Source organism: Patiria miniata, unplaced genomic scaffold (assembly GCF_015706575.1).
Source record: "Patiria miniata isolate m_02_andy unplaced genomic scaffold, ASM1570657v1 HiC_scaffold_2, whole genome shotgun sequence".
Lineage (NCBI taxonomy): Eukaryota > Metazoa > Echinodermata > Asteroidea > Valvatida > Asterinidae > Patiria > Patiria miniata.
This window is the reverse complement of record NW_024037058.1, coordinates 6,139,086-6,211,174: the sequence shown is the minus strand read 5'-3', so window position 1 is coordinate 6,211,174 and position 72,089 is coordinate 6,139,086. Positions and strand designations below refer to the sequence as shown.

At 38.5% G+C, this 72,089-nt stretch overlaps 4 protein-coding genes across 4 annotated transcripts; all 4 read right to left on the bottom strand.

Moving 5' to 3' along the window:
- Nucleotides 1-27,023: 27,023 nt before the first annotated feature.
- On the bottom strand, nt 27,024-29,653 carry LOC119726932 (E3 ubiquitin-protein ligase TRIM71-like). The gene has a single exon (XM_038198776.1). It carries the CDS (start codon nt 29,651-29,653, stop codon nt 27,677-27,679), a length of 1,977 nt encoding a protein of 658 aa, XP_038054704.1. The 3' UTR covers nt 27,024-27,676.
- Nucleotides 29,654-37,097: 7,444 nt separating this feature from the next.
- On the bottom strand, nt 37,098-39,149 carry LOC119726884 (E3 ubiquitin-protein ligase TRIM71-like). The gene is made up of 2 exons (XM_038198738.1): nt 37,889-39,149; nt 37,098-37,243 (listed from the first exon to the last, which is right to left on the bottom strand). Exons 1-2 carry the CDS (start codon nt 39,147-39,149, stop codon nt 37,098-37,100), a joined length of 1,407 nt encoding a protein of 468 aa, XP_038054666.1.
- An 11,334-nt stretch (nt 39,150-50,483) lies between these two features.
- On the bottom strand, nt 50,484-52,968 carry LOC119726816 (E3 ubiquitin-protein ligase TRIM71-like). The gene has a single exon (XM_038198676.1). It carries the CDS (start codon nt 52,546-52,548, stop codon nt 50,536-50,538), a length of 2,013 nt encoding a protein of 670 aa, XP_038054604.1. The 5' UTR covers nt 52,549-52,968; the 3' UTR covers nt 50,484-50,535.
- Nucleotides 52,969-67,125: 14,157 nt separating this feature from the next.
- On the bottom strand, nt 67,126-68,198 carry LOC119726883. Its single transcript, XM_038198737.1, has one exon. It carries the CDS (start codon nt 68,196-68,198, stop codon nt 67,302-67,304), a length of 897 nt encoding a protein of 298 aa, XP_038054665.1. The 3' UTR covers nt 67,126-67,301.
- Nucleotides 68,199-72,089: the final 3,891 nt, after the last annotated feature.

Here is a 72,089-nt window from a genome sequence, read left to right as displayed (position 1 = left end):
TGAAATTGAAGGTGGTAGGGTTTTCTTTCAATTTTTGAGAGTGATTTGACATGGAATTGCCCTGTAGCAGTTTTTTGTGGGTGTAATTATGTCCTCAAGGACGATGATAGATCTTTATAGTCTTTCCTTCAGCCACAACCAGATCACCATTTGATGTGATTGTGATGCCCTGTGGACAACTACATCCCTTGATCACACATCCAATGTACTTGCCATCAGGACTGTAATGCAGAATATCACCTGTTGGATGTCCATACACGGCAACATAGATGCTGCCATCACTGTCACAGCACACACCAGTAGGGTACCCACCCCTCTGCATGTAGCTGGTCATGTCTACTGAGAATACACTGGCACCATAGTAGTCTACACATACCAACCTTTGGTTGCCATAGTTTGTGTAGATAAGGCGGTGATTGCACATTGTCAGATAATCTCCAATCATTGGAACAGGCAGTCTCCTGATGAGGGATCCATCTGGGTGGTGTAGAGATATCTCCTTCTTGCCTTGATAACCCACTGCTATCAGATTGCTGTCATCCACTGCAAGGCATGTTGGTCGGCTGTCTGACCCTCTACCTGGTGTGAACTGATGGAGGAGCTGATGTTGCTTGTTGAAGACGTTGACTACTCGACCATGTAGAGCAAGGAGCTTGTCATCCTTGCTGACTGCAATACACATTACATCAGTGAGGCCATTGATTTGTGGGATAGGAGATTGTTCCTGGTGACAATTGGGAATTGAAGATGTAAATAGTGCACAACCGTTTCCAAAATCATTTTTAGATAGTACAAGTATTTTATTGCCAGAGAGTGCTGCAACATGTGCTATAGATGCATTTGTTAATCTAAAGTTCTTGAAATCAGTCTTCAGTTGCCATTTCTCCTTCACACATGATCTTGCAGGTCTTGGTGATTGCTCTGCTGCAGCCTTTGGCTCTTCTTCCAGAATGAGTCTCCCAAGTGACCTCTCACCTTCTTCAAAGTCCATGAAGGTCAACTTGTCAGAAACTTGCTCTGGCTGTTTCCCTGTCAATTCACTGAGGTTATGCAAGAGCTTCTGCTGAAGTTCAAGAATCTCACAGCAACTTGCTTGATTCATGAGTTGTTTCACCTCCTCCAGCTTGTGCTCTGTCTGGGTCACTTCTTTGATGTTGGTTGCTTGAGCAACTTCAAATGTTTTGACTCTGTCTTTATAAATCCTGTCAGTCTCTTTCATCAATTTTTGTTCTTCCTTTTGCAGGTTTGCAATCTCCTGTTGGAACTTTCTAATCTCCTGTTGAACCTTTTTGGAGATTTTCTTTTGAGTTTTGGCAAACATGGTGTCAAGCTCTTTTCGAGATTTGCACGTCACTTCTATGGTGGTGCTCAATTCTGCTTTTCGTCTCTCACTTTTTTGGACCATTTCTGTGACCTTCTTCTTACATTTCTCTGCAGCCTCAGGTAATCCAGTGAGTGAGTGTTTTGCGTGATCAAGTACAGAGCAAGTTGTGCATATGACTAGCTGACATGAGTTGCAGTAGACATTGAGATTCTGATCTGGGTGCTTGCCACATTTGGGAACTTTGTCTCTTAATTTACTCTTGTATACTTTCTCTCCGGATTGAAGTTGAGCCAGTGTATAAATTTTGTGAGATTTCATGACAGTCATACGTCCATGAGCCTTTTGACATTCTTGACACAGGAAATGATCACAGTCCATGCATTGTGATATAGCCTGATTCTCCTCATCACAGGCTTGACATTTAATCTCTGACCCTTGACCTTCCAGTAGCTTTTCCTGCATTGCAACTTCCTCCACCAGGGCACTGAATGCAAAGTTATTAGGGAGATCAGCAATCCCAGACCCTTTCAACATGGTTTCACATCTGCACAGAGGACATGTCAGCTTCGTACCACTAGGATCTTGGCTATGTCTGAGCTCTTGGAGGCATTGGAGGCAAAAACTATGCAAACAGTCCAGCATTTTGGGCTGCCTGAAACGGTTGGTGCAGATGGAGCATTCCAGATGATCCACACTAATCTTCTCCAACACTGATTGCACTGTAACATTTGATGCCATCTCCTCTTGATGTGAAAGGAGAGACCTTTAATCTACAAATGAAGCACATTAAGTAAAATGTTTGTAATTACATGTATTTGAACTTCAAATGATAATTTGGTTGAAATAAGTTAGATGCAAAGTTGAACTTTTTTGTCAGGTAGAATATACATAAAATTGAAGGTTTATTACATGCTTGATTCAAACTTGATGTTAGCAATAAGTGACAACAAAATGTGTAACTTTTGGTCATTTTTATTGGGGGGGGGTGTTAAAACATTTCTTAAAAAGAAATGTTTAACACGCCCCCAATAAAGGACAACATGTAGCACTTTTTAGGGCAATACACGCGCTAAATTAAAAAAGATAAAAGGGACTCGTAAAGGCCCCTGGCACACTAAACGCCTGACTTTTTGTCAAAAGGGCACTTGTTAACAAAATAAGGGCACTCTTCACAAATATTGGGGGGGGGGGGGTAAGCGCCGGTGAAAAAAGGGCATTTCAATGGAAAAGGCAGTCAATACAAATCTTGGCTATGCCTATGTGTAATAGGGTTACCTTTCTAATGTAAGAACATATTTTGTTCTGAAGCTTTTGTGCAATCATGGACAATATGTGGCACTTTTTTGGGTGGCACAATTGCCGACGGTCGCATGAAATTCCAAAAAGCTAGGCACTCATAAAAGGCCGCTGGTAACAAAAAGGGCACTCTGGTTTAACAAAAGGGCACTTGGTTGAAAATAGGCCAGTCTTACTGTTTAATACTCAGGTGGGACTCGAACTTAGTATTTCCTGTTAAGTGCAGACGTCTTATCACTCAACCTCTGAGCTTGCCTGGGTCAGCTGGGTGGTTTGAATCGAGGTGGGCAGAAGACTGCAACCAAATATTGTCTGCACCGAAAAAAAATAATAATTTTTCAAGTTCTTTAACTGGCCCATATTTCAATTGTAGACTTGTCAAAAAAGTCCACTTTTCTGCAAAAAAAGTGCACTAATTTAAAAAAAAAGGCTTACCTTCAAATTGGGTTTATTTTTTGTTGTTTTATTATTATTTTTTGATTTACTAAGCTACACTTGTGCCGAATCTTCTTAAAGGTCTAACACTTATTTTGTAAGAGACTACATGTAAGTACAAACAATGCATGTCACTTATTTCTGTCATGAATGCAAGGAGATTCATGTACATTGTGTATTCCACATGTCTGTATTCTAACAGGTTTCACGGATCCACCTGAATTTCCAGTAAATACGTATACACTTGTAATTGGCAAATATTGAGTTTACATGTACATGTACATGTACTTCATATGAGATAATGTGTTGCTGGTGATTTATATCAGATGTATAGACAGACTTACAGTTAGACCCATTAAATAAAAACCTTACCTTCAGGCACGCATGAAATGAGCCACTGCCATCTTCCCATTCTGATGTCACTTACGGCAATGGTTGAAATTAACAAAGATGGCAATCTACCGTATGTATACGCCCTTCTGTATCAACACAGACCATGTCACATGATTTTGAGTTCAGTCATTTGCAGTCCCTGGATTCCACTTATGTAGCGCTTTGGTACGTGCTGTACGAGTAAAATCAAACACAGCATGCGACTGTTCCAAAGGTCTATACGCTGTTAATATTAACAATTTGACACTGTGCTTGCATAGTTTATCTAAGTTATATTCATCATGACTAAATTTTTTATTTCTTTCAGTGTTTCAGCATCTGTGCTTCGTTACAAAATTTCCAAAACTCACATTTTTAAAGCTTTCTCTTTTATCAATAAGCTACATGCATCCCAATTATTAAGTTCATGCAGCACTAAATTTAAATATTCATTCATATATTTTGCCTTCCCATAGGCTGATTGGTACATTGCTGAGATGAATGCTGAGATTGGGGATATCGAGCCACGCCCACCTCTACACATCACAGACTGATGAACAGGTAACACAACATCAATGTGGTGTCAGTCTATTTGAAATCTGTATATGGTTGCTCAAGATGGGCAGGGCGTTCATGCCAGTTTTCAGGATATAGCCTGAAGTCAGGCTTTTTGCATATTTTGGAAAAACAAACTCAGGCAATCCGTCCCTTCACAGGCCAGAAAAAAAAATCATCAACGCCATGCTATAGCTCGATACATGATTGTATGAATTGTAAGTTCAAAGTAGACATACATATCATGTACACATGTGTGGAATTGCAATGTGTTTACAATGTGTTGGCATTCCTTTGTTATTGTTCAACCCCTGTTACCTGAGACTGAACTTGTAAAGGGACTTGTGATTTACTAATAAAAGGACATGTGATCTTGCTTGTAATCTTGCTTGTAATTGAGGGTCGAGTTGAAGCCTTGGGCTTATATGACCTATCAAATCTTGGTCAGAACTAATCTGATCTGAGCTGAAAGAGGGCATGTGGTTGCAGAATAGAAATAACACAAACGAATAGCACTGGATGAGTTATAATCAATGATAAATATCTTGGAGTGAGTTTGCACTTGTGGAACTTCCAAACATTATTGAGATTTGCTTAAAAAAGAACTTGTTCCCATTTTCTCGTCATCCTCCATTTTTTCTCTCTCTATATACACAATATAAACAGTTTACTGTTTAGATGTTTTCAATGCCCCAGTGTTCCCCCTAAACTACTGTAAATCTGAGTGTGTCTTGGCCTTTTCAACACAAGAAAACGCTGATGACATTCCATTTTCATTGTTTGCACCTTTTCAATAGAAAGTACTACCAGTATTCCAAAGTCTATGAAAAATGAAATTATCCTCGTACTTACAAAACATATCAAATCCTTTGTGGTCAAAAGGACCCCATGTAAACTGGCCAAAGCACACAGCCAGATGACCTTGGACACACAGAGATAAGAGCTCGTGGGCTCTTTGTATAGTAGCGCTGCCTAGCACGTGTACAATAAACAGACCCTACGCACTGAGCCATTGAGCAACGGCAAATTTACTGGAGTTTAGATGTACAATTCTTTAGTAAATGAATACACGCGAGCCTAAACCTTAACCAATCACAATAAGGGTTATATTGTTGGAAAGCTGATGAGACGAAGAAAAATGACTCAAGAGATCTAAGCTCCCAGGTGGCGCTATTTAACGTTATGATGATGTTAATGGACCAGTTCTTGGCTGAACGCGTGGTTTACACACAAAACAGGGAGATTTTGGACTAAAAATGCAATGTTTAACATCAATACGCGAGTAAAACTCAGTGTTTTATTCAGTTTTTCTTTCATTTTCTGAAAGAGTATATTGTTAGGGTCACACTGTAGTGAGATCTAAGGTATACCCTGTAGAATAATGAAGTGGTGGCGACAGATGTGAAAAAAGGCCCGTTTTTAATGATTTTTCGCCGCGTTCTCTCATAGAGGTTGCACATAACAAGCGGCCCGGTGGGTAAGTTCCCCAAAGGAATTCATATGACCTTCCATCCCTAGTTGTGCTGCTGGTACCTTTAGAAAGTTGCAGATGCTGATTGGTAAAATAACAGACAGGAAATGTTTGCTGAAATGGCATTGTTGTCATGGAAGCTGCGTTCTCTTGGAGAGATATTCTGTAATTGAAGCAAATGCTCATTGCTTCATTTTGACTCTTTGGTCTATCAATTTCACTATACTAGTTTTGATCATGTTTTTTTCGAACTAATACATTTGTATCATAAAAAAATATTGACACCCCTATTCCTATAAATGTAACTGTTTGTTAATGATGTCATGAACTAAGCCAGCAGTACACACTTCAGACGTCCAATTTTTGGATATCTAATTTATTAACATTTGCTGAAAGAATGCAGGGGACACATGGTTATGTCAGTCTAAGTAATAAAAAAGTGAAGACAAAATAATTTTGCTTTTACATCATGAATAAGGACCAGTGACTAATGCATTAAAATATGTAAGCGATCAAGCTACATGAGTCCGTTGTCGACCCTGGTCAATTTGTTTTTTATTACAGATTTGAAAAGGGCACAATCTCAGCATTACTGCTGTGAAAACCGCATGCTGATACCATCTTTAGTTAAAAAAAATAACGAAGTTGGAACACCAAGAGGTGTGACCAAGAGATGTGATGAAGTGGCCCTATTTTGGCCTTTATCACCCAATAAAAATTTCCTACAAATGACTCATTTAGCTTGATCGCATCACATGTGATGATGGAATGATGATTCTTTAGAAACAACAAATTATATGCACATACGAAAACCATTGTCTTTCAAACTGTATGAAATTAGCAAACTCTTCTGAAGTTTTTGGAAAACAAAAACTTTATCAAGAATAACCTTTACGCTGTTAAATTAGCAAAACTAACTAAAGTCTCTTAAGTCATGAAGATGGCTGTTCTATTCCACTAAAAATATAAGAGCAGCAAAAAATGTTCACAAAATTTAGTATATACAGTATGCTTGAGCTACTTCCATTTCTCTCTATAAGCATTCTAAGCTTCTCTGTAAATTGAGATGGGTCCCTTTGATTGGCCAAGCCAAATGCCAAAATATAACTAGCCTTTGATCCAAGTTGAAATTTAGAATATGCCAACAGGATTCTAATACAATGAATGATTTCTCTTGATTTCAGAAAATGCCAAAAAAATTGTTTTAGCTTTAATTACTAGATACAAAATGTGCAAGGTTTGCTGCACCTTTTTTTTAATGAAATTGCTTACTGCAAGGTTATATAGTCAAATCAATTTCTTTGCCTTGATCCAAATTGAATAAGTATTTACATTTGGTAGAAACGTAATAACAAACAAGTAAAATGATAATGATAATAGCAAGCTCTAAGAATACAACCATTCACCCAAATTGAAAACACATATGCATAGACTTTTAACACACTGTTGCATCTAAAGAAGTTCTGCAGAATTTTTAAATTGCCTGGCCGACCAAAAAAAAATGTGTTTTGCAAGTAAACACAATCCTAAACACTTTCTTGCTATCAGTTTGTAAATATGTTTACATGCTAAACATTTAAGCATGAGGTTATAGCAAGAAAGCATTTGGAATTGTGCTAACTCGCTTGAGACATTGTTTGTAGGCCAGGCAAATATCCACACAGAGGCAGTTATGTTACCTTTGTCCCAATGCCTAAAAGTGAAATGTTGGTCCCACAGTCAATTTGACCTCTCTTGGAAAATACTCGTATAACTCTGTCAAAAATTATCAGCTTGGACGTTTGATGTCTCATTTTAAAGTGTAAAGGCGTATCTTTCAAACCATACCAATATTATCTATGTTGGTTACACATTCTACGTCTGGTATATTTTGTTTGCATTTATTTTGATACACACTGTACATTTCTCCCCTAAAATTGAAAAGTATATATATACATATGTAACTGATGCAATAGCCCATTAATGAAATATCCAAACAGGATAATCAGGAGACATAAAAGATGTTCATCACTTCTTCAAAACGGAAATGTTACTTGATCACACATAATATGTACACATTGTGTTTGTACACAGATTTGTCGTGTGCACGAGTACAAAAGTTATACACTTTAAAAGGCAGATTTGTAACTTCATCAAAATGCAAATTGTACACGCTTTGTACATTTAAATATTGTACACGTGTAAGATCAATGAGACTAAGTGACAAATAAAGCGCGTCACTTTGTCAAAACAAAAATAAAATTAAGTTGTCACACATTCACCCCATGGTGTAATTAGCCTTTAATATTATCAACAATACAGTTTTGTGTCTCAAAATTTTGGAATAACATGTATGTAGAGTTGTATCATAAAATGTTAGAATTTCGAAAAATCTGAAATATAACTATCCTTTGATCCAAGTTGAAATTTAGAATATACATGTACCAACAGGATTCTAAGACAATGAATAATTTCCCTTGATTTCAGAAATTACCAAAAAAGTTGTTTTAGCTTTAATTACTAGATACATAATGTGCAAGGTTTGCTGCACCTTTTTTTAATGAAATTGTTTACTGTAAGGCAATATAGTCACATCATTTTCTTCGCCTAGATCAAAAAATCGAATAAGTCTTTACATTTGGTAGAAACGTCATAACAAACAAGTAAAATGATAATGATATTAGCAAGCTCTAAAAATACAACCATTAACCCAAATTGAAAACACATATGCATATACTTTTAACACACTGTTGCATCTAAGAAGTTCTGCAGAATTTTTAAATTGCCTGGCCGACCCAAACAAAAATGTGTTTTGGGAGTAAACACAATCCTTAACACTTTCTTGCTATCAGTTTGTAAATATGTTTACATGCTAAACATTTTAGCATGACGTTACAGCAAGGAAGCATTTTGAATTGTGCTAACTCGTTTAAAACACATTTTTGTAGGCCAGGCAAATATCCACACAGAGGCAGTTATGTTACCTTTGTCCCAATGCCTAAAAGTGAAATGCTGGTCCCACAGTCAATTTGACCTCTCTTGGAAAATGACTCATAACTCTGTCAAAAATTATCAGATTTGAACGTTTGATGTCTCATTTTAAAGTGTAAAGACGTAACTTTCAAACCATATCAATATTATCTATGTTGGTTACACATTCTACGTCTGGTATATTTTGTTTGCATTTATTTTGATACACACTGTACATTTCTCCCCTAAAATTGAAAAATATATATATATAATTGATGCAATAGCCCATTAGTTAAATATCAAAACAGTTGTCTCTGTTTTCATAAAAGTATGTTTAATCAGGAGACATAAAAGATGTTCATCACTTCTTGAAATCGAAAATGTTACTTGATCACACGTACATGTACACACATTATGTTTATACACAGATTTGTTGTGTGCACGAGTACAAAAGTTATACACTTTAAAAGGCAGATTTGTAACTTAATCAAAATGCGAATTGTACAGGCTTCATACATTTAAATATTGTACACGTGTAAGATCAATGAGACTCAGTGACAAATAGAGATTTGTCACTTCGTCAAAAACAAAAATTAAATGAAGTTGTCACACATTCACCTTGTGGTGTAATTAGTCTAAATATTATGAACGATACAGTTTTGTGTCTCAAAATTTTGGAATTATGTAGAGTTGTATCATAAAATGTTAGAAAATCAAAAAATCTGATATTCCTTAAAATCTGGGTTTCAGTGGATATATCACATTGACAAAATGGTGACGATATATTCAGATAAATTAGTTCACATTGTTACTGCATCCAAATCAACAACAGCTTGATTTTTTCTTTTCCTAAAAGAAAGCTGGGACTGTCTTTACAGGGAGAGTACAAAAAAAATCTATGAAATACTTTTTTTTTCCAAAGCCTTTATGCAAGATTGGTGGACCAGTGATAATCAGTTATCAAATTATTTCAAATAAATCTGTGATTTGATTGATTCTTAAATTCAAAAGTTCAGTAATTAAATCAAATAAACGTGACAACTACCATGCTCTGTACATACATGTAATGTACATCCTTTCTATTTTTGAGATTGCTATCACTGTTTGATTCTCGAAATTGAGAATATTCTACCTAATATTTCCCTTTCCTTAGAGTAAGATCATTGGTTTTATTACACTTTTTTGTGAAAACTTGGACATGAAAAATGGTAGTCAGTGATGGTTGGTTACAAGTGTTATACATCATAAGTGGATTATGTACAATTGTACAATGAGATTTGACCTGACTTCCAACATGGGTGCTGCAATTTATCTCACTGGCAACTAACAATGGAAGTCTATGCGATTAGTTCCGATTGACTGTTTGTGCTGAACAGCGTTTACATGTTATTGTATTCCTGCACTCTTCTGCACTGTTGCCAAGTAATAAGAACAGAATCCTTCAATTGTCAATAACAATGAAATCATTTTTATGTGTGAGCTAATATGCAGGGGAATATTTGTCAATTTCAGTCCTGTTTGTGATATACATGTAAAAGGATGTTTTCAGTATTTGGGATAACCCCCTGTGAACAAAGCATGCATGAGTATCACTGATTACTTTGTTTCTGACTTTGTTTCTGACAAAGTCCTTTCTCAAGAGAACTGAAAAGCATGATGCATTGAAACTTTGTATGTTAGGGATGTGTTATATACAACCCAGGGCTATATACAAAAGTTGAGGTGACGTCAATAATGATGTCATCATGTAATTTTATATAAACATACATTTAAAGCATTGATGATGAATGCCACATGCCGTAAATTGTATGTGAAAACAAATAACATAAATACAAGTCTGACCCCAGATGTGTTAACTCAATATACATTGCACACTGGCTTTCTATAGGCCATGTGCCAACCTCATGATACATACATGCAATTCCTTCCATTTTCTCAAACTTTGATCCAAAGCCAGCAAGGCCAAGAGAGAAGGTGACTTCCAGGCCAAGAGAGAAGGTAACTTCCAGGCCAAGAGAGAAGGTAACTTGGTCTTTCAACATTTAGCAATCCGATACCAATACATGTACTTATTCAAGACGCAAAACAATTTGGTCATTCTATACATTTGGAGTCCAAATAATGACTTTTTTTTCTGTCCCTGTAACATCTTTCATTCAAATGGCATAAAAAATTACTTCCAAACAATTGTATTTGTTTGGGCAAGTTATTTGCTGAAGTACTCTTGAAGAGAAGAATACATACGTTATGAAGGATTGCATCCCCAATTACAAAATAACAGGTGACGGATGTATGGGCTAGGCAAAAAGTGGAACCCGAATGTATAGAATGATCCAAATGCATCATCTGTTGTCTTATCATTCCACAAAAAGAAAAATATAAATTTACAAATTTACAACCCTATTACTAAGCAACATTTGCATTCATCCATGTATTACTAAAAGTTTTATACAAGTTGTGTTTCAATACAAGTAGTTTACATTGCTACAGAGATGTTAATGTATGAAACATTAATTTGATGAGACACTCAGAAAAAAATGTGTGAATGAAACAACCAAGGGATTGCAGATGATTTGTTATTAAACTTTCAAATTGATTATACATGAATCTTTCATCCAAATACTTCTTGGTAATTACTTTTGTCTCGTGTAGGTACAAAATCTTTCTTATTTAAAATAAAAGTTACATGCAGTCATTTGAACGTGTTTGCTGAGGCTCTGAGAATATTAATTTGCCTTCTTGTGGCAATTACTTTCCAAGTGGAATAGAAATGGTGAAATAAACCTTTATACACATCTACACATTTCAGGGACCAACAAAGTGCCTGCTTTTAATGTACATTTTGCAACAAGTTTGCCAACTTTGAAATGGGGTAGAAACCAAACAAAAATATTATTCCCCCAATTTTTGGATATTTTGTAGAAAAACGTGCATGTTGGGGTATAATTTTCATCCACGTTCACCTCAAGGTCTACTCAAGATCAAAGTAATGGTCAAAAGTTCATCTTAATGCTTTAAATTGCTCCGAAATGAAAAATAATGTTAAGTTTGTTTTCTTATTATGTAACCTTTACTAAATATAACCAAGATTAACAAAATGTACCCAAAGGTTATGAAGATATCGACGGTGTTTTCACGAAATGACCAAAACCTCAATATCCTGCAAAAGGGTCATCCCAATATAATCGTATTTGGAGTTAATCCTTTTTTTTCAAAACACATTTTCAACTAGTTGTAGTTATAGATTTGGGAAATGTTTGTATTGTCAAGTAACGTATGCTTTGTTCTTTGCTAATTCAAAGTTGTTTGTTAAAAGTCTCTCTTAAGTCTCTCTTAATTAAACATTCATAAATACCTAAGACAGTTTACCCATTCCTATTGGTCGAGAGCCTGTCACGTGGCCGGTCTTAAACGGATGATAAAGACATGGCTAGCTGGTCTTAAACCTTTTTCCAAAGCCACATGAAATTTGGACTCCTAAAAATCCAGTGCCTCTTACCGTTTTATTGGTTGAAAGTTCACAATCCTCACGTAGGCATGCGCAATACTACCAGTGAGTCAGAATTTTATTCACAACGCAACACCCCAGGTGCATTCTGTACGACATTGTGCAGAACGCGCAATGCGTGCGCCAATCGCCATAAAAGGAGTCAATTACATCTTACTTGCCAGCTAATCGAACACTCCATTATTTAACTAGAGGGGTGTTTAAAAAAATATGAAGTGAACTTGTTGAAGAAAATCTGGTTTTTTGACCGAAAAGGTATTTATGAATGGGAATAATATGTGCTCGGTCGGTATTAATCACTCTGTTTAAGACCGCTTGGAGTCTGGGTGCTGATAATTACCCTTACCTTCGGCTCGAGTAATTATCAGCACCCAGACTCCAAGTGGTCTTAAACAGTTTTTGTCACTTCGTGAAAACAGAAAAACACGGATTTCAGGCTTTTTGTCAAATGTTTGTTTACAATAATTACAAAAATAAACAATATTTTGCTTTGAAAATTGGTCAAATTCTACTTTTTGTCAAGTGCAATAAATTGGCCAGCAATACTCGAAATCGAAAATTTATGAATTTTCCAGGTTTTGATCACTTCGTGAAAACATCGTCGATATGGTCATTTGAAAATAGGTGGTCATGCCCATTTTGGCCAAAAGTGACAAAATATGGCAGGCAGTAGCATGAAAACTGTTGTCGGATGGCGCTAAGACTTAATGTGAACTAATTTGAGGTGGGGTTTACTTTCAATTTTTTTTTTGGGGGGGGGTGTGATTTGACATGGCATGACCCTATGGCAGTTTTTCTTCTGGGTGTAATTATGTCCTCAAAAACGATGATAGATCTGTACAGACTTTTCTGCAGCCACTACCAGATCACCATCTGATGTGATTGTTATGCCATGTGGACAACCACATCCCTTGATCACACATCCAATGTACTTGCCATCAGGACTGTAATGTAGAATGTCACATGTTGGTTGACTTTTCACAGCAACATAGATGCTGCCATCATTGTCACTGCACACACCAAAAGACTCCCCTTCCGTGTCTACTGAGAATACACTAGCACCATTGTAGTCTACAGATACCAACCCTTTGTTGTAGCCTGTTGTGTAGGTAATGCAGTGGTTGCAGATTGTCAGATAATCATCAATCTTTGGAGCAGGCAGTCTCCTGATGAGGGATCCATCTGGGTTGTGTAGAGATATCTCATCAATGTGTTTATAACCAACTGCTATCAGATTGCTGTCATCCACTGCCAGGCACGTCGGTCGACTGTCTGACCCTTGACGTGGTATGAAGTCACGAAGGAAAGTATGTTTGTTGTTGAAGACCTCGACTGCTTGACCATCTAGAACGTGGAGCTCTTCATCCTTGCTCACTGCAATGCACTTTACACTGGGGAGAGTGTGCCACCCACTCATTTGTATGGTTACATTTCCACTATCATTCCAACTGTCATACAGAAGTATTTTATTGTTGGAGAGTGCTGCAGTTTTTTTGATTACTGATGTTGATGCAAAAAGGTTTTTGATTTCAGTCTTAAGTTCCCACTTTGCTTTTTTACTTGTTATTCCAAATCTTGGTGAATGCTGTGCAGCAGCCTCGGCCTGTTCCTCCTGAATGAGACCCAGTGACTCATCACATGCATTCTTAATTTCAGTCTCTGCTTCCCACTTTGCCTTTTTACTTGTTTGTGATTGCTGTGCAGCAGCCTCAGGCTCTTCCTCCAGAATGAGACCCCCAAGTGACTCATCACATGCATTCTTAACTTCAGTCTCCACTTCCCACTTGGCCTTCTTACTTGATCTTCCAGGTCTTGGTGATTGCTTTTCTGCAGCCTTTGGCTCTTCTTCCAGAATGAGTCTCCCGAGTGACCTCTCACCTTCTTCAAAGTCCATGAAGCTCAACTTGTCAGGAACTAGCTGTGGCTGTTTCCCTGTCAGTTCACTAAGGTTAAGCAAGAGCTTCTGCTGAAGTTCAAGAGTCTCATAGCAACTTGCTTGATTCATGAATTGTTTCACGCCCTCCAGCTTGTGCTCTGTTTGTGTCATCTCTTCCCTGTTGGTAGTTTGAGTGGCTTCGATAGCTTTGATTCTTTCTTGATAAATCTTTTCTGACTTTTGTAACAATTGCTGCTCCTCCATTTGGATTTTTGCAGCATTTTCTGAGATTTTCTTTGTAGTGTCTGTGAACATGGTGTCAAGTTTCTTGCGAGATTTGCACGTCTCCTCTATGGTAGTGGTCAGTTCTGTTTTAGTCTTCTCAACTTTTACTACTAGTTGTTCAACTTTTATTTTACATTGCTCAAAAGCCTCAGGTAAGCCAGTGAGGGAATGTTTTGCATGATCAAGTACCGAGCAAGTTGTGCATATGACTTGCTGACATGTATTGCAGTAGACATTGAGATTCTGATCTGGATGCTTGCCACATTTGGGAACTTCCTCTCTTAGTTTACTCTTGTAGACAATCTCTCCTGATCGAAGTTGAGCCAGTGTGTGGATTTTATGAGATTTCATCAAAGTTATACGTTCATGAGCCTTCTGACATTCTTGACACAGGAAATTATCACAGTCCATGCATCTTGAAATAGCCTGATTCTCCTCATCACAGGCTTGACATTTGATCTCTGACCCTTGACCTTCCAGTAGTTTTTCCTGCATTGTAACTTCCTCCACCAGGGCACTGAATGCAAAGTTATTAGGGAGATCAGCAACCCCAGACCCTTTCAACATGGTTTCACATCTGCACAGAGGACATGCCAGCTTTGTATTACTAGGATCTTGGCTCTGTCTGAGCTCTTGGAGGCATTGCAGGCAAAAACTATGCAAACAGTCCAGCAGTTTGGGCTGCCTGAAACGGTTGGTGCAGATGGAGCATTCCAGATGATCCACACTAATCTTTTCCAACAGTGATTGTGCTGTAACATTAGATGCCATCCTCACTGTTGGGCTTTGTGTGATAGAACGGACCGTTAATCTGCAAATAAAAGGTTTTGGAATTACATGAACTTCAAATAATGGTATGGTTGTAATAGGTTAGATGTAAAGTTGACACCGTTCTGTCAAGTGGAGTATTTTTAAAATTGAAGGTTTATTGACATACTATATGCATGTTTTAAAGCTGCTGTTCATTTTTGTCCAAAAGAAAATAGCAATCAGTTGCAACAAATGTACAATATAGGGTTAACTTGTTAAAGGGAATGCAGAACATATTGCTTCTGCCGTAATATTCAGAAATAGATGGATTTGGTGGTGAGTTTTTTGCAGCAAATATTGTTTTATTGAGTTGTTTGAAAGGGACACTGGGTCCTGGAACAGCCCAATTGGGTTGCAAAACACGCTTTGAACAAGATGATGTTAATCCGAAAGAACATTTAAAAGTAGGATATAAACATCCACACAACTATCCTTTCAAAACTGGGCATTTTTGTGTTAATTATTCCTGTATTATGCGTGCGAAACCAATTTTGGGGTCCACTTTTGCGACCCCATAAAATCAAGCTGTTTGGATGCTAGTTGTGATTTCATTTGTAAAGTGTTTGCCTTTTGCGGAAAACGTATTCGTACTCCATCATGTCCAATTTTAAACAACCGAGTTTTTTTTTTGGTCTTTTCTTGGGAACGGTAAGATGTTTGAAATAGGCTAAGTAAACAATCCAAAACATGACATTTTCAGGGATTTCAGGACCTAGTGTTCGTAGAAAAACTAGAGATATGTGTTTGTTGAGTTGCAAACGCAGGGTGATCGGGCAATATTTTAATAGGAACGTGCCCAGTGTACTTTTGAATATTGTAACAGAAAGAGGATCATGAATTTACTTTTCTGAGTAGTACAATTTGTTAATAATTTTGGAGAATAAAAAACATATTTTGGAGTATGACAAATTTGAGTATAGAAATTGTATTTAGAAACACATGGAATTTCCGGTTCATAGGCGTACCCTTTTCCATTCAATTGCCTTTTGTTACTAGCGCTTACCCCCCAATATTTGTCAAGAGTGCCCTTTTCCCCCCCTGAACCAGTGCCCTTTTTTGTCCGAAAAAGTGCCCTTTTTTGCCCTGTAAAAGCGTAATCGTGCCCTGTTTGCTTTCATCAGCCAATACAGGTGCCTTATTTGAATGCGACTCATTAAAAGCACCGATTTTGAACAGCGCCCCCATTGGCAGAGGGTACCAGGCCCCCCCCCCCCCCAGCCCCCCCCCCCCCCCCTTCTGGATTTTACGTAGGCCAAGTGTCCGGAGAAAAAAACGTGTCTACATACAGTGCCCATGTTTAACCCCCCAATAAAGTCAACTGTGCTACGCCACTGCGGTTTGATGACATCATCAGTTAAAATGCGCAAAATGAGTACTGATTTAGTTAAGAGAGGATACAATCTCGTGTTCATCTAAAAGTGAAAAGAATTTGTGCAAATAGAGGAATTGCCCTATCGCCACAGCATCGCGTTGGAATCATAATGTGTTGTGAAGAAAATTATTGCTGTGCTGATTTGAATCTTGCAGCCAGCCCCATATGCACATGCGCACATAAGTTTGAAATTATATTTGAAAGGTGTTCAGCCAAGGATCATGGGCATAGCCGGGGGAGGGGGGGGGCAAGGGGGCCCTTGCATCCCCCCCCCCCTCCGAAAAGCAACTTCCCCCCAATATTACTACATGGGCGTTGATTTTTTCCACCGTTTGCGAGTTACCCTCGCCCCTTAGACAATACTACATGGAGTTTCTGTACACTAAGTTTTGTTTGTCTCAGATTTTGCGCGTTCCGTGTCCATTTGTATATCATGTAATTGAATGATATTTCCCAAGATGTGTTGCTGCAAATCTGACGCGATTCTACCGTGATAGGTCAATTATGTGCAAAATTAAAAGTTCATGAAGTACATATGAAGTACGAACATAGTGGACATGGATCAAATGACAAATTTAAATTTAAAGAAAAGAAAACTGATCATTCTTTTACTCCTTGGTACAATAACCATCCAGTCAGATGATGTCACGATTCTGCAATCTTGCAAAATTCTTCAAGGTTGAACAAAGAATATCGAGAGGCAATGTTGTAAAATTGTAACGAATAGTTTTTAAATTAAAAAATTCCATGTATCTTTTGACAAACCACTGGAGGTTGCCCTCTCATGTAATTATGTCATCATGCCCATGTTTGTGTTGGACATTCCTCACTAATTATTTGCATAATTTATATAACTGTTGTAAAATGCTTCCATTTTCAAGTTATATTTGATTATCGTTTTACCTCCGGTAACACTGAACCAGTAACACTGGAAGTAAAGGTCAAATGGCTTTGCCCCTGTGAATCAAATATATTGCCACTGGCGATGTCTAAAACAACAAAGAATGAGAACGCTACTCTATTCCGTTATCCACTTATAATTATAATTAATTTCTCGCTTGTAATTTGATACCCAATTACGTCATAATGACATCACAATTTTTTCACATCTTCGGACCAGGGTTCAAGTTCCATCTCAGTTTTATTATTAACACGTGAACAGTTCGGAAGAAATGTGTTTCATTTCGATTTTGAGGCTTCTCTCTGTATTTTAAATTCACCAAACTGTGACACCTTCTGGTAGACCCAGAAGTAAAGGTCAAGCGAGTTCTCGTACCAGACCAAAAATATTTCTCGATTAAATCTATCTGATTACAATGTATGAACATGATCGATTACTTCCTTCAAGAGTTACAGGTGAAGGAAGATGGTCATTTTTTCAGAGAAAATCACTTGTGATTTAACACCTGATGACGTCATCATGACGTCAGAGTTTTATGCACCACTTGGGATCAGGGTCGATATATGTGCAAAGCTACAAGTTCATAGCATAAACCGTTTAGGAGAAAACTTGTGGAGATTTATTGTCCGGAAAACAAAAGAAACAAAGAATAATTCTTACCATTTGAAAAAGGTGATTGTGTCGTACCTGATCACCCAACAATAATGTTCTTGTAGACTGGTTCCCTGGCCCAGAATGATGAAATGGAGCAATTTATGGACATTGGGGAATTGGATCAGGGAACCAGTCAAGCTGGCTTGTACAACAAAATGTGGAATAACTAAATATGATAAATTGGGGGCAGTATTTGACAAGAGTCAGGTTTGTCCAACGCTGGTCAGCCGACCAGCATTGGAATTCAATACAAAATACCACTTTTTTTTTTAAATGACAGCACACAGTACCATGATTTTACAGGATGCTTTAGACTGTCATTTACTAGCAGTCCAGTAAGGTATTTCATAATAATTGTGTTGTTTTATTTTTTGATGTTTGCAAATGTTGTATATTCCCTTTAATGTAAGAGCATATTTTGTCCTGACAAATGCAACATTAAAGAATTCGTTTCAGCTGTTATGGGACATTTTTTACGCCTAAGGTAAATTATAATAAAATTCATAACAAGTCAAACAAAAGTAGGTCACAAGTGAAAGGTTTTCCACTTTGACAAAAAATGCCTTTTGCCACAGTTTTTAATATAAATAGTTTGTGAGTTGACCTGACGAAGAATGACATTTCATTGACTTAATGAGGATGTGGCTTCAGGTCCGAATGAAACAGTTCACACCTCACTGACGTATTTTAATAAACACTTTATACTCAGTGTTGTAAAAAGTTCATGAAAAGAGCACTCACTGTAAATACTTGGTAAATTTAAAACTTGGGAGTGGGGGCCAGTACCATCTTCCTATGAGGGCACTGTTCAAACAAGACGATCATGGATAATATGTGGCAATTGTCAGGACGGCATGCACAATCGCCGATGGTTGCGTGAAATTTCAAAAAGGGCACTCGTAAAAGGCCGCTGGTAACAAAAAAGGCACCAAAAAAAAACTTTTAAAAATAGGGGGGGGGGGGCGGTGGTAAATGCTGGTGTAAAAAGGGCACTTGTATACGAAAGGTAAGTCTTACTGTTACTCGGGTGGGGCTCGAACCCAGTACCCCCTGTTTAGTAGTGCAGTCGTCTTATCACTCCACCTCTGAGCTTGCCCGGGTCAGTTGGGTGTTTTGAGTCAAGGTGGGCAGGAGTTACGGCGATTGTAAAGTGTAAGGCCTGTTTCCTGCAAGGGAACAAAATCCACTTTAAAATTATTGGACCTATCAAACTAGTTGGCGACATTCTCAATGAACAGGTATGTCATAGATAGAGGACAGGATTTTGATTTTTTGAGTGAAATTTGGGGGTAAAATGACGATGACAGCGCAACGACAACACACGCCCCAAAAATAAAGATGGCGATCACTGCGCGATGTACTGTGAGCACGCTCGGCCCGCTGAATCGCAAGGCACAAACCGCGCAGGAAAATCATGATTTCTACCACAAGAAACTGTTCAAAATTGCAAAACGGGTGTCATTATAATTGAGAAAAGTCTGCTTTTTATTGTAAAAGTGATTTTTGAGCCATAAAAAAAACCATTTTTGACTCTGATTTGATCAAAACAAAACAGGAGCCCTACACTTCATGATCGTCGGAGTTTCTGCAACCCAATATTGCCTGCACCGGAAAAAAATATATATTTCAAGTACTTAAAGGGAATATACATCATTTGCTTTTGCTGTAATTTTCAGAAATGGATGGAATTGGGGGGTTGGAAATATATAGCAAATATAGTTACACTTACTTTTTTGAGGTTTTGGGTTCGAAAATGCTATAAAAACCAAGAAAAACAATCATTTTCCTGTAGTCTGGTTCCCTGACTCCATTTAAGAAGAAACAGAGCAGTTTACATATATTGGGGAATTGTAAGGTCAGGGAACCAGTCTAGCTGGCTTGTACCCGTTCATAGGTGTGTAATCGATTGCAAACAAGTGCGATGGTCAACTGAGGCCAGTATTTGAAAAAAAAGCCAGGTTTTTCCAACGCTGATCGGCCGATCAGCGTTGGAAATTGATACAAAAATACCACTTTTCTTGAAAATGACAGTATACCAGGTGCCATGATTTTACAGGATGCTTTACACTGTCATTCACTAACAGTCCAGCAAGGTATTTCAAAATAATTCGGTAGTTTTATTTTTTGATGTTTGCAAATGTTGTATTTTCCCTTTAAACTGGCCAATATTTCAATTGAAGACTTGTCAATAATGTCCACTTTTCTGTAAGAAAAGTGCACTAACTTCAGAGAAAAAGGCTTGCCTTCCATCGTTTTGATTTTTGGTTATATTATTATTTTTTTGTAATTTACTCAGCTATACCTGTGCCAAATCTTCTTAAAGGTCCAACACTTGTTTGGAAGAGACTACATGTAAGTACAAACAATGCATGTCACTTATTTCTGTCATGAATATAAGGAGATTCATGGATTCCACATGTCTGTATTCTAACAGGTTTGACGGATCCACCTGAATTTTCAGTAAATACGTATACACTTGTAATTGGCAAATGCTGAGTTAACATGTACATGTACTTCATATGAGATAATGTGATGCTGTTGATAATGTATAGACAGACTTATAGGTAGACCCACTAAATAAAAATCTTACCAAATAAATGAGTCATTGCTATCTGCCCATTCTGATGTCACTTACGGCAATGGTTGAAATGAACAAAGATGGCGATCTACTGTATGTATACACCCCTCTGTATCAAAACGGACCATGTCACATGATGTTGAGTTCAGTTATTTGCAGTCCCGGATTCCACTTATGTAGCACTTTGGTACGTGCTGCACGAGTAAAATCAAACACAGCATGCGACTGTTTTCTACATCTAACGAATCCAAAGGTCTATAGGCTGTTAATGTTAATAATTTGACAGACAGGTTTATCAGAATAGTAAACAGAAAGAAGCCACAGGGTCAAGTTCTTTGTTCAACTGTTAAACTTTTATTTGAGGTTTAAATGTAGGATCAAGGATATGTTTAGTCCTCTCAAGCCAGTAGACTAAACAGGGACATTTTTGTCAAGAGTATTGCATTTGAGCATTGACTATACTCCCTCTTGTAAGACCATTGCTGCACATACCGGTACTGGCAATTATTCCAAGATTCTTGACAAATGCCATGTAATATGGGCACAAACACAGTACAACATCAAGTATCTTACCTGAATTGAAGTCTTTTTGTTAGTTTTAGAAGAAGATTTGAAACTATCCTTCTGGAAGATGGCGCACAACATAGGCAATTTACAACTTTGATGTGTATACAATACACTGTACATGTTCATGAATGCATATGATTGCACATAGTCCTAGTTCTATTTTTAGAAGCTATTGGAGTCCGTGTATATACATGTACATGTACTGTACCGGGTACTCTCTGCTCACATCAATGCAGGTTCCTGTGCATAAATGGCAGTCAGTGTTTCCATGACCCTGGTGCCCCAGCCCACAACAATGGAATCAGAAGTCACCAATGCTATTTTGGGACTAAACAGCCCTGGTGATTTTCATATTTCAGCCTGAAAAAATTCATTTGTTGCCCAATGGTGATTCCGGTTCATGAGAGCATGGAAGAATGTATATTTTATTTTTCTATTATGAGAGCTACAAAAGTAATCCAAAGTAAAAATTTTTCCTAGGAGGGTTGCAGATGCAAATTAAAAAATGGGTTTTTAGGGGAGGGGGTGGGAGTAAGAATGCAATAGACAGAATTGGGATTTGTCAGGAAAAGAAATCTTTTTTTTAAATTCCGAGGGCAAGGAGCCTTCAAATATAAATTAAGGCTGGTTGGGCTATTTTCATGTGAATATTTCTTTATGTCATCACTTGTCTAGTTCGAGACACTAAAAATAGACAATATATCTACAAAAAAGGGGAGACTTGACATGAGTACAGTACTTCTTAAGAATTGCAACTTTGTTGTCAAATAACTTTCAGCTCAAGTCTAAGATTAGGGTCTGAAAGTGATCTTGTGAAACTCATCATTAAATGAGTGCTCTTTTCGAGTTTTACCTTGAAATCAAAGATTTTACCAAGGAAACAAATCTTTTTGGGAATTTCTCTTTTTTTATTTACTCTAAATGATACATCAAATGGAGAAAATTTCTCCCCCAACATTCAGTTTTGGAAAAATTACCCAACAAATTATGAATGATTTGCCATCAGACCATGATTAGCTCCTCGTATGTTTAACTGGTTCCTAGCTGTCCCTATCGCGATCAATAATGTAAATGCTAGGAAGGAGTCTCCTTGCATTGTGTATTTGTTTGTGCACTAAATTAATCCAAAATAAAAGCCTTTTAATTAAAAGAGGGTTGCAGCTGCCCCAAAAAAGAAATTTCACCTAAAAATTTGAACAAATTAAGTGCTATGTTGAAAATTCATTCAAACATGGTTTTCCTTTACAACAAAAGACAAGCAACCAATTGACAGAAGGGCAAAAGAAATGAGTAGGTTGGACTACAGAATGATTAAATAATTCTTGATTCAAAATTTGAATTAATTAAACTCTTCAAACCCAAAGAGATTAAAATATCTCCAACAAAATCCACAATGAAAATCAGGCCTTAGATTAAAACCTGAGTCAGTGACTATATCAAGCCACTTTCTGTTTCACAATATCTGTTTACAATTTCAGGAAAACATAAAATGCAAAGCCAACTATAACATTACAAGAAGATCCATTTCAGCATGGTTGTCATGTTGTTGAATTCACTGCTGTAAACAACCATTAGAGATGTTGCGTTAACGGCATAGATTTTTGGTTTTCAAGACACATTGATAAAAGTCTGCAGTTGCTTGCAAGAACATGAAGAAGTTTTTTTACCGCAGCAGCCATTGTTTTTGTTCTTTTGTTGCAATTTGTTCTTTTGTTGCGATGTTCTTTTGTTGCAATTGTGATCATACTTTGTTAGTTGTTTGTTGTATCACATTCTGAACAAACAGCCATAGACATATCAGATTGCAGGTTTTTTGGGGGAGGGTCTCCTGACGACAGACAGAGTGTGCTGGCCAAAACGTTGAGTTTATACCGGTTCTTCTCAGAACCACCACATACTCACAAAAGAGTATTACGCATGGTGCCACCGCAAATTACCTTGCTGTTATCCTCACCATTCAAACTTCATTCTTATCTTATCAGAAACAGTTTTGAATAATGCAATTTGGTTTTGACGTCAGCCGTCAGCGAAAAATATTCTAGACCTGAAACCAAACCGGAAAGGATCAAAGTTTGAGTTCTCGAGACTGTTATTGAGACAAGTGACTTTCTGTCTTGTCTTTCTTTGTTAAAAAGTGTTCAGATATTCATGACTCAAATTGACTTGATTAAATTGGCTATATTTATTTGACTTGACTCGATTCGACTTGAACCTTGTTGACCTAATGACTCAATTTTTTTTAAATGACTAGACTCAACCTTTTGGACCTATAACTGGACTGGACTCAAGTCACTTCTTTAAAATGACTTGACTCGACTCAGTCGATTCACTTCTTGAAAATGACTTGACTCGACTCGAGTCACAAAAAAACAGTGACTCATTACAACTCTGCTGAGGAATGACAAGGAGATTCTGATCCAGGAGATAATAAATTATAAAATGAGTCCTTGGCATTGTCAGCAGCAGCCTTTGTGTAATGTTGGCTAAATGTTTAAACATGTAAACACTCAGCATAAATGCTTACAAAAATGAACATGGATGACCTTTATTTACAGTATTGTATTAGTAAAATTTGATGTTTTATCCTTTCCCCCAGGCCAACCCCATGTCCCCGAAAGCGATGATGATAATTCCAGCTCCTATGGTTCCGACACCAACACCCCCTCTAGAAGGACCAAGACCGTGTGGTCAGTGAGGCCGAGATGTGACACATGACACCCACCAGACCGGCTAAGGTTGGTGCTTATTGGGTCAGTCACTACTGAACACCATTACCACACTGCAAAAACAGATAGACAAGCAAGACCCTGTGGAGAAATTCAAGGTGATTTGGGGTAAAAGTTTGGCTCAGTGATTATTTTAAGAACTCACAGCTTTAAAAGTCTCCACAAAATGGCATGAATTTTTGTAGTCTATAGAATTTCAAGTGAGGTTATCGGATTTTCCCATTTTCTTATCTGCAAAGCAGAATGTATCAGAATACAAGGGCTTCTTTTTAACCAATTGTTACCGACAACAAACCAAATTTTGCACTCGATCAGCACTAGCTAAATGTATTACGAGACAGTTTTGCCGAAAATGTTTCGTCGAGTCAGTGAAATTTGTCTCACTAGTGACAATTCTGTGATGTCTAGTCTGAGTCATGAGTTGAGTCATGAGAGCCGAGTTTGAGTCATTAGCCATTGTAACTTGAAGTTCAGTCTCAGAATTTGCAGCGTAAATTAAACTCCAGTCTGAGTCAGACTTAGTTCTATATTTCTGCCAAACTGGTGTATGGCTATGTTGTCCATGCACTTGCTGAAGAATGAATATGCAAACGATTAAGTCAGCCAAAGATAACTTGATTTGTAATTGCAGTCCGAGCTAGAAAGAGAAAATGCAATGTAATGTGTGTTGTCTTGTCAATTTGTTCACTTTGAAATGTAGGTGCTATATGAAATGTCAGTGGCAGTCAACTGTGAGGAAGCCAAGAAACCTGTCTGCAAAAACAAGAACAGATTCCCCAATGTACTTCTATGTACTGGTAAGTTCATTTTGTAGAAGTTAGTATACTTTAAAAGTTGAAAAGTGGCCTCTTGAGGCAAAGACTAGTTAGCACACTCACACTGCATTGTGAATTGCTCTTAATTGCAGGGGGGGGGGGGGGTTGGCTGCTAAGGTAGTCTATATGGAAAATTCCTTTGCACAGGAAGAGTCTATGATATCTGAGAATTTGTCGATTATTATGCAAAACCAGACTGCGTCTCGACCCTGAGAGCATTCAGCAGGCGCCTTTTATCTCGGGTCTTCATTAACCCATTGTCATGTACATCTAATAAAACCTAGACATGACATCTATTGTGCTTTTACATCGTGAATTGTGTTTGCAAAAATAGGCTGTTTCACGCGGCCTGTAACGATATGTTACGTGTTTCGCGAACATGACCTTGAGACAGAGAGAGTGATACAACGGGTGATACTCAGACTAGTGTTAAGGCTTCATTCCTACAAAACCATTTGGTATTTCAATTTATTCAAAAAAGAGTGGACTGCAACAGTAGGCAATTTGGGTTGCTACCATTCACACCTTTTATTGGTTCGTAACTAGTGCTAATTGTAATATGAAAGGGACTGTTAAACCGGATGTAATGTTAGAATTCCATATTTCTGTGTACCTTTCAAAGGTGTAACTATGAGGCACGTGTCTCCCCCCCCCCCACCCCACACTCCATTTGAAATCTTGAATTGCACACAACAAATGAATATGTTACCTTCCTTGCCCCCCTCCCCTTTCAAAAAAAAAATTGGTGAACCCCCCAGCTGCCCCACTGGAAGCTTAACCCTAGTTACACCGCTGGTACCTTAAGAAAGTTCCAGATCACGTACGTCTCACTCCCATAGAATGTGCGATATTGATAAGTTATCTATAGGTATGGTGGGTACTTGACTGCACCCTCGGCAACCATACGATATCAGTTCTTCCACTTGTTAGATGTCAAGTTTAACTGTCTTTACGCCCATAATTTAAAGAAATATTTACTTTCAATATTTTTTGTATAAGCATGCCCTAAAAATGCTATTGCTAGACATTCAGTTTGGAAAAACAATTCCATGCTCTGACTTTTCCCTTGTAAAGTGGTTGCTAAGGTGCCAACAAATTTTGATCATTCATGTGTCACTTTTTCGCTTAGGATTTCTAGACATTTGAAGTTTTCACAGGACAATAAAATACTGAACATAAAACCCCATGAGGCGATCTTTAACACACAAAAGATTTCTTTTTGCTACATTTTTTTGTTATGATAAAAAAGAAAAATTTTCAAGCTGACTAAACAGTGTTGTAGTGTTTGGGTTTCTTTTGCTCGCAATACATGGTACTAGACCCAAACAAGCCTGACTAATTTTCTAAGCTCATAGTTACATACTCAAAATATTTTGAGAGCATGTTGACAATATTCAAATGCGGTCAATCAGGAGATAAAAAAATCAAGGGAAAATGTTTTCACAAATCTGATTACTTGATAATCCCCTCTACCATTATGTACAAGTATGAATGTTGGGGAAACCACTGTAATTATGCTATTGTCGAAAAACAAATTGGTCTTAAATGTAAACAAACGACAACTGAGAAAAGAGGGTTGTTTCATAAAATCATTGTTGCTATGTTCTCAGAAAACGTTTTTTAAAATGTCTTTGACAAAATATACAGTGAATGAACTAACTAGTGATACAATAACAATGGCTTCCAAATTATGTGGTCTATAAATGATAAAATACAAATATATCTTTTTGAGTCACATAATCGGTGTAAAATAGGCAGCCCTCATTATGTATGCAAATAACCCTAGGAGTCACACATGCCCAGTGGAAAATGCAGCTGAAATGTACGTGAGATGCTGATTGGTAGATAACAGACTTTGTATCTTTGCTGAAATGCCATTGTTGTCATGGAAGCTGTGTTCTCTTGGAGAGATACTCTGTTATTGCTTCATTTAGACTACTTGGTGTATCAGCATTTAGCAAACCAATACTTATTCAAAGAAGCAAAAGCCTCAATCCTTTATGGAATAAACTAAACTATTATTGTAATGGTACGGAACCTCTCACAAGTAGGTCATTCTATACATTTAGGGTCCAAAGTCAGACATTTTTCCCGTCCCTGCAACCTCCGAAATTTATCATTTGCCATTCAAGTGCTATTAAAAATGACTTCAAACTAATTAATATTTGTTGGGTAGGTAGCATTCTTGGAGGAAAGAGTACACACATAAAGGAGTGCATCTTCAATTACAAAATCGTAGATGTCGGACGTATAGGGACAGGAAAAAGTGGACCCCAAATTCATAGAATGTTCCAAATGCATCTTATATTGTAGTATTTAAAAAATCACATTTAAGAAGGACAAAAAAGGGAATAAAATTCAGTTAACAAATGTACATCCATCATACTAACCAAATTTACAAACATCCATGTATCATTTCAGTAGAATGCACTTGAGGTTTTCATTTTCAACTTGGTTGTCAATGTAATTAAACTAATATTAATTTGATGAGGCACTCAGAAAGCACTGTGAAAGAGACAACCAAGGGATTGTATGTAACTTGCTATTCAACTCTCGCTTTAGTTCAAAATCACACACATTTCATTCAGTTGCTTTTGAGGATTTATTCTGGTTTTTGTACGCGGAGTTGGAAAATCTGTCTCATTCAAATGTAAGTTGCATTAATTTAAACTCAACAATTTTCCCAATGTAATTGAAGAATCGAATAACAAAATTTAAATAATGTTTACATTTTACACAGTAGCAGGGTTATATCTTATACTTGGAAAACACATCATACATTGACTTTGTATTTGCTGAGATGAATCTGAGAAAATTGAATTGCCTCTTGTGGTAATACTTTGCCTCTCGTTTGTTATATTTTTAAAATGTGCACTCATCCCTATTTGAAAACATAGTGAAGGTTCATTCGTTTGCTCTCATTATTGGACCAACAGATATAGGATTTCATAGGAAGTAGGCTGGGTGTTGAAGTCCAAGATTTTCCAAAGGGGAAGTGGTTGAGGTATGAGAGTCAACACATACAGAGACCAAAGACCTTAAAATTAAACCAAATATTCAGTATTGTAGAATGTTGTTTAGGGAATGAACTTTAAAGTTCTTTGTCAGTGATAACAATGCTCGATGTCTGATGGAAGTGGTTGGTGGATACACTGGATAGCCTTAGATTAATTAATCTGTCCTTACACTCGGTGATAGATCTGTACAGACCGTCTTGCAGCCACTACCAGATCACCATGCGATGTGAATGTGATGCCACGTGGATGACCACATCCCTTGATCACACATCCAATGTACTTGCAATCAGGACTGTAATACAGAATATCACCTGTTGGATATCTATCCACAGCAACATAGATGCTGCCGTCACTGTCACAGCACACACCAGTAGGGCACCAACCCCTCTGCATGTTGCTGGTCATGTCTACTGAGAATACACTGGTACCATAGTAGTCTACATATACCAACCTTTTCTTAGGCCAGTTTGTGTAGATGAGGCGGTGATTGTACATTGTAAGATAATCCTCAATCATTGGAGCAGGCAGTCTCTTGATGAGGGATCCATCTGGCTTGTGTAGAGCTATCTCCTTCTTGGCTTCATAACCCACTGCTATCAGATTGCTGTCATCCACTGCAAGGCATGTTGGTTTGTCTGACCCTCTACCTGGTGTGAATTGATGGAGGAGCTGATGTTGCTTGTTGAAGATCTTGACTACTGGACCATCTAGAACAAGGAACTTGCCATCCTTGTTCACTGCAATACACCTTACATCATCAGTGAGGCCATTGATATGTAGCCTTTGTGGGATAGGAGATGGTTCCTGGTAACTATTGGGAATTGAAGCTGTGAATAGTGCACCACTGTTTCCTTTATAATTTTTAGATAGTACAAGTATTTTATTGCTAGAGAGTGATACAACATGTGCTATGAATGCATTTCTTAATTCAAAGTTCTTGACTTCAGTCTTCAGTTCCCATTTCCCTTTCACACATGATCTTGCAGGTCTTGGTGATTGCTTTGCTGCAGCCTGTGGCTCTTCCTCCAGAATGAGTCTTCCAAGTGACTTATCACCTTCTTCAAAGTCCATGAAGGTCAAATTGTCAGGAACTTGCTGTGGCTGTTTCCCTGTCAATTCACTGAGGTTATGCAAGAGCTTCTGCTGAAGTTCAAGAATCTCACAGCAACTTGCTTGATTCATGAGTTGTTTCACCTCCTCCAGCTTGTGCTCTGTCTGTGTCACCTCTTTCCTATTTGTTGCTTGAGCAGCTTCAAATATTCTGACTCTGTCTTTATAAATCATGTCTGTCTCTTTCTTCAATTTCAGTTCTTCCTTTTGGATTTTTGCAACCTCCTGTTGGATCTTTCTAATTTCCTGTTGAGCCTTTTTGGAGATTTTCTTTTGAGTGTTGGTAAACATGGTATCCAGCTCCTCCCGAGATTTGCATGTCTCTTCTATGGTGGTGCTCAATTCTGTTTTTCTTCTCTCATTGTTTTGGACCATTTCTGTGACCTTCTTCTTACATTTCTCTACTGCCTCAGGTAATCCAATAATTGAGTGTTTTGCATGATCAAATACAGAGCAAGTTGTGCATATGACTTGCTTACATAAGTTGCAGTAGACATTGAGATTCTGATCTGGATGCTTGCCACATTTGGGAACTTCTTCTCTTAGTTTACTCTTGTAGACAATCTCTCCTGAACGAAGTTGAGCCAGTGTATAGATTTTATGAGATTTCATGACAGCCATACGTCCATGTGCCTTTTGACATTCTTGACAGAGAAAATTATCACAGTCCATGCATCTCGAAATGGCCAGATTATCCTCATCACAGTTTTGACATTTGATCTCTGACCCTTGACCTTTCAGTAGCTTTTCCTGCATTGCAACTTCCTCCACCAGGGCACTGAAGGCAAAGTTATTAGGGAGATCAGCAACCCCAGACCCTTCCAACATGGTTTCACGTCTGCACAGTGGACATGTCAGCTTTGTACCACTAGGATCTTGGCTGTGTCTGAGCTCTTGGAGGCATTGCAGGCAAAAACTATGCAAACAGTCCAGCAGTTTGGGCTGCCTGAAACGGTTGGTGCAGATGGAACATTCCAGATGATCCACACTAATCTTCTCCAACACTGATTGTGCTGTAACACTAGATGCCATCTTGACTAGTTGATGATGCTCTGCCAATGCATTGGCTTATTTTCTGTGAATGGAAGCATCAAAAGTTGACTTCTCTTATAGGCCTACTTTATCTATATCCATCTTGTCCTTCCATGTGTGTGAGTGTGAGTAAGTTTGTTTCTGCATTCAATTGGGGACGTTGAACAATAGAGGACAATAGGGTCCCCAATTTCCGAAGGTCCCCAATTTGGCGATATGTACAAAACTTTTGGGAGAGTACAAACAAAAGAGGGAGAATAGGGGTTCCCCGATTGCAGGTAAATACCCACTTGTGTGTGTTTGTATTTGCCCCAGCCGACACTGTGTATTTCGTAGTTTCCTTTGTTGGAACAGCTGAAACAGTTTGAATTCAGCACCATTGTTTGTTTGGTCCCCATTACAATCATTACCTTCAATGTATGTTAATTCCATAGCCAAAAAGTGGCTGTAAACTCCTACCCCACCCACCCCACCCCCACTTTTCCCCCAGTTTGGTTTGGTTTGGAACAACTTGTGGTAAGAAAGCATCATATGTTCATCACAAAACTGCTGTAAAATGTTGGCTTTTCTTTCTGTTTTAATACAAATACCGACTATAGTATAGACTGTATATCTCAAGGCAGCTGACAATTATAGGCCAAAGGGATTTTTTTCATTGAACTCCATAATACATTTACTGCATTTGTCAATAAACACTGTCTACTTTGTAGAAAAAGTCACACAGACAAAATTCTATGAAATACATGTAATAAGACCAATTACTTACCTGGATTAAGGAGATTTTATGACTTTCTGTGGACAATTTGAAAGTATCCTTTTGAAAAGAAGAGACCCAGTGGCTGGAGTGTACATACTCTGGCTCACATACATGTACAATGAAATATCATTTAGTATTGTGTAAATTGCCAGTCCTATTATTACTATGTTCCCCTTTATGCAGCTGGTGGATCACGGTCGATCATGACAAACAGCTGTACAGGGAGAGCATCTATTGTAATTGATGTACTTCTCACAGGTTTCCAGAACATCTATTGTTTGCTCAGGAACAGCCAGTGTTGACCTGACCCTGACCCCGCAAAAATGAATCAGAACTTTCCAATGTTATTTTCACATCAGATTACGCTGTTATGATTAGGACTGTGTCCAGTTTTTGTCTACACTTCATGATCCACTGTTACATGTTTACAACAGATAGCCAAGTCTGAGACAAAGAGAAATTAGCAAGCCATTAGTTCTAAAAATGTGTTTTATTTCATTCAACGGATTGCTAGCATCTCTTCCTCATATTTTAGCTTGTCAAGCATTTTTTGGACATGAAATCTATCTTTACTTTGTTTATCAAAATAAAAACCATGATCATGTTAGTTTTTCAAGGAATTTAGCTTGAGATGCATTATGAGACTTTCAAGCCCTCTTTTGTTAAATGACAGGTACCGAACGGACAGACAGGTAGAAAAACACATATGTGTAGACAACATAATGATAAAATTATTTGTTTTATTACTTAAACTTGATTGAATAATTAAGCAAAGGGGCTAAATGTCTCCCTGTAGAAACGCTTGTGGAAACCAGGCCCAATAAAAAACAAACCAGGGAATTGACCCGAATCGTTTTGGGATTACTCTCCTTTCGATATTTCTTACTTTTTTTCTTATACCACCCCCCCCCCATTTTGTCTAGCCCCCCCCCCCAAAAAATAAATTTCGTAAAAAAAAATTTGCATTAGCAAAATGAAGGATTTGTGATGTACATGTACATGCGAACGCTCTCCCCCTAAAGAAATAGTCGTGACAAGGGTGCATTAGTTAATATTGTGTGAATGATTTTAGGATTTTATCGGCGCTCCCCATTGGAAATATGGCATGAGCCTCCCCCCCCCCCCCACACCTATTGATTTTCGGAGGCCTAAGTGTCTGGAAAAAAATAACCAGTCAACATTTCAGCACGCCTCCCTGAAAAAATCATGATTATTTGAAGACTGTAGATAGTGTCTATACGGTGCATGAATAATTGCAATGCAGAAATTTGATATGCTATCGCAAAATGAGATATTTTTTGATGACTCGACTTAGGTTTTTGAAAAATGCTTTTAAAAAGTAACTCTCCCAAAGGAGCATTGTTGTTTTGGTGTCAACCTTGCAAAGGAAATGAAAAACTGTCAATAATCCTTCTAAAGGTTTCTTGCCTCTAAAATGAGTTCATTATGGATGTTTTAAGAACAGACTCAATTTTTCAATTATTACCCACTTGTTGTGCACGTACAATTCACTGTACCAGTTTCGATCATGTTTTGATCAAACTAATACATTTCTATCATGAAAAAGGTTTACACCCCTATTCCTATAAATGTAACTGTTTGTTAATGATGTCATAGACTAAGCCAGCAGTACACACTTCAGACGTCTAATTTTTGGATATCTAATTTATTAACGTTTGCTCAAAGAATGAAGGGGACACATGGTTATGTCATTCTAAGTAATAAAAAAGTGAAAATAATTTTGCTTTTACGTCATGAATAAGGACCAGTGACTAATGCATCAAAATATGTAATGCGATCAAGCTACATGAGTCGTTTGTCGACCCTGGTCAATTTTTTTTTATTACAAATTTGAAAAGGGCACAATCTCAGCATTACTGCTTCGAAAACGGCAAGCTGATACCATCTTTAGTTAAACAATTAACAAAGTTGGAACACCAAGAGGTGTGACCAAAAGATGTGATGAAGTGGTCCTATTTTGGCCTGTATCTACCAATAAAAATTCCCTACAAACGACTCATTTAGCTTGATCGCATCACATGTGATGATGGAATGATGATTCTTTAGAAACAACAAATTATATGCACATACGCAAACCATTGTCTTTCAAACTGTAAGAAATGGCAAACTCTTCTGAAGTTTTTGGAAAACGAAAGCTTTATCAAGAATAACCTTTACATTGTTAAATTAGCAAAACTAACTAAAGTCTCTTAAGTCATGAAGATGGCTGTTCTTTTTCGCTAAAAAAATTAGAGCAGCAAAAAATGTTCCACAAAAATTAGTATATACAGTATGCTTGAGCTACTTCCATTTCTCTCTATAAACATTCTAAGCTTCTCTGTAAATTGAGATGGGTCCCTTTGATTGGCCGAGCCAAATGTCAAAATATAACTAGCCTTTGATCCAAGTTGAAATTAAAATATACCAACAGGATTCTAAGACAATGAATGATTTCCCTTGATTTCAGAAATTACCAAAAGAGTTGTTTTAGCTTTAATTACTAGATACGAAATGTGCAATGTGTGCTGCACCTTTTTTAATGAAAAATTGCTTACTGCAAGGTTATATAGTCGCATCAATTTCTTCGCCTAGATCCAAATTGAATAAGTATTTTCATTTGGTAGAAACGTAATAACAAACAAGTAAAATGATAATGATATTAGCAAGCTCTTAGAATACAACCATTCACCCAAATTGAAAACGCAAACTTTTAACACAGTGTTGTATCTAAAGAAGTTCTGCAGAATTTTTAAATTGCCTGGCCGACCAAAAAAATGTGTTTTGCGAGTAAACACAATCCTAAACACTTTCTTGCTATCAGTTTGTAAATATGTTTACTTGCTAAACATTTTAGCATGAGGTTAGAGCAAGAAAGCTTTTTGAATTGTGCTAACTCGTTTAAAACATTTTTTGTAGGCCAGGCAAATATCCACACAGAGGCAGTTATGTTACCTTTGTCCCAATGCCTATAAAAATTGAAATGTTGGTCCCACTGTCAATTTGACCTCTCTTGGACATTTTATGTCTCATTTTAAAGTGTAAAGGCGTATCTTTCAAACTATACCAATATTATCTATGTTGGTTACACATTCTACGTCTGGTATATGTTGTTTGCATTTATTTTGATACACACTGTACTTTTCTCCCCTAAAATTGAAAAATATAACTGATGCAATAGCCCATTAGTTAAATAGCCCAGCAGTTGTCTCATTTTCATAAAAAGTATGTTAAATCAGGAGACATAAAAGATGTTCATCACTTATTCAAAACGGAAATGTTACTTGATCACACGTACATGTACACACATTATGTTTATACACAGAGTTGTCGTGTGCACAAGTACAAAAGTTATATACTTTTCAAAGGCAGATTTGTAACTTTATCAAAATGCAAATTGTACATGCTTCATACATTTAAATATTGTACACATGTATAATCAATCAGACTCATTGACAAATAGAGATTTGTCACTTCGTCAACAACGAAAATAAAATGAAGTTGTCACACATTCACCTCGTGGTGTAATTAGCCTTTAATATTATGAACAATACAATTGTGTGTCTCAAAATTTTGGAATTACATAGAGTTGTATCATAAAATGTTAGAAAATCAAAAAAGCTGATATTCCTTAAAATCTGGGTTTCAGTGGATTTATCACATTGACAAAATGGTGACGATATGTTCAGATAAATTAGTTCACAGTGTTACTGATCAACAACAGCTTGACTTTTTCTTTCCCTAAAAGAAAGCTGGGACTGTCTTTACAGGGAGAGTACAAAAAAAATCTATGAAATACTTTTTTTTACAAAGCCTTTATGCAAGATTGGTGGACCAGTGATAATCAGTTATCAAATTATTTCAAATAAATCTGTGATTTGATTGATTCTTAAATTCAAAAGTTCAGTAATTAAATCAAATAAATGTGACAACTACCATGCTCTGTACATACATGTAATGTACATCCTTTCTATTTTTGAGATTGCTATCACTGTTTGATTCTCGAAATTGAGAATATTCTACCTAATATTTCCCTTTCCTTAGAGTAAGATCATTTGTTTTATTACACTTTTTTTGGTGAAAACTTGGGCATGAAAAATGGTAGGCAGTGATGGTTGGTTACAAGTGTTATACATTGTAAGTGGATTATGTATAATTGTACAATGAGATTTGACCTGACTTCCAAGATGGGTGCTGCAATTAATTGCACTGGCAACTAACAATGGGAGTCTATGCGATTAGTTCCGATTGACTGTTTGTGCTGAACAGCGTTTACATGTTATTGTACTCCTGCACTCTTCTGCACTGTAACCAAGTAATAAAAACAGAATCCTTCAATTGTCAGTAAGAAGCTTAAGGAAATCATTTTTATGTATGAGCTAATATTCAGGGGAATATTTGTCAATTTCAGTCCTGTTTGTGATATACATGTAAAAGGATGTTTCCAGTATTTAGGATAATCCCCTGTGAACAATGCATGCATGAGTATCACTGAATAGTGATTACTTTGTTTCTGAATTTGTTTCTGACAAAGTCTCAAGAGAACTGAAAAGCATGTTGCATTGAAACTGTGTATGTTCATGCATAGGGATGTGTTATATACAACCCAGGGCTATATACAAAAGTTGAGGTGACGTCAATAATGATGTCATCATGTAATTTTATATAGACATACATTTAAAGCTTTGATGATGAATGCCACATATAATGAACGGCATATGCCGTTCATTATATGTGAAAACAAATAACGTAAATACAAGTCTGACCCCAGATGTGTTGACTCAATATACATTGCACACTGGCTTTCAATAGGCCATGTGCCAACCTCATAATATATTCCTTCCATTTTCTCAAACTTTGTTCATCAAGCCAGCCAGGCCAAGAGAGAAGGTAACTTGGTCTTTCAACATTTAGCAAACCGATACCAATACATATGTACTTATTCAAGATACAAAACAAGTTGGTCATTCTTTATACATGTGGAGTCCAACTAAAGACTTTTTCTGTCCCTGTAACATTTTTCCTTTCAAGTGGCATAAAAAAATTACTTCCAAACAATTGTATTTGTTTGGGCAGGTTATTTGCTTGATGTAAGTACTCTTGGAAGACGAATACATACATTATGACGGATTGAATCCTGAGCTACAAAATATCAGGTGACGGATGTATGGGCCAGGCAAAAAGTAGACCCCAAATGTACAGAATGATCCAAATGCATCATCTGTTGTCTTATCATTCCACAAAAAGAAAAATACAAATTTACAAATTTACCAATACATGTACTTATTCAAGATGCAAAACAAGTTGGTCATTCTGTATACATGTGGAGTCCAACTAATGACTTTTTTCTGTCCCTGTAACATTTTCCTTTCAAGTGGCATAAAAAAATTACTTCCAAACAATTGTATATTTGGGGGCAGGTTATTTGCTTCACATAAGTACTCTTGGAAGAAGAATACATACATTATGAAGGATTGCATCCCCAATTACAAAATAACAGGTGACAGATGTATGGACTAGGCAAAAAGTGGACCCCGAATGTACAATGTATAGAATGATCCAAATGCATCATCTGTTGTCTTATCATTCCACAAAAAAGAAAAATATAAATTTACAAATTTACAACCCAATTATTAAGCAACATTTGCATTCATCCATGTATAACTAAAAGTTTTATACAAGTTGTATTTCAATACAAATAGTTTACATAGCTACAGAGATGTTAATGTATGACGCATTAATATGATGTGACACTCAGAAAAAAAAATGTGTGAAAGAAACAACCAAGGGACTGCATATGATTTTTTGTTAAACTTTAACATTGATTACACATGAATCTGTCATGCAGTTGCTTCTTGGTCATTACTTTTGTCTTTTGTAGGTATACAATTTTTCCTATTTCAAATATAAGTTGCAGTCATTTAATCATAATGAAATCTGTGTGTAGTTATCCCATCTATTGAAAAACCTAGCAAAAAATTGAAGGAATTTTTTTTTCTCAGCGAGATGATATCTGATATATATCATATGATATGATATATTTGCAGACTGTGTGCTGATATTCTGAGAATATTAGCCTGTAATCTTGTGGTTATTATTTTCTAAGTGTATTTAGAATCGGTGAAAAAACCTTTGTACATATGTACACATTTTAGGACCAAAAATCATTGCTTTTAAAGTATATTTTGCAATGAGTTTGCCAACTTTGAGATGAGGTAACCAAACAAAAAGTATTTTACACCGAATTTTTTTTCTATATTTTGTAAAAAAATGTGCATGTTGGGTTATAAGTTTTATCCAGTTCATCTCAACATCACGTGATGTACGGGGTCAGATTTAAGGTCAAATTGTCATACCTCAAATTGCTCCAACATGGAAAATAATGGTACATTTTGATTTCTTATGATGTATCCTTTCCAAAGAAGCCAAGATTGACAAACCTAGCCAACATGTAATGAAGATATGGTCATTTGGAAATTGGCAGCCATGCAAATTTTGACCAAAATTTTAAGTGGCAGCCTGAAAACCGTAGTCCGATTGCTCTTAAACTTAAGATTTTAGCTTAATTTACTAAAATACTCCATACACTAAATGTGAACTTATTTGAAGGAGGTGGGGTTTACTTTACTTTTGGGGGGTGATTGGACATGGAATGCCCATATAGTAGTTTTTCTGAGTGTAATTATGTCCTCAAGGACGATGATATATCTGTATAGTCTTTCTTGCTGCCACTACCAGATCACCACCTGATGTGATTGTGATGCCCTGTGGACAACCACATCCCTTGATCACGCGTCCAATGTACCTGCCATCAGGACTGTAATGCAAAATGTCACCTGTTGAATATCCACCCACAGCAACATAAATGCTGCTATCACTGTCACAGCACACACCTAAAGTTTTCTCTTTCGTGTCTACCAAGAATTCACCTGTTCCATCATAGTCGACAGATACTAACTCTTGGGGTGTTGTGTAGATAAGGCGGTGATTGTACATTGTCAGATAACATCCAACGAATGGAGCAGGCAGTCTCCTGATGAGGGATCCATCTGGGTTGTGTAGAGATATCTCATCCATGCCTTCATAACCCACTGCTATCAGATTGCTGTCATCCACTGCAAGGCATGATGGTCGACTATCTGACCCTTGACGTGGTCTGAACTGATGAAGGATATTATGTTTGTTGTTGAAGACCTTGACTTCTTGACCGTCTAGAACATGGAGCTTGTCATCCTTGCTTACTGCAATACACCTTACATCAGTGAGGGGTCTGTACCATTCTTCCATTGCGATGGTAAAAGATGTTGCTTTCTTAGTATCATAATGCGGTGCATTATTATGCAGTGCATTTTTTAGCAGTGCATTATTCCAACTGTCATATAGAAGTATTTTATTGTTGGAGAGTGCTGCAACTTTTCTGCATAAGGATGTTACTGTCAAGTTCTCAATTTCAGTCTTCAGTTTCCACTTCACATTCTCACTTGATCTTCCAGATCTTGGTGATTGCTGTGCAACAGCCTCAGTATGTTCCTCCAAAATGAGACCACCAAGTGACTCACCACATGCATTCTTAACTTCAGTCTTCAGTTTGCACTTTGCCTTCTTACTTGATCTTCCACATCTTGGTGATTGCTTTTCTGCAGCTTTTGACTCTTCTTCCAGAACGAGACTCCCAAGTGACCTATCACCTTCTTCAAAGTCCATGAAGTTAAAGTTTTCAGGAACTTGCTGTGGCTGCTTCCCTGTCAATTCACTGAGGTTATGCAAGAGCTTCTGCTGAAGTTCAAGAATCTCATAGCAACTTGCTTGATTCATGAATTGTTCCACCTCCTCCAGCTTCTGCTCTGTTTGTGTCACGTCTTTCCCGTTGGTAGCTTGAGCGGCTTCGATAGCTTTGATTCTCTCTTGATAAATCCTTTCAGTCTTTTGTAACAGTTTCTGCTCCTCCTTTTTGATTTTGGCAGCTTTTTCTGAGATTTTCCTTGTAGTGTCAGTGAACATGGTGTTGAGTTTCTTGCGAGATTTGCATGTCTGCTGTATGGTAGTGGTCAGTTCCGTTTTACTCCTCTCAGCTTTTACTACCAGTTGTTCAACTTTTATTTTACATTGCTTAAAAGCCTCAGGTAAGTCAGTGAGTGAGTGTTTTGCATGATCAACTACAGAGCAAGTTGTGCATATGACTTGCTCACATGAGTTGCAGTAGACATTGAGATTCTGATCTAGGTGCTTGCTACATTTGGGAACTTCTTCTCTTAGTTTGCTCTTGTAGACTATCTCTCCTGATCGAAGTTGAGCCAGTGTGTAGATTTTATGAGATTTCATGACAGTCATACGCCCATGAGCCTTTTCACATTCTTGACAGAGGAAATGATCACAGTCCATGCATCTTGAAATAGCCTGATTCTCCTCATCACAGGCTTGACATTTGATGTCTGACCCTTGACCTTCCAGTAGCTTTTCCTGCATTGTAACTTCCTCCACCAGGGCACTGAATGCAAAGTTATTAGGGAGATCAGCAACCCCAGGCCCTTTCAACATAGTTTTACGTCTGCACAGAGGACATGTCAGTTTTGTACCACTGGGATCTTGGCTCTTTCTGAGCTCTTGAAGGCATTGCAGGCAAAAACTATGTAAACAGTCCAGCAGTTTGGGCTGCCTGAAACGGTTGGTGCAGATGGAGCATTCCAGATGATGCACACTAATCTTCTCCAACACTGATTGCACTGTAACATTAGATGCCATCTTCACTGGTTGGTTTGATGTAATAGTGGTAGATAGACCTTAAATCTGAAAATGAAGCACATTGATTAAAAGGTTTAGGATTTGCATGTATTCAAATTTCAAATGATGATATGGTTGTTGTAAGCATAGATAAGTTGATACAAAAATGCACCTACGCAAACCGGCAAAATCAAACTTGATAGTGAAATTCCAACTCATGTTTCTTCTGAAAAAAAAGTCATCTTGGGCAGAAATTTCACAAATAAATTATTTATTTTTGAACTAAAAGAGAAAAATATACAGAAGTTGTCTGATCTTGAACGGGTTGCGATCAAGATAAACGTGCAATATCCAATTGACCAAGCACAGTTTTGTTCCGTATTGCTACATAGTAGCCATGGAAGTTGTCAATATGCCTGCTGTAGCTAGCATCAAAACACAGATAATGTTTGGCTGAAGAACATTTTGATAGAGAAACTGACGCTTTTCAGGCTGAGTAGTGATATTTATAAATGGTCAATTTCATACTTCTTTTTCAACAATGCCAATTGTTTTATGTTATGTTTGTTGGAAATATAAAATTAAAAATTGGCCAAACGTTGTATAAATATTTAAAACTGTAAAATTGGCAAAGATTTTTTTTAAATCAGTGGATCTGCAATCTAAAATTCAACAAATGTGGCCTAAAGTATTATTTGTTTACGTTTATATGAACTGAAAAATAGGACTTATCCATTGATAGCGTGGTAGGTCATGTCGGTAGGTGCATGTGTGCATGAATTCAGTTTTCTGCATAAATTTTGTGCTTTCATGAACTTCTTCAGACTGCTTTATCAAACACACTGTTCATAGTGCATCAGAGAAGGAAACTGAAGTACCGTACAAATTGGTAGTCAAATGTCTGCACAGATTCCTATGCCTATTGTGTTACATTTGTCAAGCTTATTCTCAACTAGCCCCATAAATGTGGCCTATTTACTGGACTGCCTCCGTAAACATAGGCCACACATCCACATATGTACAAAAAATGTGTCGACTTTGCCAAATTTTGATTTTCACATTTAGGCTTACTTTGTAGATTTGTTTTGCTTTATAAGCATTCTCACCCTCTATATAGGCTAATCAGAAAGTGCTGCCTTTTTCAGATGGTTAATTTTTGTAAAATTTCATGTTGAAATTTTGATACGCAAACGTGTGCAAATGTATCTGGAAATTTCACGAAAAATGAACATCTGAAAAAAGGCAGCACTTTCTGATTAGCCTATATAGAGGGTGAGAATGCTTCTAAAGCAAAAAAAATCTACAAAGTAAGCCTAAATGTGAAAATCAAAATTTGGCAAAGTCGACACGTTTTTTGTACATGTGGATGTGTGGCCTATGTTTACGGAGGCAGTCCAGTAAATGGGCCACATTTATGGGGCTAATTCTCAACTAAACATACCTGAATGATGTCAGAAGATATTTCTGCAATCAGTTTGGCTGTTTGATGAAGAAACTGGTGGACTATTTGGTGGATTCTCACTCTCTGGATTGACTTGAATGTCTGTAGGGTGTGGCATTGCTCACTGCCTGTAAATTCCCAATTCTATAAATACACCAGACTGCAATGGATCACAGGTCACACAGTTGAACTTGTATTGCCTAGTCAACAGGTATTGTTATTTTGTGAACCCTTTCAAAGGCCCAGTTTCTGGTACAATAGATTTACCAAAGGCCTGTTCCAGTCATTGTGTTACACTGAAGCGGAAATATGAATTTAACACACATGTGATATGTTGAACTATAGGCCTACCTGTACATGTTTGTACATCTGTATGAAGGGAATATTTGCAAAAATCTTTGCATGACACTCACTAGATTACAGTACAACATATAGAACATAATAAGTTGGTTATTCCTGTCAGTCCCATTTGGAAATCTTGAAACCTAAATACAGCATTGTATGGCATCTTATACACATAATATTCCTTTTCACATTTCTAAAGGAATTTTCATGATTATTTGAAGACTGTGAACAGTGTCTATACTGTGCATAAATAATTACAATTCAGACATTTGATATGGGATTGCAATATCAGATATTTGTGATGGCTTTAGTTAAGTTTAAAAAAATGCTTTTAAAGTAACAGATTTTCCCAAAGAAGCATTGTTTCTTTTGGTGTCAAGCTTGCAAAGAAAACAAAAACAAGTAAATAATCATTTTAAAGGTTTCTCGCATCAAAAGTGAGTTCATTATGGGTGTACTGGACATGGACTGCAAAATGCAACCTGTGCCCCAGTGTGTAATGTGTTGGTCATACATGTACATAGCAACCGAGGCCAAATGCAGCCCTTGGGTGTTAAAAACGTCATATCCCACACAGTGGCCTATCCAGCTTTTTATGTCAGGGGGGCAACCGCACTCACACATCCCCGAACACTCGGCCTTCGTAAAATCAAAAAAGGGGGGGGGGGGGCGGGCTGGTACCCATTATCCAAATGGGGGCGCTCTTCAAAACTGACCATTATTACGCATACTGGAAAATATATGCCGATTTTCATGGCTCATTGTAATGATTTTTGAGTTTGGTTTCTTTTTTTTTTCGTGTCAGAACTCTCTAACCATTTATGGAAATAGTTACTAAAAAAATATCTTTCAAAAAAGCTGCAGGGGGCATGGGACAAGGTGCCCCCCCCCCCCCATCCCCTCCCCTGCCCCCTCCCCTGGATACACCACTGCTCCCACATCACGTTAGTCAACAATTGTCAATTGTAATTGAAGTCTGAGCTAGAAAGAGAAAAAGTATTGTAACATGTGTTGTCAATTTGTTTACTTTAAACTTCAGGTGCTAAATGAAATGTCAGTGGCAGTCAACTGTGAGGAAGCCAAGAAACCTGTCTGCAAAAACAAGAACAGATTCCCCAATGTACTTCAATGTACAGGTAAGTGTATTTTGTAGAAGTTAGTATACTTTTAAATAGACCGTCAAGTTGAAAAGTGGCCTCTTGAGGCAAACACTTGTTGGCACACTCACACTGCATTGTGGATTGTTCTTAATTGTAGGGAGATGGGTGCTAAGAATATCCTCATGGGTGCTATGGAATATCCTCATGCATAGCAAGGGTCTCATATGGAGAACTAGGGCGCATTTGCTCATTCGCCACTAGTGCAGCTCTGTTTACGTGGGAAGACTGGCACATTTCAGGGCGCTCTGAGCAAACTTTCATTAATATGCGGAAAGTGTGTTGGTTAAACTTACTTCCTCGCATCGCATCACAAAATACAGATTTCTCTCTTTCATATGAATATCATTTCTTCATGATTGGAGGCGAAGAACTATGTGCACTTTTTCATTGAAAAACGGGCAACTCAGTGAAAATTTCGCGTTTCCTATGGAGGTCACGGCACATTTCCCCGATTTTTGAGGGTGCGGGTTTACTTCTTCGAACAGCACACGTGTGAACTCGGTCGCATACAATTACCTCGCACGGTTTCTGAAAGAGGAAACAATAAGCTTTCCATTCATGTAACAATCATTTTGATTGGTTGAGAAGAACAAGGGGCACTTTTCTTGTCAAATCAGACATCGCTTTTGTTCTGAGGTACGACCTGCTGTTCATTTATAGTCCGGTCTACGGACCTATTGCAACCGCGGCACTTGCGTATGTGGTGTGCAGCGGTCTGGCGACTGGCACCAGACTTGCCCATGACACGCTTCCGCCGTAGATTTTACTTGTCGAACGAGCCATGTGTACTATTCTCGTATTTGTTTTGATGCTCTGATCTATTTCAATCGATTTACTCATATTGTTGATGACAAGGATGCTTTTCTGCTCTGTGTAGGTCTTTTTGTAAACCTGCTAGACTTCATTTTGGTGCCATTTTAGCCTCCTTTTTTTTACCGCAAATGCCAACCTGATCGCGTGGATCAGTTCATCTCATGTAGAGGGGTGATACGTGTAGTGCCAGCCTGCCAGCGTGGGATGCACACGTGGCATACACATGTACTTGCAGTGCATGAAGAGGTGAGATTTTTAGCTTTATTTTACATGTGATGTTTACTTAAAAATAGCCATGATAAGTGTACAAACCCCATGACTTTCATTTCTGTTTTCAACAGTGAACTTGCTGAGTGATTTATTGATTGTTTCGATGGTTTACATGTATTTCCATACAGATTTCATGGCTGATTCTGATGACAGCAATTTGAGAAGCTCGAGGCTCCGGCAAACTGGACGAGTGGACTACCGGCTGTTGAACAGTGGACCATCTTTGCCAACGGATCGGGTAGGCCTACCGAAAAAGTCTTAGTCAACAACTAAACTTTACAGTTTGGTGGTGGTGGACTCTAAATTTGTTCAAGACAAACTTTTTGTAAAGGTCCACTACACAGATGAGGAATGGAAATCTGCAGAATATGATGAATGGCGGCCAGCTGATGCAATAATTGACATTCCCAACTGCTTTGTGGAAAGTACTCCGGAGGGAAGGGCCTTCTTTGTGGAGCAGCTCAAGATTTCCATCAAGGAGTCACTCCATGGCCAACGCAAAGTTGACAGTATTATGAACATTGAATTGCCAATCCAGAGAGAGTTGTTTGACGAAATTGCATCGCTTGGGAAACTTACAGAATCCCGTCAATTCCATTTGGAACTTTTGACGGCCTTTAACTCTCTTTTAGGAGAAGGATGGCACTGGCGAATTTTTAATAGCCAAGGAGACTTTGCTTTTGTGACACCTCACACAGTCAGCTTTCGACTCACCGAGAGAAAGCCCCTGGAGCAGTTTTCTTCCGATGGTAACTTGGAAATTATCCATAGAGGTTTTGTATTTAAATTGAAATTCGTCCGTGGAATGGGAAACAAGTTTGATTTCCAGTCCTTTTCCAAATAATCCCCCAGGTCACTTGTCTTCTTCTCTGCACAGGTTCTTCTGTTATTGTATATCACTATATAGGATTTTGACATCATATTGTAGTAATGTATTAATAATTTAATTTAAAATTGCACGTACATGTGCATGTACATGTACGTGTAACTGCACTATAGCAAGCGGTTAATTCCCACACGTTTTAACACAAGGTGTATCAGTGTTTGTTGTCACATGATTTTCACATGATTTTCTTTCACATTCTTTTTCTCCAACGCCATGGATCTTTTTGGTCCTTTCATAATTTTGCTTTTGGCATTGATGTCCATTGTACGTCCTGTTTGTGCAACTCCTGATGAAACAGACACATATGCTCGTATTGTTGAGATTGACGTTTCTGACATTTTTCTGTTCAATTTGGTCAGCAGTATTAATGGATGCCTCACGCACGAAAACATTCAATCCGTGTTTCAACGCATACTGGCAAAACATCATGTGTCCCTTGAAAATTGTAGGGTGAACTCTTTGAAGTTTCTTGAAAGTAAATTGGGTAGACTCTGGAAAAAATGGACAAGTGCGAAAGGAACAGGTGGACGTGAGAAATTGTTGGAAAGATGGGGAGAATCTGTATACAAAATGAAAGTCCAACACAAAACAGGCAGTCCAACTAAACGGAAACTAGAAAATGAGCTGGAGAATGAAAGTTGTAAAAGAAGAAAGTTGGAAAATGAGTTGAACGATACAGGGATTGAGCTGAAAAATGCTAAGGAAGAGAACAAAGAATTACAAAGGAAACTGCATAGATTATCAAATCCAGTAAAACGTCAACGAGGAGAAAGGGGTCGGAGCAAGGGGAAGGCTTGTTACAGTAAATCACAGAAACGTCGTCATAAAGATCAAAAAATCAAAATGGTTCAAGACGTGTTTGGAAACCTCAGTAACATGGGATGTCAGGCAATACATGTGAACACTCAGTTCCAAAATGATGATGGCCAAATTGTTCATGTAGTTTTAAATGAACAAAATGTCCCAGTCCAGAATACAATGAGCAAAGTGACTCAAGAAGAAATTGATGAAATGATATTCATTATGGACTCCTTTAACATTGCAGATAAAGCATACCATGAAATTGCCCAACGTGTTAGTTCCCTACCCAGAATGTGTAACATAAAGAAAAGAAGACACGAACTGAACAGCACGTTTGAAATCAAGACATTGGTTGGAAAGTACAGGGGTGTATTTAAGTCGTTGGCTGGTCACCTGGTTCAAACCTTAGGTAATCCTTCGAATAAGCATCTTATTCAGGATGGAACAGTGAAAATAAAGCTTAGTGGCGATGGGACACGGGCGGGAACCAAAAAACATCTCATAAATGTGACTTATACTATCATCGGTGATGAACACGGTCGGTCAGAACGTGGGAATTACCTGCTTGCTATAGTGCAATGCCCAGAGACAGGAGAATGTATACAAGAAGCTTTGAGGGAATTGATAGATGAGTTTAACAGTTTGGATTCGATTGCAATTGGGGAAAATGTGATCAGCATTGAAAAGTTCCTGGGCGGTGATCTAAAATTTCTAAATCAAATCACCGGCATAGGGGGTTTTGCGTCTACATTCTCCTGTCTCTGGTGCAAATGTCCAAAACTTGAACGGGCAGACATGACTAAAGTTTGGTCAATGGCAGATACAAGTAAGGGAGCGAAAATGGTCAAAGAAATCATTGAATGCTCCCAGAAGCCGAAGTCCAGTAAAACCAGATTTAACTGCAATTCTGCGCCGATATTTCCTTCTGTCCCCATTGTTAAAGTCATCCCAGACATGTTACATTTGTTCTTGAGGATCATGGATCAACTAGTATATCAACTGACATTTTACCTCCAGCAGTGTGATAATATTACACGGCTAAATCCAAACCTCAAATTAGAAACCTGCAGCAATCTGATGCGATTTCAGAATTTCATTAATGACTTAGGAATCACTGACTGGAAATATGCAGTACAAGATTCAAAAATCCAGGCACGGACTTTTACAGGACCAGAACACAGGAGAATTTTGGCAAAAATTGATTTGGCTGTAATCATTCCAGACCACCCAAAGTTACAACAAATTCAAACCCTGTGGAATAGTTTCAGATCATTGATAAGTCAGTTGAACAAAGATTCTGCATCAGCTGAGATTGATGAATTTCAGTCATCAGCCAAGGAATGGGTAATGTTGTACCAGAATGTGTACTTGGCAAAAGATGTAACTCCCTACATGCACGTCCTTGCAAACCATATACATGAAGTCATGCGCCTATATGGAAATCCATCGTTTTTCTGTCAGCAAGGTCTTGAGAAGCTGAACGACTTTGTAACCAAGTGGTATTTCCGATCCTCAAACTTTGGGACGGATGCACTCAAACAGGTAATGCAAAAACAAAATAGATTGAGGTACTTGGAAACAAATTGTAAACGTTCTCCCAAGTGGGCGGTGCAGTGTAGTTCATGTAAACAACATGGTCACAACAGACTGACGTGTTCCTTGCATTAAATTAATGTGCAAAGTGAACATATCATATGTTGTCTTATTTTGAATCCCTTAAGAATCAACATAACAAACGGTAGGCCCTATGAAAGGAGATTTGTGTACTTTTACTGTAATTTATATTTCACGATTACATGTAAATGCGTGTTACATTTATGGCAGGTGCATAAAGTATCATGTAGTTTCATTGTTTACGATGAAATGTTACTAATTTTAGGGCTACTTTTTGATGTATTTCATTGCTATTTTTATGTGAGTTGCCAGTCAGTAACAGAGAACGACATAGAGCTGGAACTCGGCTTATTTGCCACTAATGCCACGTTTGTGCACTTTGTGTTTTCTAAAACTGATTTTTGTGTCTTTCTTGTTAGCTTTTTACATGTATGTGTTTAGCCATTTAGAATAGAGTGTAGCTTTATACATGTATTTATATCTTCACACTGTATTTTTTTTTATGAAAGAAATATGTAACCTAAGGCTTCCTTTGCATACAGAACATTCAGGTTTCAATATGAAATAAGAATTTAGATTCACAACATGAATCCAGTGTTAAATTTTGCAAAAGGAATACGCTAATGGTACCGCTATAACTATTAGTGTTAATAATTTTGATATGAGTTTCCAATCTGTGCATTCAAGTTTCAACTCTACAATTTAATTGCCACATTATGCCACTATTTAATTAAACAATGCCATTTTCATGCCTACTTAACATGTTTTCCAGAGAACTTGTATGATGCCATATAACTATTTTTTGCCATATAACTATTTTTCATAACAAATACTACATTCTACCTCAAAAGTATATATTTAAATGTGCAGCTTCTATTTTGTTAATTTAGCATTTGTTATTCATTATTTGATGGTTAATAATGGCATGCGAATTGAAGCCATTACAAGCTGATACAAAGGTTTTACATTGAGTTATTCAAGGCAGTATTAAAAATAAAAGTGACAAAGTTTTCCAACGAACATACTGTTCCCAGAAGTTTTTTTATTCACACCATGTTGATGTACATTTTGTACATGTACATTGCATACCCGCGTTGAAGTTCTTTGTTTACACATAATGTTTTCCCCTAATTCGCGAAATGGAATGGTCCTCCTTCTGTGCTGACCCAGAGTGGGGCTGTGAAGGTCGCGGGGTCAATTCACCCTGCTGTGTGTGACCGCAGAGCAGGGCTGTGATTTTCTGCACATATGAGTGGCAAAGTTCTCCATATGATGAAATGCAAGCAGATTCGGCAAGTAATTAATGCAAAACAAGACTGTGTTTTGACCTCGATATTCTGACCATTCAGCGGGCGTCTTCTATATCGGGTCTAATTCGGTAACCCGTTGTCATGTACATCTAATAAAACCTAGACACAACATATATTATGCTTTTACGTTGTAAATTATGTTAGCAAAAATAGCCTATGTCAAGCGGACTGTATCGATACGTTACGCGATGCCCAAACATCCTGTGACTTTGAATTATCATCATGTGGTATTTTGAATAACAGACGTAATGAGAATGCCCTCTTGTGCATTCAAGTTTCACCCACGGTCAGCGTTCCTGTATGTTAACAGTTTTGAAAGCCAATGTCAGGTTTTATTAGATCTCTATGTCCATTGTTGTATTAGAAAAGCATGACATCAAAATTGACCAATCAACAGCTTAGTCCAGATTTCTGAATGAAATGATGTCATGTCACCTCATGGCCGGCGCGCGGGGTCGCATAAATGTGCATGCATAGATACATGAGACGTTAGGCCAGAGACAGAGAGGGTGATACAACGGGTGATACTCAGACTGTAGATTTATTCCTACAAAATCATTTTATATTTCATTTTACTCAAAAAAGAGTGGACTGCAACATAGGCAATTAAAGGGGGTTGATACCATTCAAACTTTTTTTGTTTTGTTCGTAACTAGTGTTAGTTGTAAATATGTGAGGGACTGTTAAACCCGATGTGTGTACTTTCAATGGTGTAAATATGGGGCACGTGCATGAGTTCCACACAACAAATGTATATGTTGCCTTCAGTTACCCCCCCCCCCCCCTCCAAAAAATCAATGAACCCCCAGGTGCCCCCAGCAGCTCAGTTATGCTGCTGGTACCTTTAGAAAGTTCCAGATGCAGATTAGTAACTTTGAATCTTTGCTGACATTTGTTTGCCATTGTTGTCATGGAAGCTCCGTTCTCTTGGAGAGATATTCTGTTGGCTAATTAAAGCAAATGCTCATTGCTTCATTTAGACTACTTGGTCTATCAGCATTTAGTACACCAATACTTATTCAAAGAAGCAAAAGCCTCCAATCCTTTATGGAATAAACTAAACTATTATTGTAATGTTACAGAACCTCTCACAAGTAGGTCATTTTATACATTAAAGGGAATATACAACATTTGCAAACATCGAAAAATAAAACTACCAAGTTTTTGCGAAATTCCTTAATAGGATGTTGGTAAATGACAGTCTAAAGCATCCTGTAAAATTATGGCACCTGGTATACTGTCATTTTCAAGAAAAGTGGTATTTTTGTATCAATTTCCAACGCTGATCGGCCGATCAGCGTTGGAAACAACTGGCTTTTTTTCAAATACTGGCCCCAATTGACCATTGCACTTGTTTGCAATCGATTACAAACCTATGAACGGGTACAAGCCAGCTAGACTGGTTCCCTGACCTTACAATTCCCCAATGTATGTAAACTGCTCTGTTTCTTCTTATATGGAGTCAGGGAACCAGACTACAGGAAAATGATCGTTTTTCTTGGTTTTTATAGCATTTTCGATCCCAAAACCTCCAAAAAGTCAGTGTAACTATATTTGCTTTATATTTCCAACCCCCCAATTCCATCCATTTCTGAAAATTACAGCAAAAGCAAATGATGTATATTCCCTTTAAGGGTCCAAAGTCGGACATTTTTCCTGTCCCTGTAACCTCCGAAATTTATCATTTGCCATTCAAGTGGCATTTCAAATGACTTCAAACTAATTATTATTTGTTGGGTAGGTCATTTGATTCACAGAAGCATTCTTGGAGAAAGAGTACACACATTAAGGAGTGCATCTGCTATTGCAAAATTGTTGATGCCAGACGTATAGGGACAGGAAAAACTGGACCCCAAATTCAAAGAATGTTCTAAATGCATCTTCTATTGTAGTATGTAAACAATCACATATGAGAAAGGCAGAAAAAAATATTTCAATTTACAAATGTACATCCATCATACCAACCACATTTGCAAACATCCATGTATCATTGCAGTAGAATGCACAAGGTTTTCATTTTCAACTTGGTTGTAAATGTAATAAAACTAATATTAGTTTGATGATGCACTCGGAAAGCACTGTAAAAGAGACAACCAAGGGATTGCATATGATTTACTTTGAAACTATCACTTTAGTTCAAAATCACATATTTCCTTCAGTTGCTTTTGAGTATTTACTTTTGTCTCATGTACACGGAGGTGCAAAATCTTTCTCATTTGAAACTAAGTTGTGTTTTTTTTAACTCAACAATTTTCCCCATAATTGGAAATATTGAATAACAAAATCCAAGGAAATCTTTACATTTCACAAAGGAGCAGGGTTATATCTTATACTTTTAAAACACATCATGCATTGACTTTGCATTTGCTGAGATGAATCCGAAAAAATTGAATTGCCTCTCGTGGTAATATTTTCCCTCTCGTTTTTTAATAATTTTAAAATGTGCAATCTGCCCTATTTGCAAACAATGTGAAGGGTCATTTCTTTGCTGTCATTATTGGGCCCCCAGATCTGTGATTTTATAGGAAGTAGCAAGTAGAGTGGGTGTTGAAGTCCAAGATTTTTTAAAGGGGAAGTGGTTGAGGTATGAGAGTCAACACGTACGGAGAGCAAATACCTTAGAAATAAACCAAACATAGAGTATTGTTGAATGTCTTATTCGAGAGATGAACTCTAAGGTTCTTTTCAGTGATAATTAACAATATTCAATGTCTGATGCAAGTGGTTGGTGGATACACTGGATAGCCCCAGTTTAATTAATCTGTCCTTACACTCGGTGATAGACCTTTACAGACTGTCCTGCAGCCACTACCAGATCACCATCTGATGTGAATGTGATGCCACGTGGAGAACCACATCCCTTGATGACACATCCAATGTACTTGCCATCAGGACTGTAATGCAGAATGTCACCTGTTGGATGTCCGCACACAGCAACATAGATGCTGCCATCACTGTCACAGCACACACCACTAGGGAACAAACCCCTCTGCATACTGGTCATGTCTACTGAGAATACACTGGCACCATAGTAGTCTACACATAACAACATTTTGTTGAACCATGTTGGGTAGCATGAGTAGATAAGGCACTGATTGTACATTGTCAGACAATTTGCAATCCTAGGAGCAGGCAGTCTCCTGATGAGGGATCCATCTGGGTTGTGTAGAGATATCTCATTCTTGCCTTTGTAAGCCACTGCTATCAGATTGCTGTCATCCACTGCAAGGCATGTTGGTTGGCTGTCTGACCCTCTACCTGGTGTGAACTGATGGAGGAGCTGATGTTGCTTGTTGAAGACCTTGACTACTGGACCATCTAGAGCAAGGAGCTTGTCATCCTTGCTCACTGCAATACACATTACATTGGTGAGGCCATTGATTTGCAGCCTTTGTGGAATTGGAGTTCTCTCATGTTGACTTCCCGGCAGTGAGACTGTGATGATTGGATGTATGGTAGGTGACATATTGGTTTTATGGAATAATATGTTTGATTTAATAGAGAGTGCCATTACTTTATTGTTGGAGAGTGCTTCAACATGTGTTATAAATGCATTTGGTAATTCAAAGTTCTTGACTTCAGTCTTCAGTTCCCATTTCTCCTTCACACATGATCTTGCAGGTCTTAGCTTTAGCTTTTCTGCAGCCCGTGGCTCCTCCAGAATGAGTCTCCCAAGTGACCTCTCACCTTCTTCAAAGTCCATGAAGTTAAAGTTGTCAGGAACTTGCTGTGGCTGTTTCCCTGTCAATTCACTAAGGTTATGCAAGAGTTTCTGCTGAAGTTCAAGAATCTCGTAGCAACTTGCTTGATTCATGAGTTGTTTGACCTCCTCCAGCTTGTGCTCTGTCTGTGACACCTCTTTGCTGTTGGTTGCTTGAGCAGCTTCAAGAGCTTTGAGTTTGTCTTTATAAATCATGTCTGTTTCTTTCAACAATTTCTGTTCTTCCTTTTGGATCTTTGCAATCTCCTGCTTGAACTTTGTAATCTCTTGTTGAGCCTTTTTGGAGATTTTGTTTTGAGTGTTGGCAAACATGGTGTCCAGCTCTTTTTGAGATTTTGAGGTCTCTTCTATGGTTGTGCTCAATTCTGTTTTTCTGCTCTCACTTTTTTGAACCATTTCTGTGACCTTCTTCTTACATTTCTCTGCAGCCTCAGTTAATCCAATGAGTGAGTGTTTTGCATGATCAAGTACAGAGCAAGTTATGCATATGATTTGCTCACATAAGTTGCAGTAGACATTCAGATTCTGATCTGGATGCTCGCCACATTTGGGAACTTCTTCTCTAAGTTTACTCTTGTAGACAATCTCTCCTGAACGAAGTTGAGCCATTGTATAGATTTTATGAGTTTTCATGACAGTCATACGTCCATGAGCCTTTTGACATTCTTGACAGAGGAAATGATCACAATCCATGCATCTTGAAATTGCCTGATTTTCCTCATCACAGGCTTGACATTTGATGTCTGACCCTTGACCTTCCAGTAGCTTTTTCTGCATTGTAACTTCCTCCACCAGGGCACTGAATGCAAAGTTATTAGGGAGATCAGCAACCCCAGACCCTTTCAACATGGTTTCACGTCTGCATAGAGGACATTGCAGCTTTGTACCGGTACCACTAGGATCTTGGCTCTGTCTCAGACCGTGGAGGCATTGCAGACAAAAACTATGCAAACAGTCCAGCAGTTTGGGCTGCCTGAAATGGTTGGTGCAGATGGAGCATTCTAGATGATCCACACTAATCTTCTGCAACACTGATTGAGCTGTGACATTAGATGCCATCTTGACCACTTGATGAGACACGTTTTTTGTTGAACCTATATGAATGGATAAAAGTATCAAAAGTTGACTTCAATATGAAATGATCCACTCCCACATTGTCAACATGTTTTGTTTCCTCAGTTCTTGGGTATCAATTGTAGCCCACTATTTTATATATTCAGTACATATAAATCCAGAGTGCATTGGGTGGCCCCACTTTCTGAAGGGGACACTTAGTTCTTAACAGTACCTCCTTACCTGTTGGGTAAGGGGGCGGGGTCAGAGTGGGATGCATGGCCCTCCCCCTTTTGGTGGTCATTCAATTCAATTCAACATTTGTTTCAACCATTTACCAAAACACAATTCAGTGCATGTATATTAAGGGTAATATGTATTTCATTTCATTTTATTTGCCATTTCTAAGGTAAGAACACAGACAGACACACAATACAATACAATACAAACACTTTAGGTAACAGGCCAGTGTAACGCAGACTAAACAAAACCAAAAGACCCAGCAAAATATTGATAACACCCCTGAAGGATTGCCAAAAACGAACTTCATCACTATCTGGTGGCTTTCCTTGAATGCTATCAAGTACAAAGAAAACAATTAACAAGCATACCTATGTATAAAATACCAATCCTGGGAAATATATTGCTGTTAGCAACAACAAAAGTTAAGACCAGGGTTGGCGATTTTTATTTATTTTTTTGATTTAAAAAAAAAAAAAAATCAGATTTATTTGGTTTAAAATTAAATCATATTTTGTTAATTTGAATCAGATTTTTATTTTATATTTTGAACTTTCAAATTGTTGGTATGTCTAAAAATGTGTCTAAATCGCCCCTTGCACCTTTACACCCATCACTTATTATACCCAACATCCACAAAACTCAATAAATTGGTAAATGCTTTTGATTTTCATTTTTTTATTGAATCAGTGATTAAATAAAATTAACTTGATTTCATCTACATGTAATCTCCATCAGTTCAATGGTACGTTAATACTGAAGACACTTACAAAAAAAAATATTAGTACAGCTCTGCATGGGCTTGCTGATTTCATAAAAACCCGCAGCACTGATCCTTGTGTAACTTATAGTGTTTGATTGATGATCCTTCATACAAGTTGGAAAACAGAAATCAGGCCTTGCACCTTTAAAAGGGATGATGTAAATCTCAATCTAAAAGTGTTATGGAGAAACGTTAGGAATAAGACTATCAATTAGGACTTTAATATTGTTGATTCAAAATATTACTGTAAACATATCAATGAATAGTCTAAGCAAACGTGAGTGTGCTGTCTTTAAAATTCAAACTTTGAAGAAAAACTTTTAAACTTGGATCTTGACTTTCAATGAAAACAATGATTTTGGGTAAAAATGATTATGCAAACCTACATAATGTAAGTTGAGTCCATGCTGATGAAGTACATTTAGGGGTGTTTGAATGTGTTATCAACATTTAACACTTTGTAATTAAGTGGAATCAGTTAATTTAAATGATTTGACCCTCAATTTATTTTGCCAAATCAGAAAAGGATTACAACTTTAAAAATTTATTTAGTTAGCCTTCATTTTTACCACAAGTCCACAACCACAAGAATAAGCGTTAATAATTTTTGTTTCTTTTAAAGGGAATAAACATCATTTGCTTTTGCTGTAATTTTCAGAAATGGATGGAATTGGGGGGTTGGAAATATATAGCAAATATAGTTACACTGACTTTTTTGAGGTTTTGGGTTCGAAAATGCTATAAAAACCAAGAAAAACAATAATTTTCCTGTAGTCTGGTTCCCTGACTCCATTGAAGAAGAAACAGAGCAGTTTACATATATTGGGGAATTGTAAGGTTAGGGAACCAGTCTAGCTGGCTTGTACCCGTTCATAGCTGTGTAATTGGTTGCAAACAAGTGCGATGGTCAACTGGGGCCAGTATTTGAAAAAAAAAGCCAGTTTTTTCCAATGCTGATCGGCCGATCAGCGTTGGAAATTGATACAAAAATACCGCTTTTGCAGGATGCTTTACACTGTCATTCACTAACAGTCCAGCAAGGTATTTCAAAATGATTTGGTAGTTTTATTTTTTGATGTTTGCAAATGTTGTATTTTCCCTTTAACCCTCTTTCTCTCCCAACACAAGGATTCAGTAAATTTTGTCAAAATTGATCTTTTTTGTTTGTAAAGTATGTTTTGGAAAACAACAATGGAAAAATAGTAGTTTCTCTTCTAAATTAATTGACAATGGTGTAGAATGTGTTTTCCTCAGTATTCTTATTTGCAGTTTGGTTAATTTGCACAAAACAGTACTATGATTACCACACTGGTTTAAACTGTTAAGAATTTAAATTTATTTCAATGTACCTGCACAGTTTCCCAAATGTTTAGATTATCTGAAAGTTTGAAACAAAAAGCCGTATCCTCTCTGAGTTATCTTGGTTTGCAGCATTGCTAATATTGCTAGCATCCTGACTTCAGGCGTGAACCCTGGCTGCATTCATAAACACATTCATGGCTTGCCCGTTGAACAAAGACAATTTCATATTGGGGAACAGCCAACATAGGGCTGGTCCGCGATAGCTCAGTTAGAAGAGTGTCAGTATGGTAATCTGCAGGTCATAGGTTCAACCCCCACTTAAAGTTCTTTGTTCAACTTATAAACTTTCATTTCAGATTCAGATTCAAATTTAGGATCAAGGATATTTTAGTCATCTCAAGGTAGACTGAACAGGGAAGTTTTTGTGCAAATCTAAGAGTATTATGCATTCGAGCATTGACTCTCTCTTTGGTAAGATCAATGCTGCACAAACTGGCATATTATTCCATGATTCTTAACAAATGTCATTAAATACACGAACAACATAAAATACATACACTTACCTGAATTGAAGTTAGTTTTAGAAAGAAATTCAAACTTATCCTTCTGGAAGATGTTGCAGTATCTGTAGTTTACACAGTTTGATGTGAATGCAATACACTGTACATGAACATGAATGTTGAACTATCATTGCACACAGGGCGTAAATTCCCACTTCCGTGTATACATGTCATGTACCGGATACTTTTAATCACACATCCGGTGCAGGTTTCCTGTGTATCAATATCAGTCAGTGTTTCCATGACTCCGGTGCCCCACAAAAATAGAATCAGAAGACAAATGCTATTCGTGCAGTAAGCAGCCCTGGTGATTTTCAAATTTCAGCCTGAAAATAATGTTTTAGTGTTAATTTAGTTTTGTTCCTACAGCAATCTACAGCTCACTTGGGTTGAAAAACAAATGGAGAATTTTTTTCTTTAAATTCCTATTGAATAAAATATATTTTGTTTAATCTATTTTTTTCCATTGTATTTCGCCACCACCCAAAAAAGGGGGACATAAAAGTAAAAAATATCTTTGGAATATTGAATTGCACACCACAATATATTTATATGTTAGCTTCAGTTGCCCCCTCAAAAAATTGGTGAACCCCCAGGTGCCCCCCGTCCCACAAGTTTATATTGCTTTGTTATATCTGTAACTAATGTCAGTTGTAAATATGAAAGGGGCTGTGAAACTTGATCATTATGATGTTAGAATTCCATATTGTACATTTCATGGGGCACGTGCGTGCCCCCCCCCCCCCCCCCCCCCCACACAGTGGAGTTCCATGCTCCCCTGGGTGCCCCCACCCCTCTTTGGAATATTGAATTGCACACCACAATATATTTATATGTTAGCTTCAGTTCCCCCCTCAAAAAATTGGTGAACCCCCAGGTGCCCCCCGTCCCACAAGTTTATAAGCCTAGTTACGCTGCTGTATCTTTAGAAAGTTGCAGATGCTGATTGGTAAAATAACAGACTTGTGATCTTTGCTGAAATGCCATTGTATCACATGTCATTTTGCCTCAAATTAAGTTGCCCGGCAGACTTGCTCAGAAAGTGCTTATTCATTTGTAGCACTGTTGGGCATTTTTCAGAGATTGTGTCAATCAAGGGTTTTCTGACTCCACATTGACATTCATTCATTGAGATTTAATTCTGGTGATCCAGCATTTCATACTGAAAATATGCATTTTTCAAAACAGTAGGCCTTAGGAATGTCCAGAAAAGGAGTAAAATATCAGCAGATATTACCTACCATATGCCACCTGACTTGAATAACATGATTTAAAAACACAGTTATTGTTTTTGATTTGGCTGATTATTATGCACTGCACTTCTTGTACATCCTATGAGAATCAACAGAACACGGCTTGCGCTCTCATCGAGCGCAGGCCCCTTTGTGAAAGGTCACACCGCGGTCACACATTGAGTGTAGAGTGGGCGAAGTAACTTGAGTGCGCGCTGGGAGTCAGCTAGTGGATGTCTGGTCTGCATCGGTTGTCAGGCGGCCTGAGGAGTTCATTGCTCAAGTTGCCAGAGCGCGCGCAATGCCAGAGCACTGGCACAAAGACCGCTCAGTTTCGGTTTGGTTTTCGCTTGATACAGTCAATGATTGTCGGGGCTCTCGTTCACGCTATGTGCTTCAGGATTTTAGTGTTCAGAAAATCGACTTATTTAATTGCTACTCTTTAACTGTAATCGGAATGACAACAGCAATAACATGGAACGAGAAGTTGCCCGACTTGAGGTAGTTCGATAAAAACGCAGATCGCCCCGTTTAATCGCTTAGGCGACCGCCCAACTGGGAGGTGGTGGAGTCCCAGACGTATCGAAACGTTTTGGCCGAGGCGACGATTCCGAAAGCTTGACATGATGATGATCCGGTCTGGAACGATATTGCGTAGGGGCTAGACGAGCGAGCATGGGCTAGCAACGCCGACAGAGAGTTGTTGGCCGGACGGACCGGCCAAACTCCGGAGTGGGTCAAGGTACTGGACTCGGACATCACGACATCGAGTCTGCCTTTAGCAGTGTAGTGTGCTTTCCCCTCCCCGGCCGAGCACGGGAACCTGAGACAAACGGCGTGCTCACCGTTCCACCGGAATCGGGCGTGACCGGACCACGGCGTTACTTTGACAACCGGCGGAGGGCCACATGTCCTGAAGTCCGTGGAGTGTCTTCTCATGCATACCGGGTGAGCAGATTCCTTTACCACTGTGTAATACCTGAAGCTCAGATAACAATGGGTGTTGGGCCGAGTTGACTGGGCATGTTCGTGAGTTTCCGAGTGTCCTAGAATTAGCGCACACTCCAATTAATAAGCAACAGGTTCAGACCTACCCTCCTTTTAGTGGAGCTAGGGAGCGTTTTGCATGCAGCTTTGCTTAGTACTTGCTGGTTCCCCCGTTAGTGTCTTGTCGAAATTCCAGGTAGAATCAAGGATTGCAAATCTTACCACAATCAGAATAACGTAGAGCAGACGTTAAGATGTAGGGGATTGTGGGGATTTTATTAGGCCATGTTGTGAGCGCTCGTAGTCGTAAGTTGTAAGTGTAGGCATGGAGGAAGAAATCCTTCCTCTATGGGTAGGGCAGACAAACTACGGGTATCCCTATAGAGAAAGGCGTAGGTTTCAACACAACTTGAATGCCGCATACCAATGTATGAGACATACATGACATAACGTCACCAAAAGTTACACTTTATCAACGACGATGAGAAGTGAAAAATTGTAGAGCATGGCAAGTTTGAGAATGAGAGGGAGTTAGATGGACACAACTAAATGCCAGGTTCCATAACATTAACACTTTACTAAGATAGTACCTAAGCAAAAACTGCCAGCAACAAATTGGATTTGGTTGTCGGATAGTTGCTGCAGGCGGGCTGGGGTGTTGTAGCTTGGGGCTGCAAGCCACAGAGAGCAACCGTTTCTCACTAGGTACCATTGAGCAAACGGTTGGGAGCATAGTCTGATAGGGACGTATGCAGAAATAAAACGCGTAAATAGCACAATGTCTGCCCATTGATGCCGCCTCAACACCATCAACATGGTTTTGTCAGGGAAAACAGGACATTATGTGTGTGGGGAGAGAGCTCAAGAGGGGCACATTTAAAAATAAATAAATTAATTAATTAGTAAATAAAAGAAGAAAAAAAATGTCCCCAACAGGGATGCCGAAAGCTTTCGCGTGCAGTTCTTTGAGGACTGCCTCAAAAGGTAGCAGAAGAATTATTTGATAAAACTATTGTTGCCAATTTTATTGCTCCCATAATTGCAAAGGCCATGGTGCCAATGGCGTAGGCTATAGGGAGGCGGGAGGGGCGCCACCAAACACGAATACGTGTCACTTTGCCCAGTTCCTGGCTAGTAGTTTCAGATGGAAACAGGCACGCGGGAGCCCCCGGCCCCTTCCCTTTGGTGGGTGCCTCCACGGTCGCGGAAGATTAACTACATAAGTACATAAATAGATAAATAAATAAATGAATCAATACATAGGCCCTACATACGAGCAGTTGTCATTAGCGTGTGCACATTTTGGCGCCACTCACGTGTCAGTCAAGGTGCTGCCTAAGCAAATTAATGGAACAGAGTATTAAAGTGAGTAGGGCACTGCAACCGGCCATATTGTGGGTCATAGTCAACGATGGGTTATTAAGGTTAATCTGTGACAAGATGGGAATTGCCGTAATGGTTACTAGGTCCCTCACAAAAGCTCTGTTTTTGATCCACATACAGGGTGCACCCCGAGGATATGGCAAGCGCCTGGCAGCCTCATCCCGATGAGTTAAGGTCGGCGGGGGCGGCCACAGGATCGGTGACCTGGGAACCACTAGTGCAGTCTGCAGATTCCTTGCTTTGGAAAGAGTGGTGGGCGTGTCACCAGCACTTTACACAGAACTTGCAGACCAGGCTGTGGGGAGTCGAGGCAAAGCGTTGCCGTCAGATTGTCGGACATATTTTGTGCGGACAGTATTGTGTCGTTGCCCAATCGCCACATACACGGTGGTTTTCGAATGTTGCGGGCGATTGACGGACAGCCCCTGCCAAAAAAGCCCCGGGGCTTAACCGGACATGTCTACGGAGGAGTCGGACATTTTTCATCACGGTTTGATTGGTTGCACGCCGCGCAACAAACCCTCCTCAAGTCGAACTCTTAAAGGGGCTTACGGACTTGTGCAGCCCATGCGACAGACTATTACATAAACTGTTTTAGCCCAAACACGTCCGGTACCCTTCAGCACCGGCAAATTTGGGGCACGGTGAAGGGGACATTGAACAAACCAAAACAGGCAATTGTTATTCCGTAATTCAGCGGTTTGTAACACTCTATACGGAGTATCGAGTGGTTGTTGAATGTAGGGACAACGGGGTGTCCATGGGGGTAACTTATTTTGTTTCAAGGCTAACGTGTGCTAAAGCAAGATCACCCACACGCACACTTACACATCACAGGACGGGCAGTTGAACCGGCTAGTATTATGTTGAAGCCTTACGATTATTGTAAATGCAGGAATGGTGTTCGCATCCAATATTGTATGAAGCCCAAGCATGGCGGTGAGCCGCCCGGTCGAAGTTCGTTGACTGAGATACATGTAGTAGCTTAAGAGGTATATAGGGGCGATATGGAACTAAATACTTAAGACTATTACCGCACACGTTCATTACGGGCATACAGTCACAGATATTCACCAGATTGTCAATGTATATAGTAGCGGCATCATACGAGTATATGCCACATGTTATTAACAGTATTGTGGGTTGCTCCCGAAACACGTTATCATATGAACCATACTTGTGAATGGGTGCCTGCAGTACACTTAACTTAAAGGGAATGTACATCATTGGCTTTTGCTGTAATTTTCAGAAATTAACTATTTGAGGGGTTAGTATATTAGATCAAATATTGTTACACTGATATGTTTGAAATTTTGTGTTCGAAAATGCTGGAAAAACCAAGACAAACAAAAATGTTCAAGTAGTATGGTTCCCTGACTCCACTAAAGACAAAATGGATCAATTTATAGATGCCAGAAAATTGTAAGGTAAGGGAACCAGTCTAGCTGCTCTGCACCCGTTAATGAACATGTAACAAATAGCAAACACAATTTAGACTGATAAAAGGTAATTTTGGAGCAGTAGTTGAAAAATAGTTAGGTTTTTCCAACGGTCCTGACGGTGGTCGGCCGACCACCGTTGGAAATGTATACAAAAATACAATTTTCTTGAAAATGATTTCACACCTGGTGCCATAATTTAACAGGATGCTTTAGACTGTCATTTACCAACATCCCAGTAAGCTATTTTGTAAAAACTTGGTAGTTTTATTTTTCGATGTTTGCAAATGTTGTATATTCCCTTTAAGGGGAGTACAAGTCATAATGTGCGGGTTACAAACACGGTCGTTTATGGTTTAATTAAGTGTTGTCTTCAATGGAGTCACATACTCACGTTGTAAACGCACACCAGGTTGATTGCATTACTGCTTGTAGTCGATCATTTATGGATACCAGGCTGGTTAGAGACAAGTCGTAGTGTAGTAGGGCATATGACTAGTGAAGGGATTATACTTATTTTGCTACTGAATGGTGATTAATTGGCAAACCAGCCGATTGGCGACAAAACATGGTAGTTGATCATGCGGAAATGGTATTACTCACAAGAGGTGTAACACATAATTGCATTTGCAGTCGATCGTGACTTAGTGGTAAACCAGGTTCAAGTTGTAGTCAATCCCGACTTATTGGGTAAACCCAGGCTTGTTACGCCATCAATCGAGCAGGTATTACGGTTACACTTGCTGTCGATCATTTGACTGATTAATGAATTATTCGGAACAGTCGTTCAGGATTTGATGGCAAACCAAATTATAACAAAATTGTATTCGAAGTCAATCAGGAGGCATTGCTGAACCAGGTTGATTAAAAACAAGTGGTACGTTGCCGTTCAGGCATTAGGGGTATTGGTTGTTATACAATATTCGGTATCCGCTCATGTCGTAATTGTGAAGTGGACAAGGAATTTCATAAAACACAACCCGATCAACTCCTGGCTATAATCACATATCATGCGGTTGAGCGCCTTCGATGACTTATCAGTATAGTTGTTTTTTTTTCCCGGATTTACGATTGTATAGGCGTTCTGGTTCTGGCGTGAACTGCACTTCACGTTGGCTTGCGCCACTGAGTGGACACCCATTTAAATTAGACAAAAAAAGGGTCATAGGAAAAGTAACCTCGTAATGCAGTCGGTAAATGGGAATCCAATCTTCAGGTTGGCATGAGATAGCAAGCTTGGGGCCAAAAATAGGTTCTCATTTTTCTCAACGAGTTTTGAGTTTTCGTAGCCGGCGACGATATCTCGATTGGCTACCCGAGAGTTACGTGAGCGGGAAGAGAAAGGCTGGAAAACTGATGTGGATATTCAATGATGCGAAGGTTTAATTAATCCCAGACACGTGACATTGTCAAGTTGGCAAATTAGATAAAGCAAAGTTTGTGTTAATAATTATCCACAGTAGGCTGTAACATATAAGGACCCGTGGTGCGAAATCAGACACCAGCACGATCCAAATTATTGGGTAATGTGTATATTATTAATTTACTAGATTTTGGGTTTATCCAAGGATTTAGTGGAGAACGGTATTTAGTTGATCACATGTCTTAAGGTTTTCGTATAGCCTCCAGTAAATTACCAGTCGGCCACAACTGGTTCACCAGGCCACAAAAAAAAAAAAAAAAAAAATAATGGAGGTATGGGTGTTTGGATGGTTTGAGTCCAGGGAGAGAGAGGTGAGATGGTCCATTTGTCAAATTTTGAGTGGTAGGCCAAGGGTCAGCACAAACGGACGAGCCACTATCGCAGGGGGTGCTGGCTCACGTCCATTATCCTTGGAATGATGGATCTCAGCCAATCTCCCTCCATGGGCTCTTGTGCTGCGGATAAGTGATTTATCCGCAGCGTTTATCAGCTTGCGAAAAGCGATGGCGCTTCTAAGTGTGAGAAGCGATTGCGCTTATTTTTGCGACAAGCGACTGCGCTTCTAAATGTAGGGACATCTATAGTCCCCTGGGACTTGTGAGAAGCGATTGCGTTTCTAACTGCATGTACGGATATCCGTAGTCCATTGGGACTTTTGGAGAAGCGATTGCGCTTCTAACTGGACGGATATCCGTAGTCCATTGGGACTTGTGAGAAGTGATTGCGCTTCTAAATTAGTGTAGGGATAGCCGTATAGTCCCTTGGGACTTGGGTGAAGCAATTGCGCTTCTAGGTGTAGGGATAGCCGTAGTATTGGAATGTTATAACCGTTAGCATGTAAGTGGTAACTATGGGAATTTATTTAGCCATGCTGGTAGTTACATGGACCTGTCTTATTAGAACTGGTAGCAGGTAAATTGTACATGTGATTGTTAAACCATGCTTGTTGGACTGTTTCAAGCGAATAAATGGTTGCCGAGTGACCACAGTGCTTTTCTCCGGTGTGATTCTCTTCACAACACGGCTTGCGCTCTCATCGAGCGCAGGCCCCTTTGTGAAAGGTCACACCGCGGTCACACATTGAGTGTAGAGTGGGCGAAGTAACTTGAGTGCGCGCTGGGAGTCAGCTAGTGGATGTCTGGTCTGCATCGGTTGTCAGGCGGCCTGAGGAGTTCATTGCTCAAGTTGCCAGAGCGCGCGCAATGCCAGAGCACTGGCACAAAGACCGCTCAGTTTCGGTTTGGTTTTCGCTTGATACAGTCAATGACCCTCCTCCCACCCCGATCTCCTAATGCAGGGTTGTTGCTTTGAAACAATGGACCCTCTGTAATCTCAGATAGGTATTGAAAGGAATTTTTTACCGAGTTTAAATGTTATTTTTGAATTCAATGGGAACGTGTACAGTATGTTTTGGATGACGGGGAAAGGGTTCGGTTCGGTATGAGTAGCGGGCCGGATGGTTTGAGCCCAGGGAGAGAGAGGTGAGATGGTCCATTTGTCAAATTTTGAGTGGTAGGCCAAGGGTCAGCACAAACGGACGAGCCACTATCGCAGGGGGTGCTGGCTCACGTCCATTATCCTTGGAATGATGGATCTCAGCCAATCTCCCTCCATGGGCTCTTGTGCTGCGGATAAGTGATTTATCCGCAGCGTTTATCAGCTTGCGAAAAGCGATGGCGCTTCTAAGTGTGAGAAGCGATTGCGCTTATTTTTGCGACAAGCGACTGCGCTTCTAAATGTAGGGACATCTATAGTCCCCTGGGACTTGTGAGAAGCGATTGCGTTTCTAACTGCATGTACGGATATCCGTAGTCCATTGGGACTTTTGGAGAAGCGATTGCGCTTCTAACTGGACGGATATCCGTAGTCCATTGGGACTTGTGAGAAGTGATTGAGCTTCTAAATTAGTGTAGGGATAGCCGTATAGTCCCTTGGGACTTGGGTGAAGCAATTGCGCTTCTAGGTGTAGGGATAGCCGTAGTATTGGAATGTTATAACCGTTAGCATGTAAGTGGTAACTATGGGAATTTATTTAGCCATGCTGGTAGTTACATGGACCTGTCTTATTAGAACTGGTAGCAGGTAAATTGTACATGTGATTGTTAAACCATGCTTGTTGGACTGTTTCAAGCGAATAAATGGTTGCCGAGTGACCACAGTGCTTTTCTCCGGTGTGATTCTCTTCACAAATAAGTATTTGAAATTGTATTTTGATCATTTTACTACACCAGTTGTGTTCATATGGCCACCAACGAATCCTATACATTTGTATCATGAAAAATGTTTTCACCCCTATTTCTACAAATTTAACCATTCATTAATTGATGTCATAGACTAGGCCAGCATTACACATTTCAGATATCATTTTTTTGGATATTTGATTTATTAATGTTTGCTCAAAGAATGAAGGGGAAACATGATTTAGTCAGTCTAAATAACAAAAAATGTGAAGACAAAATCATTTTTATTTCACATCATGAAAATCTGATCAATGACTAGTACCTTATAGTTTATATGGTGATAAAATGATTATTTCTTAAAAAACAATCAATATGCACTGATGAAGACCATTGTCTGTCACACTGTTTGAAATGGTGAACTCTTCTGAAAGTTCTGAATGAAAAATTGTTTCTGCTAAGAAGATTTATAACCTGTAGGCCTATGTTGTGAAATTATTCAGATTGGCATGTCTTAACTAAAACCTCATAAATCATTGAGATGGTTGTTTTATTTCAATCTCCTGTAAAATGAGAGCAACTATAAATACATCTCGTTACACAATAATCAGGCTTTAGAGTATTCTCTCCCTGTAAATGGAGACTGATATACTGTTGATCGGCCTAGCCACATGTCAAAATTCAATTATCCTTGGATCCCAGTTGTTACTTAGATTATATGAATAAAATTATAAGATAATGACTGACTTCTTATGATGCACATTGCTAAATCTAAGGCACTTCTAAGTTGTTGCTTTATACCAAATTTGACAAAGTTTTTTTACTTTTTTAATTTTTTTATTAATAAAAAATTATAAAAATAAGCCCTTAAAGGAATGTACAACATTTGCTTTTGCTGCAATTTTCAGAAATAAATGGATTTGGAGGATTAGTATGTTATATAAAATATTGTTAAACTGACTTGTTTCATGTTTTGAGCTTGTAGATACTGGAAAAACCAAGAAAACCTATCATGTTCTTGTAGTCTGGTTCCCTGACCCCACTTAAGATGAAACGAAGCAATTAATACACTTTGGGGAATTGTAAGGTCAGAGAAGCAGTCTAGCAGGCTTGTACCCCTTCACAGGTGTGTGATCAATTGCAAAGAAAAGTCAAAATAACTAAATATGAAAAATTAAGAAAAGTTTTTGAAAAAAAGCCAGTTTTCTCCAATGCTGGTCAGCCGACCAGCATTGGAAAAATACAGTTTTTCTTAAAAATGTCAGCCTACCAGGAGCCACGATTTTAAAGGACTGAAACAATTCAGTAAGGTATTTCGTGGTAATTTGATCATTTCGTTTTTTGATGTTTGCAAATGTTGTATTTTCCCTTTAGGTTTCCTACAAAATATAACCACCAAATTTTACATTGATGAAATTGCAAACAAAACAAATTAAATACTTAAAGAAATTGTTTGTAACAATTTGGAAAGATGTTGATGGTAAGTTTGTAAATGAAGGCAAAATAATTATGTGCTGTATTTATTACAAATTGCCATCAATCTACCATCCTGGCCAAAACTCGCTGGGCCCCCAACTCCCCGGCCTTAGCTCAATGTTGTCTCTCATTGTGCGGTGTGTGCTCCATCTGCTGGAATGAACAACATTGACCGAGGGAGCGAGGGAGTGGGTGACCCTTGGAGCCTAAGGTTATTTCCAAGTGTCCCAACCATTTTGGCCGGGATTGTAGGTATATATCTGCTCTGGCAGGGATCATTCTGATAGATTTCATGCAAGACTTTCATATAAGACGGCCCGAGCTTATTGTGCACTAGCACTTGTTTATGAAATCAATAATTCGGCAACTAACTTAAATTCTCACTGGATAAGATAGTGGCATCATTTTCTTGGACTAGATTTAAAAAAAAATAGGATTATTCTTTTGTAGAAATTTGATAGCAAACAAAAGAATGATGTTGACAAGCTCTAAGAATACAAAGATATCAGTTTAAACACTGGGTTGCTTCCCAGTGAGTCCTTGAATATTGTATTTACACATTTTAAGTTAATTGCTACTAAAAGGTTTTCATTTTGACCATTTCAGGTTTTCATCTCCACCACTCAACCCTGCTTGCTTTGATTGGATACTTTGTTGCACAATTTTTTTGCATTCAAATCAACAAGAGCTTGACCTGTTTCATCTGTACAAAAGAAATAGTGAGAATGATGTACAAAAACCAGTGATAAGGCCAAAAAAAAAAAAAGTCTCCGGTTTCTGGTATGGAGCTTGTCCAAAAAGTGGTGCGGCGACGCGGCTTTTTTTTTTTTTTACCCGACTTTTTTGCTTCGATTTGCTTCAAATGTTGGCTGATGACTGCAAATGGTGCCCGACTAAACTTAGTGCAAATATATGGGAGTCCAGAGAGGCCACATAAAGCTTATTCTCGATCATAACCCCACCTAAAAACACGTTGAAATTGCGCAGCAGCAGAATTCCAGTCAAACCAGTGAGTTTGGCGGTTTTGAGACATCATCTTTCATTGAAAAAAAAACTTTTTCATTTCGCCGACGCGCATGGCTACGGCCATGCGCGCGCATACCAGAAACCGGAGACTTTTTTTTTTTGGCCTAACGAGTATTTTGAAAAAAATCAAAGAAATCTGCAGTTTCAATAATTTTGAAAGATATACCTGTTTCAAGTAATAAAATCAAAGTTTGGATGTATAATAGCAAAAGTTGCCAAGCTTTTAGTTGCATCAAACTAGCTTCAAGTTCCTACCCCTTAGATACAGTGGCACACCCAGGATTTGGCTTTTTGGGGGGGGGGGAGCTCACATTTTTTTTTTATCAAATGTGTTTGGCCGCAGAACAAAATTGAGGGTTTTTTTGGGGGGGGGCTGACAATCTTTACATTGGTGGCGCCAATTGCAGCCCTATTATACTACTCTAAAAAAGGCCACATACAGGTCAAACCGTAGGACTACAAAAAAAAATAAGGCCCCCTCCCCCCACCCCAAAAAAATGACAACCTCTGGGGGGCTGTTGGGGCTCAAGCTCCCGAGGCCTTCCCCGTCCCTTCAGTGCACCACTGCTTAGATAGAGTAAGATCATCATTTTTACTTGTTATAAAAACCTGGGGTGTGAATGATAATAACAAGATTATGGTTAACAAGATGGTTATAACAAGATTATGTACGTACAATGATTTGCCCTGTCTTCCAAGATTAGGGCACACAATTTTATCTAACTATTCCCTTGGTGTAATTATTCTGTCCCTACACTCGGTGATAGACCTGTACAGATTGTCCTGTAGCCACTACCAGATCACCATTTGATGTGAATGTGATGCCACGTGGATAACCACATCCCTTGATCACACATCCAATGTACTTGCCATCAGGACTGTAATGCAGAATATCACCTGTTTGATATCTGCCCACAGCAACATAGATGCTGTCATCACTGTCACAGCACACACCGGTAGGGCAACCCCCCTGCATGTTCCTGGTCATGTCTACTGAGGATAGACTGGCACCATAAAAGCCTACACATACCAATCTTTCCTTAGGCCAATTTGTGTAGATGAGGTGGTGATTATGCATTGTTAGATAATCCTCAATCATCTGAGCAGGCAGTCTCCTGATGAGGGATCCATCTGGGTTGTGTATAGATATCTCATCCTCGTCTCTGTAACCCACTGCTATCAGATTACAGTCATCCACTGCAAGGCATGTTGGTTGGCTGTCTGACCCTCTACCTGGTGTGAACTGATGGAGGAGCTGATGTTGCTTGTTGAAGACCTTAACTACTCGACCATCTAGAGCAAGGAGTTTGCCATCCTTCCTCACTGCAATACACCTTACATCATCAGTGAGGCCATTGATTTGTGGGATAGGCAATTGTTCCTGGTGACTATTGGGAATTGAAGCTGTTAATAGTACACCACTGTTTCCAGAATAATTTTTAGATAGTACAAGTATTTTATTGTTAGAGAGTGCTGCAACATGTGATATATATGTATGTGTTACTCCAATGTTCATGGCTTCACTCTTCAGTTCCCATTTCTCCTTCACACATGATCTTGGAGGTCTTGGCGTTGGCTTTTCTGCAGCCTGTGGCTCTTCCTCCAGAATGAGTCTCCCAAGTGACCTGTCACCATCTTCAAAATCCATGAAGGTCAACTTGTCAGGAACTTGCTGTGGCTGTTTCCCTGTCAATTCACTGAGGTTATGCAAGAGCTTCTGCTGAAGTTCAAGAATCTCATAGCAACTTGCTTGATTCATGAGTTGTTTGACCTCCTCCAGCTTGTGCTCTGTCTGTGTCACCTCTTTCCTGTTGATTGCTTGAACAGCTTCAAAAGCTTTGAGTTTGTCTTTATAAATCGTGCTGGTCTCTTTCAACAATTTCTGTTCTTCCTTTTTGATCTTTGCAACCTCCTGTTTGAGCTTTGTAATCTCCTGTTGAGCCTTTTTGGAGATTTTCTTTTGAGTGTTGGCAAACATGGTGTCCAGATCCTTGCGAGATTTTAACATCTCTTCTATGGTGGTGCTCAATTCTGTTTTTCTCCTCTCACTGTTTTGGACCATTTCTGTGACCTCCTTCTTACATTTCTCTACTGCCTCAGGTAATCCAGTGAGTGAGTGTTTTTCATGATCAAGTACAGAGCATGTTGTGCATAAGACTTGCTCACATGAGTTGCAGTAGACATTGAGATTCTGATCTGGATGCTCGTCACATTTGGGAACTTCTTCTCTTAGTTTACTCTTGTAGACAATCTCTCCTGATCGAAGTTGAGCCAGTGTGTAGATTTTGTGAGATTTCATCATCAAATTCATTCGTCCATGTGCCTTTTGACATTCTTGGCAGAGGAAATGATCACAGTCCATGCATCTTGAAATAGCCTGATTCTCCTCATCACAGGCTTGACATTTGATGTCTGACCCTTGACCTTCCAGTAGCTTTTCCTGCATTGTAACTTCCTCCACCATGGCACTGAAGGCAAAGTTATTAGGGAGATCAGCAATCCCAGACCCTTTCAACATGGTTTCACGTCTGCACAAAGGACATGTCAGCTTTGTACCAGTACCACTAGAATGTTGGCTCTGTCTCAGATCGTGGAGGCATTGCAGGCAAAAACTATGCAAACAGTCCAGCAGTTTGGGCTGCCTGAAACGGTTGGTGCAGATGGAGCATTCCAGATGATCCACACTAGTCTTCTCCAACACTGATTGAGCTGTAACACTAGATGCCATCTTGACTTCTTGAAAATCAAGTTTTGTGTTGAACCTAAGAATGAATAAAAGTGTCAAAGGTTGACTTTAATCTATAAAATGATTATATTAATCATCTCCAACGATGTCATCATGTTTTGTTTCCTCAGTTCATGGGTATCAATTCATCACCATGTTTACGAAGATCGAGCCAAGACAGTGTGTTTTCGAGATAATCACAAAATACAACATATGATTCTATGAAAGCTTAATTTTTATGTGAACTCAGTTTGTAAAACAGTTGTTAATTAGTGAAAATTAATTAGTGAAGATGTGTGGCTCTTTGTGAAAATGAAAGTCTCAGTTAACCCATCTTTATACCTATCAGTGCAATAGGTTTTGTACGCATTCAAGGGGCCAAAATTTGGCTCTTCATGAAAATGCAAAATGCATTTATTAAGTTCTGCCCCTTGCAACATTAATGTAACTTGGAAATTAATGATGTTTTGCTTATACAAACATGTCACATTGGTTAAGTACAATGTTTTAAAACAAACTAGTGAAAAAAATGAAAATCGAAAAAATTGTAATTTTTGACATCTGTGGCTCTTCATGCAAACGGTGATGAATTGTAATGTGTAATTAATTCAGTTGATTGACATAACTCCAATGTGCAGAGAGGCACTTGGACGGCCCCTCTCTTTAAACCCCCCCCCCCCCCCCCACAACAAAAAATATATTGAGCTACTCTTAGTTACTACTGTATTAGAAAAAAAATGATGTGAAATGCTTTTTGCTTAGGCTTATATTTTATTAATTCAAAGCATTGACATGATGAGCTCCAATGTACAGGGAGGCTTTTGGGCAGTCCCACTCTCTGGAGGGGAAGCTAATTGTAGTTTTTAATCTCCCCCCCCCCCCACCCCCAATTTTGTGTTGCATTAAGGGAGCGCGGGCTGACTGAGGTGCATGGCCCGCCCTCCCCCTTTTTTGGTTCCATTGAATACAATATTTTACATTTATATCTAGTCAGCCACAACCAAAATACAATGCATTGAGGAAAATCACGATAAAGCATTTATAGGGGAAGAAACAGATAAGAAAAACACCAAAAAAGCAGTGCTAACGTGACTTTGGCACGATCCCCAGCTGCATGGCATAAACACATTCACGGCTTCTGTCTATAGTGCCCCTTGAACAAAGACAATTTCAAACTGGGGAACCGCCAACATAGGGCTGGTCCGGAATAGCTCAGTTGAGTGTTTTACAGTATTCTGCAGATTATAGGTTCAAACCCCACCTTATCAAGTTCTTTGTTCAACTTTTATTTGAGGTTCAAATGAAGGATCAAGGATATGTTAAGTCCTCTCAAGCCAGTAGACTAAACAGGGACATTTTTGTCAAGAGTATTGTATTTGAGCATTGACTACTCCCTCTTGTAAGACCAATGCTGCACATACCGGTACTGGCAATTATTCCAAGATTCTTGACAAATGCCATGTAAGATGGGTACAACCACGGTACAACATCAAGTATCTTACCTGAATTGAAGTCTTTTTGTTAATTTAGAAGAAGATTTGAAACTATCCTTCTGGAAGATGGCGCACAACATAGGCAATTTACAACTTTGATGTGTATACAATACACTGTACATGTTCATGAATGCATATGATTGCACATAGTGCGTAAATTCCTAGTTCTATTTTTAGAAGCTATTGGAGTCCGTGTATATACATGTACATGTACTGTACAGGGTACTCTCTGCTCACATCAATGCAGGTTCCTGTGCATAAATGGCAGTCAGTGTTTCCATGACCCTGGTGCCCCAGCCCACGGAAATGGAATCAGACATCACCAATGCTATTTTGGGACTAAACAGCCCTGGTGATTTTCATATTTCAGCCTGAAAAAAATGTACCACATTTTTTTGGTTCACTTTTGAATAAAGCACTGCCCTCAAAACTTAGCTCATTTTGTTATTAATTATATATTATATGTTTCAATCACTTGTTGCCCAATGGTGATCCCGGTTCATGAGAGCATGGAAGAATGTATATTTTATTTTTCTATTATGAGAGCTACAAAAGTAATCCAAAGTAAAACTTTTCCTAGGAGGGTTGCAGATGCAAAATAAAGGGGTGGTTTTTTGGGGGGTGGGGGGGGGGAGTAAGAATACAATAGACAAAATTGGAATTTGTCAGGAAAAAATATCAAATTTTCTTAAATGCCCAGGGCAAGGAGCCTGCAAATCAGATTACTGCTCATATATTAAGGCTGGTTGGGCTATTTTCGTGTGGATATTTCTTTATGTCATCACTTGTCTAGTCGGAGACACAAAAAAAATACACAATATCTCAAAAAAGTGCAGATTTGACATGAGTACAGTTCTTAAGAATTGCAACTTTTTGGTCAAATACTTTCAGCTCATGTGGATTAGGGTCTAAAAGTGATCTTGTGAAACTCATCACTACATGAGTGCTCTTTTCGAGTTTTACCTTGAAATCAAAGATTTTACCAAGGAAACAAAACTTTTTGGGGGATTTCTTTTTTTTATTCACTTCTAAATGATACATCAAATGGAGAAAATTGCTCCCCCAACATTCAGTTTTGGAAAAATTACCCCAGAAATTTTGAATGATTTGCCATCAAACCATGATAGGCTCCTCATATGTTTAACTGGTTCCTAGCTGTCCCTATCGCTATCAATAATGTGAATGCTAGGAAGGAGTCTCCTTGCATTGTGTATTTGTTTGTGCACAAAATTAATCCAAAATAAAAAGCCTTTTAAAGAGGGTTGCAGCTGCCCTAAAATAGAAATTTCACGTAACAGTTTTGAAAGCCAATGTTGGGTTT

Excerpts from the sequence above, each read along its gene's own strand:
- LOC119726816 (XM_038198676.1), bottom strand. The coding sequence starts at position 52,548 with ATGGCATCTAATGTCACAGCTCAATCAGTGTTGCAGAAGATTAGTGTG.
- LOC119726884 (XM_038198738.1), bottom strand. The coding sequence starts at position 39,149 with ATGGCATCTAATGTTACAGTGCAATCAGTGTTGGAGAAGATTAGTGTG. Across the intron at positions 37,244-37,888 it reads ACCAAGATCTGGAAGATCAA|GTGACATTTTGCATTACAGT; the intron begins GTGAGAATGTGA and ends GATATTCAACAG.
- LOC119726932 (XM_038198776.1), bottom strand. The coding sequence starts at position 29,653 with ATGGCATCTAGTGTTACAGCACAATCAGTGTTGGAGAAGATTAGTGTG.
- LOC119726883 (XM_038198737.1), bottom strand. The coding sequence starts at position 68,198 with ATGGATTTTGAAGATGGTGACAGGTCACTTGGGAGACTCATTCTGGAG.